The sequence below is a fragment of the Tachysurus vachellii genome, chromosome 8 (assembly GCF_030014155.1).
Source record: "Tachysurus vachellii isolate PV-2020 chromosome 8, HZAU_Pvac_v1, whole genome shotgun sequence".
Classification (NCBI taxonomy): Eukaryota; Metazoa; Chordata; class Actinopteri; order Siluriformes; family Bagridae; genus Tachysurus; species Tachysurus vachellii.
In genome coordinates, this window is record NC_083467.1 from 5,097,167 (window position 1) to 5,162,500 (window position 65,334).

At 36.8% G+C, this 65,334-nt stretch overlaps 1 protein-coding gene and 1 long non-coding RNA gene across 3 annotated transcripts; one reads left to right on the plus strand and one right to left on the minus strand.

The window, feature by feature from the left end:
• Positions 1–232: 232 nt before the first annotated feature.
• rpe (ribulose-5-phosphate-3-epimerase) lies at positions 233–28,493 on the minus strand. 2 transcript variants are annotated; one of them, XM_060875888.1, is made up of 6 exons: positions 28,326–28,493; positions 23,890–23,969; positions 13,145–13,284; positions 3,588–3,722; positions 2,235–2,321; positions 233–710 (listed from the first exon to the last, which is right to left on the minus strand). In XM_060875888.1, the coding sequence occupies exons 1-6, from the start codon at positions 28,445–28,447 to the stop codon at positions 588–590; spliced, it is 687 nt and encodes a 228-aa protein (XP_060731871.1). In that variant the 5' UTR covers positions 28,448–28,493; the 3' UTR covers positions 233–587. The 2 variants fall into 2 exon arrangements, with proteins under 2 accessions (XP_060731871.1, XP_060731872.1); XM_060875889.1 differs by lacking the exon at positions 23,890–23,969 and having other exon boundaries at positions 28,326–28,464.
• A 74-nt stretch (positions 28,494–28,567) lies between these two features.
• LOC132849761 (uncharacterized) lies at positions 28,568–30,717 on the plus strand. The gene is made up of 3 exons (XR_009648929.1): positions 28,568–28,655; positions 29,918–29,992; positions 30,237–30,717. It is a non-coding gene; the product is annotated as an uncharacterized LOC132849761 (long non-coding RNA).
• Positions 30,718–65,334: the final 34,617 nt, after the last annotated feature.

The following is a 65,334-nucleotide window of genomic DNA, read 5'->3' on the forward strand; positions in this document are numbered from 1 at the left end:
AGTCTACCTCCTGAATCTATTGTTATTCTTTGTGTGTTAGACTTCAATGGTCTGCAAGAACTGTAACACATGACCAGTTTTCAAAGCCACATTTGATATTGTATCAACATTCTTTATTCTAAATGTAATATTAAATTATTGACTGCAACATTACTTTGTCACTGATGTAATTTTATCTGATATTATCTGGTTTAAGATTTTTTGGTTTTCAAAAAAAGCACTAATATACACATTGTGTACCTTAGCTTTTATTTACATTAATTTGGTTTCACATTTTCTTAAAGGAAAAATAAATGGAATGTGCAAGCTAATTAATGGCTATTGTATTCCTAAATATTTAAAAACTTATATTTAGTGGTATAACAGTAGAGCAGTTTGTTCTAGGGGTGCTCATCTACCATTATAAAACAAAGACTAAAGAACAATATTGCTAGTGAGGCAAGCATTAACTATAAGTTCTTAAAGGCTCTGTTGGTTTTTTCAAAAAAACAAACAAAAATCTCTTGACCTCCAAGGCAATCAACAAGCTCAATTAGTTTACACTCATCCATTCAAAGAAAGCTAGGGAAAAAACCCAGCTGGCATTATTAGCGGTCTAGAGATCGTTTCTGAATGGCTTCCAGTACAACATCTTTGAGAAGGGCAATTACAGATCGAGGGTCCACACTGCTCACTACAGCACTGCCTGACACAATCATGTTAGCACCTGCCTGAAAAAGAAAAAGCAGGGATCAAAGGTTAAAGCCAGAACAACAAAGAACTTCAGCCAAATCTTATCTCAATATTGCACTTTCTGACCAAGTTTCAGAATAACAAAAGAATACAAGGTTGAGTGTTCAATAATAACTGATGGTCAGCAAAGATGTCGTCACGTGATAGATTGCCTGCATATCTTTAGCATTCTGATGTGACTCCTGCTCGATCAGTGGTCTCAAGATATTTATGTTTTCTATTTACGTTTTTATTCTAACATCTAAAAACATAGAAGTTCTCATATAGTGCTTTTAACACATTACTGTTTTACATCTAAACAATAAAATTCTGACTAATGTCAGTCACCCAAAACAAAAAAAATTATGAATATTTGTTAGCCTGCCACTTCCATAGAGCATGTCATCAAGACCTACTAGTGTCTGTCTAGCACAACTAGAAATGATATCAGCCCAGGCCTGTGATCTTAGTTTTAATTTTCTTGCACTGGTGTATAATGTGCAAGTATAAAGCACATGTCTACTAGCAGATATTTAAAACTACTTTTAGAAGTTTCACTCAATTAAAAAGTGAACTGCAATTATAATCAGGTTTTCCTGATTATAATTGCAGTTCACTTTTTAAGAAGTCCATTTAAAACTAGATTTGTAAAGTTCGTCGCGACAAACTTTTCATGTTGGCTTTGACGGTGCAAGTATTCGCAAAGGCCGGTGCTTTTTGGAGGCGAGTTGACATAAGGGTCAGTGTTACTTTTGGAGGCAAGTGGACAGAAAGATTGTGAAAGCTACTGGACCGCGAGGGTGCCAATACTTTTGGAGGCGAGCGGACATGAGCATGTGACGTGATCCGAATACCCGTGAGGCAGTTCCCCTCATTGTGCTGAGTGTTTTGATATGTCACATGTCCATGTTGTGCAAATTTTTTATTTTCACGTGACATCACGTGACGTGGCCAGAATACACGTGAGGCAGTTCCCCTCATTGTGCATAAAACTTCAAACCAGGTTCTACGACATATCCGAATTTGGTGCAGGTGGCTCGAACGCCCTAGGCCGCATTTTATTTAATAAAAAGTTGGCTAAGAAGAATAATAATAATAAGATTAAATCGGAAAACAGAATGTTGGCTTCTACAAAGCCAACATAATTAAATCATAATTTATAACTTATTTAGAAACAAGTGGTCAATGGAGACATTTTCAGAACATAGAGGGGTATGTTAAGATTCTGTTAAGTTCAGCAGTATAGAACTTGCAGCCGATAATTAAGAGAAACATAGGAAGCGTATTGGTTTTTGACTGAAACATGTCCTCTCAAACACATCACACGTCAGCTGTGAAATTAGAGGTGTGTTGCAAAAGTTATCCTCAGTGGCAACAGGACTATGGTGAGAAGTCACACTAACAGTAAAAAGTTAACAAGTAAAGTTACTACTTACAAATGCTAAGCAAAACTTATAGGTATTTCATTAGATCAAAATCTTGTGTGAGATTCATATTATGGCACAATATTCATCATAATTTACCTCAGCACATCGATGAATAGTGTCTGGTCCAACTCCTCCATCTACCTCAATATCTAGGGAAGGGAACTGACTTCTTAGCCAGCTCACCTAGGGGAATGGAATAAAATTAAATAAATAAATTGTAATCGATTGGAATTACAAGGCCAATTCTTTTTTTTTTTTTGCTGACATATGACACGAAACAATAGATATCTAAAAATTCAGCTTTCGTTTCATCTCAAGTTTAACAACCAAGAACATGGTTAGACTCTTAGACAGTTTAAACAATTTACAGCTTGAAAAAGCCAGAGCCTTTGCACAAGCATTAGGAATAACATGCAAAATGGACTGAACAGCATTTTGGACTGAGCAGCAATTAAACTCCTGAAGACTGAAGAGGAGACTGAAGCGAGAAACCCCTTGAAATACACAACAACTTAAAGAAGCTAGGCTACTACAAGCCTTGAAAACAATCAGAAATGGATGTGACAGTCTGTTGTAAGTAAGCATATTGGGTTGGCTTGACACAGTTATTTCAAGAAGGTAAGGGATATAGTATATAACATTCATTAGTGTAAGATCACTTTAAGGCTGTTCTGTTAATTTGTTTAATATATCTAGACATAAATTAACAGACAATCATTATTTTCAGTATATAACAAAAACTAAAGAATTGATCTTGACATTCCAGTATTTCTGTTGAGGATGAACATGTATTTTAAAGATGTTCAACATATTTAATTACTTTATTTTTACTCAGTTTGCCAGTGTTCATTCCAGAGTACTGTGATTTAGCTGACACCAGTCCTTATCTTCATACGGTCTTAATTTAATTTCAGAGCTTGCTGAAGCAGAAGCCAAGCAGAAGCCACACCAGAGTCTGCTAAAAGCCAAGAACAACTGATTCAACAGGTGGAAACAGGTGTGGATTCTGCTTGGTTGGAATGAAAACCTGCACCCCCACCAGCCCTTTGTAGATAAGATTGGAGACCGCTGATCTAGTGGAAATCCTTCCCAGAAGAGTGGAGATTATAACAATAAAGGGGAATAAATATGGAATGGAAAGTGTCCTGTGAGAATTTTCCTCAAAAGATTTTTTTTTTTCTGTTGGACCGTACGTAAAATAAGAATAGTTTATCTAATTTACCTTTTTTACACTTCGTTTTTTATGAATTTGGAAGAGCAAGGTATGGGACAATGAAATCAAATATAGCTCACAATCACTGCAGAATCCTTCAGTCCGCAAATAATTCGAGCAAATATCTATAGCTTTTTATATAGAGCATTCCAACCCAATATGCTTGTAAAAGAAAGAAAGAAATGCCCTATATGCCCTGTATTCAGTGTAATGGATAGAAAAAAGTGTGCACACACCTTTGGCATCATGTCCTCCATAAACGTCTGCCCTCCAAATCCAGGCTCCACAGTCATAACAAGGGCCATGTCAATTTGCCCGGCCCATGGTGCTAATTCTTCAACTGTGGTTCCAGGTTTGATAGCCAGACCAACCTGCAAAAGGTGTTTTATTTATTATCACATAGGAATGCTACAGCCATAAAATTTTAAATGCATAAAACAAGGAAGCCAGAGTTTGTAGAAGAAAAAAAACAAAAAAAACAGTCTTTCCCTCTTTCTCTCGTTCATATGTACACTCACCATCCACATTAATAGGAACAGCTGTTCACCTGCTCACCTGTACATATATTCAATAATCTAATCATGTGGTCACAGCAAAAAAAAAAAAATGCAATCACAGGGCAATAGCTTCAGTTGTTCTTCACATCAAACATCATAAAAAAAAGTGTGATCTCTGTAACTTCATTTTTCTACTTTAAATTCAGAAGTAATGAGTCTGTAAATCATAGACCTTTAAAACCACTTGACACTCTCAACCTTGACCTTTATCTGAGCAAGGAGGTATTAATAATAGTGCACTTTGTTTTAACCCTCCTATTGTCCTCCTATACAAATTAGGAGCGCTGAGTCAACTTGACCTTGTCTGTTTTGACTGCTTAAAAAAAAATAAAAAGTATATATGATAGCCTTTTTTTTCACCTTTTTAGTCTAACTTGTTTCCAACATATTAACATATATTTTGCAAAAAAAAAAATATATTTGGTATAATAAACCTTATTTATATACAAAAATGCCTAATGTTTTAGTAAAAAAACAGAAATTTTGAAGTATTGAATAAGAATGGTTTATCTAATTTACCTTTGGTACAGTCTTTCTCAATAGATGATGTGTGTGTTTTTTCTCTACTATAGAGGCACAAAAGTTGATGCACAATTACAGGCTGGTATATTTCAAAGGCAGGAGATTGTTTCGAAACCATTTTGACCATTTTTAATGTCAGCAAATAATTCCAGGCCAAATTGACTTGAATGCTTATAAATCAAAAATTCTACAATTATCACCATTCTGTGTGTAATCTATTTTACACTTGTAATATCTATTTTGCCCACCTGATGTCATCTGATCAACCAACAACAGGTTACACACACACACACACACACACACACACACACACACACACACACCCACTCAAAAACATGCCATAATTTCATGTGAATAAAACTTTGTTTACCTCCTTATGTTTTTTTATTATACTTAATTTATGAACGATAAACCTTATAAAATTATGCCATGTTTTGAGTAAAATAAACAGAAATTATTAAATATTATTTTGGATAACCACTGACTGATAAATGTCAAACATTACTCAGCATATCTCCAGGCCAAAGCTGACTGATGCAACTAAATTCATAAATAAGAGAGAGGAAACATATGATTTGAATATGAAAACACAACGTGTGTGTGTGTGTAAAGATTGTTGGTAGAAGAAGAAGAGAAGAGAAGATATTGTCCCCAGCTGGACAAATGCATGTAACAAGTGTGAAATATTTACAAATGATTGTTTTTGTTTTTTTGGAGGCCCAATGAATTGCAATGCCCAATGCTTGTGTGTGTGCACATGTGTGTGTGTGTGTGTGTGTGTGTGTGTGTAAAGCTTGTTGGTAGATCAGATTTTGCCCCCAGCTGGACAAATGCATCTAACAAGTGTGAAATGTTTACAAATGAGTAGCTTTTGTTTTTTCTGGAGGCCTAATGAATTGCTATGCCCAGTGCTTGTGTGTGTGTGTAGCATCATTTTGGTAGATCATATTTTGCCCTCTGCTAGGCGAAGGCATATCAAAAGTGTGAAATATTTACGCATGTTTGGCTTTTTTTTTTCTGGAGGCCTAATGAAATGCAATGCCCAATTTGTGTGTGTGTTTGTGTGTGCATGTGTGTGTGGTGCATGTGTTAGTGGACATTTTATGTGTGCATTTTTGTGTCTGTATGTATGTTTATTGCACTGAAAAGGCCAAATGTGTGACCTATTGCTCCACTAAATGTGGCCGGGTCAAAATGACACAGAAGTATCCAAAACGCATAGTATGTACTGGTCTGAACACATAGTTCAATGAAAATAGACAAAATTAATTTTACTTGCAAAATTCATGATTTGGAACAATCCTGGTAAATTTCAGGCAAATATGTGGAAGAAAACCAAAGTTATGACACATTAAATCCTTCCAGTCGGGTCAAATAGACCCAGGGAAAATAGGAAGGTTAAACTAGGGGATTTACATTTTTTGTAACATGACAATGTTTGTAACGACCTGTTGCCAAATCAGTAGCCTGTACTAAATAAGTGGTATACGCAATACCAAAATTAGGCTAAATGAAACAGGCTTCCTTAAATTATTAAGCTAGTGCTTCACATATATAACTATGTTTACCTTCTACTTGTATCATCAACTCCAGCATTCTGTCTACAGTTTTTAAAAGAAATACTATATTTAAATACTATATGTTCATTCATAGCCAGAGCCTTCGATCAGTAACTTTTAGTCTGGCAGTCAGACAGTGGAAGTCAGCTATACAAAAATTAGATGTGGATTTCCTCAGAAATTTCGAATGCATTGGTTTGCATCATCTATTGAGAAAGACTGTACCATAGAAAGGAAACCAATTTCCTGAGAAGCACCTTTAAAGGTATGTACAAATCATTGTTTGTATGTATACTATGCTAAACAACAGACTATAAGTGAAAGATCAGGAAACGTTTTTAAAATGGCTCACTTTTGTCATACTGTTGCAGTTTATGTAACAGTGTGTCTTGTGATTCTATCTTTGAGCTGTTGCAATAAGACATTTTTAGTCTCTTTTTATACTCTGTAGGAATTTACCTCACCTTTAGTACTAAATCAGTGGTATAAACAATACCACATCGTTTTTTCGATTTCCTCAATGGAAAAGTGAAGTACAAGTTAAAACATTATTATTTTCTATATATTTTATTATATATTATTACTATCATTGTGTAAACAGTAGAATATTCCCTCATTACATGGAGTATTTTCCACCCTGCTTTAATCTGCTCTATATTATACTCTCATGTTCAAAACTGATTCTGGCTATATATGTGAACATTAAACATTAAACAATTAAAAACTGTTGTTTAATGTTCACAGGGTGTTTTCCTGTATTTTTAGTTTTAACTGTTGTTGTACAGAATTTTTTTATAACAATGTTTCAAAATGGAACACTACAATTGGGGAAAATGCAAACCAAATATGACATAATTGAGGTTGCTCTGTATTTTCAGGAAAATGGAAGGATTATGTATTTATTATGTCTGCAATTATCACAAATAAGCACAGAACATGTAAAGGGAACATATGGTTTCTTAGGCAATTTCCTATTTCTACATTTTTTAAGGGAAGTTAGCTTTGGTAATAACATGCATTAATCTCACACACGTGTATGTGTGTTTGTGCATGTGTATATATATATATATATATATATATATATATATATATATATATATATATATATATATATATATATATATAATAGTGACAGACAAAAGAAGCAAGGAAGGCTACTGTCATATAAGCACTCTTTACAATTGGATGTTATATTAGAGCAATGTTAGAGCAATTACATTCAACATTTGGGTGGAGGAAATACAAGAACAGAAGACCACACTCCTGTCGGCCATGAACAATAATCTGCGGCCAACATGGGCACAGGTATACAGTTGTTCTCAAAAGTTTGCATACCCTGAAAGAAATTGTTAAACATTGCCATTTATTTGGAAAATGTGACTGATCATGCAAAAGATTTTTCTCTTATTTAAGGTCATGTGAAGTTATTAATTATCACATAGTTGTTTGTTTTGGGGCTGTGTGAGCGCCGGTGGCACAGGGAAGTTAGCAAGCATTGATGGCAAGATGAATGCAGCATTTTATCAAAAAATACTGGCAGACAACTTGCATTCTACAGCACTAAAGCTGCGCATGGGCTGCGTATTTTCCATCACTGATACAAAGCGCAAGGCAAGGTTGACCCTCCAATGGCTACAACAGAAAAAGTTGAAGGTTCTGGAGCAACCATAACAGTTACTTGACCTCAATATCATTGAGCCTCTTTGGGGGGATCTCGGACGTGCAGTGTATGCAAAACAACCAAAATATTTACAGCAACTGGAGGCATACCACCTGAGAATTAAAGACCTCATGCACATTTATTTCAAAAGACTGCATGCCATCATTTATGCTAAAGGGGTCAATACATAATTTTTTTTTTTTAAATTAACTTTTTATTTGGAAAGGCAGATTCACATCACATCACATACATTAGTTACAACTTTAGTTATTCAAGTACTTGTATATATATGGAGATGGGTATAGATATTTTAGATGAGATTGTCCATATTGCCTTTCTGGAATTTTCTTTTACGGACCACTACTTTTTTCAGTTAAGAACCATAGCAAAGCAGAACAGAACTGGGATGCGCACCATTTCAAGTAAATAAAACATCACATAAAAAGAGGGCAGGTCTACACAGAGCACAAATACAGTCAAATGAAATCAGATCTAGTTGGTTTTACATACTCAGTCCATTTAGTCCAAATCTTATAGAAGTTTTCTTTTTCAACTTTGAGGGAAGAGGATATCTTTTCCATAACATAAATCTCATAGACAATTTCAATCCATTCATCAATGGTGGGTGGATCTACTTTTAACCATTTCCTCGTAACAGATTTCTTACTGGCTGCCAATAGTATCATAAGCAGTTTTTTATCGTTAATGTTCCATGTTTCCAACCCTAGATTACCCAAATACACAGTTTCACAATTAAATGGAATGTTTACATTAAATGCATTTTTTATGTGTTCACGGATCTCTTCCCAGTAAGGTTTTATTGTCTGGCAGTCCCAAAAAATATGGAAGTGATTGGCTCCGTTAGATCCACAAAGTCTCCAACAGGCGTCTCCGCTGCCTTGGTATCGTTTCTGAATGGGTGTAATAAAAATTCTCGCAATATTTTTCCAGCAAAACTCCCGCCATGTGTTTGACCTGGTTGATAACCTTTGTAACTGGCATATTTTCCCCCAGCTCTCTTGTGTAATCTTCACATTTACTTCCCTTTCCCATTTCTTCTTTATGTATTCTGTATTTTCTTGTTTAGATAATTGTATAGCATTATATAGTTTGGAGATAATTTTGTTGCCTGATCTGGGTTTAGTTACTGATAAAAATACTTCCAGGAACCCTGACTCACTAGTTCCTAACACCCCTTTAATATTTTTGTTAAAGTATTGTCTCACTTGCAGGTACCTATAAAAATCATCTTTTCCCAGTCCATAATCTTTCTGTAGGTTTTCAAAACTCTGGAATACCCCTTTGTGAATAAATGAATGATAAGTAGTCAAACCTTTTGAGGTCCATATCTTAAACCTGCCATCGATTTTGTTTGGTGCAAAGTCTGAATCATAGGCACACCATCTCATAATTTTATATGTTTCTCCTAATCTGCAAATTTTGACTATTGCCTGCCAGGTCTTCAGAGAGCTGCCTGTTATAGAATCATCTGAAATGGCCTGTTCTTCTAGTAATTTGTTATCACTTAGTAGATCTGTTATTGGGATTCCGTTTGACATCGTACTTTCTATTTCTTTCCATGTTGCAGTGCATGTTGGTGAGCATAGGCAGACTAAGGGTCTTAGTTGGGCTGCATGATAATATTCTTGTAGGCAAGGAAGGCCCATTCCACCCTTCTCTTTTCTTAATTGCAGTGTCTTAAATTTAATTCTGTCTCTTTTCCCTTGCCACAAATACCTTGCTATTAATCTGTCCCATTCTAAGAATTGCTTAGATGGTATTTTGGTTGGCAGACATTGAAAAAGGTATAACATCCGCGGAAGAATATTCATCCTGATTGATTCTATGCGGGAGCTTAAACTCAAAAAGGGAATAACATTCCATCTATGAATATCAGATTTTATCTTTAAATTTAGTGGGCATGTAATTAATGTTGTACAGTCTTGAGAAGTCAGAATAAATGAATTGGTTAGATCTCCATTGATTTTGATTCTAGCCGTTGGTTTATTTTATAAAGCTGCAAATGTATCAATTATATTCGTATGGAAGCCAAATTTTGAAAGTACTTTATATAAAAATGACCACCTCACAGAGTCGAACGCTTTCTCTGCGTCTAAACTTAATATCAGTGTCTCCAGTTTTTGTTGTGTGATATGTCTCATAATGTGCAGTGTTTTCCTGATGTTATCTTGGGTCTGTCTTTGTCTGACAAAGCCAGTCTGGTCTTTGTGTATTAATACTGGTAATATCATTTCTATTCTTTTAGATAATATGGAGGTGAATAGTTTATAAATCATTATTTAAAAGACTTACACAGGACGGTAATTCCCACACTCCAATTTGTCTTTCCCCTCTTTGGGTATGACCGAGATCATTGCCTCCCTGAGGGGGGTATATTTTTATTTTCCAAAACCCAATTAAATGTTTTTAATAATGTTGGAATTAGTTGATCTTGCATTGCTTTGTACCATTCTGTGGGAAAACCGTCGGTCCCTGGAGACTTACCCCCTTTCATTCTCCTGATTGTTGACTGAATTTCTTCTTTTGTTACTTGAGATATTAATTGTCCGTTTTGCACATCAGTGATCTGTGGGAGATTAATCTCGGCCAAAAAGACATCGATCTGATTGTCATTGCTTTCCTGTGGCTGGGAATATAGTGTTTTATAGTATTTTAGGAAGCATTGCTGGATTTTTTCCAGACTGGTTTCTATTTCATTTGTTGCAGAGTTTCTTATTTTGTATAAAGTTCTATCTGCTTGTTGTTTTCTTAACTTATATGATAAAAGTTTGAGTGATTTTCCACCTACCTCATAGTATTGTTGCTTTGTGAAAAGGAGCTTTTTTTGAATTTCCTGCGTGTTTCATTCATTTTATTTTTGTTTATTTCTTTTTTAAATTTTTTAATCTTATGTTTGTTGTCATCTTTGAGAGACTTTGCATGTTCTGTCTGTAGTCTCTTTAATTCTTCTTCTAATTTTTGGAGTTTTATTCCCTTCATTTTCTTCTCATATGAGGATATGGCTATTATTTTGCCCCTAATCACCGCTTTTAATGCATCCCAGAGAATAGGTGGAGTCACTTCTTCATTATCATTATTATTTAAGTACAACTGGATTTCATTTTTCAAATTTACCCTTAGTAGTTGGGTTACTCAGAATGTTTGAGTTCAGTCTCCAAAGAGTGGATTTCTTATTATTATTCAGATGGACTGACATATAAATGGGACTGAAATAGTGCTAGCTTTTATTTCACAATTATCTACCCTACAAAGATCTCCTTTAAGCATAAAAAAAATCTATGCGCGAGTAGACATTATGAGCGGATGAATAGTGCGAGTAGTCACGTTTCGTCGGGTTTATCTCCCGCCACACGTCCACGATCCCCACTTCACACAAGTATTTAATCTTCTACAAATGCTTTAGGCACCAGATTTCCCGTTTGATGAGTCAATTTTCGGAGTTAATCGGATATTAAAATCTCCGCCACATATTAGAATCCCTTGACTTTTTGTTGTCATTAGAGCAATTATATATTTATAAAAGGACCAGTCACTGCCCGGAGGGACATACACGTTAAGGAGACTCATCACAATTCCTTCTATGGGTCAATACATAATTTTAAGAACTAAAGGTATGCAAACTTTTGAACAGGGATTATTTCCTTATTTTCTTTTTTGTTCTGTTTTGTTTGATGATTGTGCCATTCTGTCATGGCTTACATATTAACTTGAGTCCTATAAGAAATAAAATAAACTTGTTTTGCCTTCTCACTCATATTTTCTTAAAAAAAAAAAGAAAAAAGGTACACATCTTGCAAATTCTCCCAAGGTATGCAGACTTTTGAGCACAACTGTATGTACATATATTATAAGGGTTAATACCACGAAGCCATTTTAGAAATTTGCGACTGGCAGGTAAAACCAATAGTAAAGAACTACAGTTATGGTTAGACTCTGTTGCATTGGTGATTACTGCAGACTTGGTAATATAATAACACGACCACTGGAAGAAAGAGAATTGTTTTTTTAATAGACTTTAAAACAAAATTTTGATAATGTACACTGCAGCCCAAGTACACTTACATTTCTGGCATTTAGCAGACACCCTTATCCAGAGTGACTTACATTTTATTTGAATATATACAACTGAGCAATGGAGGGATATGGGCCTTGCTCAGGGGGGCCCAGCAGTGGCAGCTTGGTAAACCTGGGATTTGAACTCATTACCTTCCGATCAGTAGTCCAATGCCTTAACCACTAAGCTAACACATGCCCCCATGATTATCAGTGTCTCACTTGTAATCAGTGAGACAGGAAAAAATCAGTGAAGAAAATGGGTCCACACCTTCCAAAAATGTGCATACTGAGCAGACCACCTTATGTTTATAGCTTAATGCAACACATTTTTATATTTAAGCATTATATTCATAATTCAAGAACCCTGGAAATTAAATATATAGCAAATATAAATACAACTTAATTTATATTTGTTGACTCTGCACAACAAGCTCCCTAAACAATCGATTACTTCCATGATTTGCTACTCTGCTAATAATTCACTAAGATGATGCAAGACTGCATTTTTGTTTAGCAGCCGGTGACACTTGTCTGATTAGCTTTTTGACTATAAATTCTTACAAAATGATTGCCAGCAATCACCAATGTTATCACTTAGAACAAAAAAAATCCAGCTTTTACTCAACTATAAGTCAAGGATCAAGCAACTCAACCTACCTAAAATAAGGAGGAGAAGCTGCTAATGGAATGGCATATCAGAGCAGAGTCTGATCCCAACTGTACTGTACTACTGGGCTTAGCAGGGATTGCTTAGCAGATTCCCTTCTGTGAAATTCTGCATGGTCAGTAGGTCAATGGTTAACAAAAGGAGTATATTTAGAAGAGTTCAACCAAAATGTTACACAGTTCACGCAGATAACAACAAATGGAAAGCATTCAATTAAAGCAGCAGTAGAAACTGGGGCCCTTGGCCAGATTTGATTGACAAATTTGTTGAGCACTAGCTGTGTTGAAAAGGTGTCATCAAGTAATAGGATGTTAAATTGGAATGTCCTTGAAAGACATACATCCAAAAACGCTAATCTTTCCATGGATAGACAGCCACGGTCTGTTGGTGGTTCAAGCTTTTTCCAAGGCATATGTTGATCATTATTTCATTTGCGCTGGATAATTGTTATTTCTTCTGAGAATATACCAAAGATACATAAATGTGGAAAAAGTGGTATTTTACTTGTAGTGATTAATGAAAGAATGAGTATTACATTATTAAAGATTTTGTAAATCTTACAACAATATGATCTGCAATTAAATAGAGTTCCCACTTTCACAATGCATTTTCTACATGTCTCTAGATGTATTAAAAAAGTGATGAAAACTTTAAGCCAGTTAAGCACAAAAGCGCTTTGCTCACTGGTATCTAGTTCCCTTTCAGTACTTTATATATAAATATATAAAATATATATTAAAAAAGGCCAAACCTTCATGCCACTCTCACGTATTTCCTTGATGAGGTTTCCAGGATTCGTAGAGGCCTCCAAATGAAATGTGTACTGGTTGGCTCCTGCTGCTGCCATTGGTTTCACCCATTGTTCTGGTCTAGAAACCATCATATGCATGTCTGGGGGAAAAAGATATTTCATTTTATGCAAATGTGGACATTATATGACTTTCAAATTATCAAACTAATAGTACACACTAGATGAATTTTATTACTTGCAATCTTATGTCGTGAAAGATATTTCATTTTATGCAAATGTGGACATTATATGACTTTCAAATTATCAAACTAATCGTACTCACAGAATTTTATATTTAAATTATATATTTGCAAAAGAAATGAGAAGGGTACAACTACTACTTATTTGTCTAAGAAATCCAAGGGAAGCATAAAAGCACCAGTGAAATGAGTGAGCAGACAAGTGTAAACTCCCGTTTCCTTTATGCAAATCTACTGCAATTGATTTTTTTGTGATTACTTCTTTTATGCAGGCACTGGATGTTATAAGGGAATATTTTACTGATTATATTTAAAAATGTGTTGACAAAACTCAAGCTGCATTTGAAAAAAATATTACTATAAAAATGTAATAGATCCTGCAAAAGACAGGTCAGTATTCCATCACAACATTTCCACATATGCAAATCAAAAACTTTTGTGGCAACCAATCAGCATTCACCTCATGGCCGGAAGATGCACTGCACCACATACCATGGACTTGGAAAGTATTGGGTTTGGGTCTGGGATATTGGTCAGGGTTGAGGGAAAGCTGAAGGGAGCAGGGTAAAGAGATATCCTCAATAAAACCCTTGAGGACCTCAGACTGGTACGAAGGTTTCAATTCCAACATGGCAATGACCCTAAGCACACAGCCAAGACAACACAGGAGTAGCCCAGGGACAACTCTTTGAATGCCCTAGAGTGGCTCAGCCAGAGACTGATTTGAACCCTATTGAACATCTCTGGAGAGAGCTAAAAAATGGCTTTCCACTGATGGTCATCATCCATCCCGACTGAGCTTGACAGGATTTGCAACAATCAATGGCAGAAAATCCCCCAATCCAAGTGTGCAAAGCTTGTAGCATCATACCCAAAAAGACTCGAGGCTGTAATTGCTGCCAAAGGTGCTTCAACTAAGTACTGAATACTTATATACATGTGATATTTCATGTTTTCCTTTTAAATAAATGTAAATACATTTCTAGAATTCTGTTTTCACTTTGTCATTATGGGGTACTGAGGGTACATTAATGAGAAGAAAATAAATTGTATGATTGCAGTATCAGGCAGGGGTCTGAATACTTTTTTTGAATCCACTGTATACACATGATGCACAGTTTGCACCAATAAGAAAAGCAGTTACCTCGTCATATGTCTTCAAGCCACATTTACGCTTTTCGCCTTTCATTTTACACACAATTTTACAAACTTTACATACATGTTTTGTTGTCTGATTAATATACTGCATCAGGATTAGCAAGAGGGAAATGAAGGAAAAAGAAGAATCAGAATCAGGTTTATTGGCCAAGTGTGTTTGTGGGTTCGAGTCTCAGGCCGGCCACGACTGAGGTGCCCTTGAGCAAGGCACCAAATCCCCCCAACTGCTCCCCGGGTGCCGCAGCATAAATGGCTGCCCACTGCTCTGGGTGTGTGTTCACGGTGTGTGTGTTCACTGCTGTGTGTGCACACTTTGGATGGGTTAAATGCAGAGAACAAATTCTGAGTATGGGTCACCGTACTTAGCCGTATGTCACTTCACTTCACAAGGAATTTGGTTCCAGCTGTTTGTGACTCTCAAAAGTACAGACATAATTAACACTGTACATTTAGAAAGAAAGCAATACTAAAAAACATTGTTGTGTGACCCTTACAATTGTCATATCAGTTCACTGTAATTTATAGTCAGATGCCAGACTCCAATTGACAGAATGTGTCAGCTTTGCTTTTCCGGAAGCTGATATTTTTGGCCATTCTTCTCAGCAATTTTGCTCAAGCTCTATCAGACTGAACAGAGATAATGTCGGTAAACAACCATTCTCATTTTAGCTTGAGTTCAAATCTGATTCAGCTGATGGTTTTTGGTTTTCTTCTACTGTTTTGATTGATCTATTGCACCACTTTGTCCTGTTTCTCAGTCCCCCATTTTAAAATACTGCATAAATGATTAAATCTTTCCCTTGAAAAAAGACTGGTAGAAATTTAAACCAGTCTCCAACAGTACAAATATTCGCTAGATGGTTGGATTCAAATGGTTCTGCAGTAAACAAATAAAAAAAATTCGGCTTTCACTTTGTTGAGCAGGAAGGGCATAGGAGAGCAATTGGTTATATAGTGTTTATGCGGCTTTTTACACCTGGTCACTTCATGCGTTTTCTGTGATCAGATAGCTATCCGATCGTAAAAAGACCAGGTCTAAACGCCCTCCGAAATGTTTTCGAGACGGATATAAATCCGATCGTTCGAACCACATTTCAATTACCCCGGAAATGAGGTAAAATATATTTGCATTTTGGGCGGGAGTAGAAAGATCGGATTAATATCCGATTTGCCAAGACGCATTTATGTGGCCTAATGTAAATGGAACAGTTTTAACAAATCAGATAGCTATCGGATCAGAGAAAACACATGAAGTGACCAGGTGTAAAAAGGCCCTATATGACAAATACTGCTACTACAAAATACAATGACCCAGTTTAAAAGTCAAAAATTCTCCCCACACTCAGGTTATTTTTTTTTAAACATGCCCCAATCTCTTACAATTCACATATTGTGTATTAATTTAACCTTTGTCTAATTTGTTAGAGGGAACAGGGACTGCTCTTATATTTGAGCAATAACTCATACATAATACTACAATTTTTAAACGTGACACTCATATGCAAACCTGAGAATGGTTGGCAGGTCTGTCTGTCTCAGCTCAGGCGCCCTCTTACATTATATTGAAAAATCAAGTATACTTAAAATAAATACTTAAAATGTTCACAGTTGTATTTTTACTTTTTTTATCTTGCAGAATATATACAGTTAGGGGGAAAAAATATCTGATCCCCTGATTTTGTTTGTTTTCCCCCTGACAAAGAAATGATCACTATTTTAAAAGTAAGAGACAGAATAACAAAATAAATCCAGAAAACACATTTAAAAAATATATAAATTGATTACTGAGTGAAATAAGTATTTGGCCCCCTTGCAAAACATGACTTAGTACTTGGTCATGACTTAGTACTTAGTACAAGGCAAAACCCTTGTTCGCAATCACAGAGGTCAGAAATTTCTTGTATTTGGCCATCAGGTTTGCACACATATCAGATGGGATTTTGTAACACACCTCTTTGCAGATCCTCTCCAATTAATCAAGGTTTCGATGCTGACATTGGGCAACTCAAACCTTCAGCTCCCTCCACAGACTTAGCCCCATCCATCGTCCCTTTAAATGTGCCAAAGTTGTCCTGTCCCCTTAGCAGAAAAACATCCCCAAAGCATAATGTTTCCACCTCCATGTCTGACGGTTCCATCTTCTCCTCCAAGCACGGCGACTTGATTTGATGCCAAAGAGCTCTATTTTGGTCTCATCTGACCTCAACACTTTAACCAAGTTCTCCTCTGAATCATTTAGATGTTCATTGGCAAACTTCACAAGGGCATGTACATGTGCTTTCTTAAGCAGGGGGACATTGCAGGTGCTGCAGGGTTTCAGGTGTGTTACCAATTGTTTTCTTGGTGACTATGGTCCCAGCTGCCTTGAGATCATTGACAACATCCTTCTGTATAGTTCTGGGTTGATTCCTTACCATTCTCATGGACATTGAAACTCCACGAGGTGAGATCTTGCATGGAGCCCCAGACTGACAGATATTGTTTTTTCTTCCATTTGTGAATAATTGCACAATCTGTTGTCACCTTCTTACCAAGTTGATTGGGGATGGGCTTGTAGCCCATTCCAGCCTTGTGTAGGTCTACAATCATGTCCCTGATCTCCTTGGACAGCTCTTTGGTCTTTGCCATGGTGGAGAGTTTGGAATCTGATTGAATGATAGCTTCTTTGGATAGGTGTCATCATTATATATATATATATATATATATATTCATTCATTCATTCATCTTCTACCGCTTATCTGAACTACCTCAGGTCACGGGGAGCCTGTGCCTATCTCAGGCGTCATCGGGCATCAAGGCAGGATACACCCTGGACGGAGTGCCAACCCATCGCAGGGCACACACACACTCTCATTATATATATATATATATATAACCCCATCTCTACACTGGCTACCTGTTATGTTTAGAATTGATTACAAACTGCTGCTACTTACATACAAGGCTCTTAATGGTTTAGCTCCCACGTATCTAACTAGTCTCCTAACAGTCTCGTTACAATCCTTCACGCTCTCTGAGATCACAAAACTCAGGACTTCTGGTAGTTCCCAGAATATCTAAGACCACTAAAGGCGATAGAGTGTTTTCTTATTTAGCTCCCAAACTCTGGAATAGTCTTCCTGATAGTGTTCGGGGCTCAGACACACTTTCCCAGTTCAAAAGCAGATTAAAAACTCATCTCTTTAGTCAGGCGTACACATAATACATCCCATAATATTGTGCACTATTACATTAGACTTGCACATTTTTATGAACAGCAGATATGTTAATCCCTCTCCACTGCTTCTCTCTTTCTACCCATCCCGAGGCATCCAGACATTGTACCAGCTCTGATTGTCTTCCGTGCAATGAAGATCTCAGACCTCCACTGAGATGAGGCCGACTCTGTGAGAATCCTGAGACATCTACAGATCTACCAGCTCCAGTTGGACTCTGTGATACTAAGTGGAGATCTGAACTCCATGTGATCCTTACACCAATACAGCATCTATTTGACTGTATATTTGTAATCACACCCTCTAGTGTCACCCATATGAGGATGGGCTCCCCTTTGAGTCTGGTTCCTCTCAAGGTTTCTTCCTTACCAATTTAAGGGAGTTTCTCCTTGCCACTGCTGCCTGAGTTACCACAGACTTGCTCATTGGGGATAAATACATATACATACATACATACATTCATACAAACTGTGAACTATATATATCTTGAATTTTTATTATATTAATTCTTTATACTTCTCCTTATGTTTACCTTCTGCTCTATGTTTATGTTCTGTAAAGCTGCTTTGAGACAATGTCCATTGTAAAAAGCGCTATACAAATAAACTTGAATTGAATTGAATATATAAATATATAAAGTAACAAGCTTAGATTAGGAGCACTAGGAATGCCACTAATCTCAGTACCTATATAAAATACACCTGGGAGCCAGAAATGTTGCCAATTGATAGGGATCTAATACTTATTAAAATGCGACTCAATTTATAACTTTTTTGAAATGCGTTTTTCTGACAGTCTCTCACTGCTAAAATAAACCTACCTTTAAAATTATAGACTGATCCTTTCTTTATCAGTGGGAAAACATATGAAATCAGCAAGGGACCAAATAATTTTTTTCCTCAATTTACCAGTTTTCATTTACACACGGTTGATGCCTGATGCACTCCAAGATAATAAATTAACAGTTTTGTATACATGATACACTGTTGGTTTCTTCTTTTCAGATTAAGAATTTGTGAATAAATGAAGTAATACTCAGTAGAGCAGAGTATTTTACTTTTACTATTTTACTTCAAGTAATGGTCAATTTATTCAGTATTGTGTGTCTTCTAAAGGGACATAATCATTCATAACGAAATATGCAGGCTGCTGCAAATACAGATCTGTCGTAATAAGATTGTGTGCCACATGACTTATATTTGACACAAATAATCTTTTTATGCAACACTGTAAAGACTGAAGTAAGAACCTGGAAAATCAGTGCAAAAATATTAGTGCCTTTGATAAAATTTACCCAACAAGGGTAGAATTATTATTGGGTTTTTTTTAACTTTACAAAAGGCATAGAGATCCTCTATTTTTGACTTCTCTATACAGTCAAAGATAAGACCAGCCTGCAGACAAATCGAGCTTAAACTCTGCAATAATGAAAGAAACTTTTTGGTTGGTATGTGTCAAGTACGTAGGTGTGAGTACTTTAACATGGAAGCTGATTAGGAGTGGACTTCAGTTTGTGCAACATGTGAAAGGAGTAAAAATTGTCATCACATGCAGGGAATGACCAGGGGTCTCATTTATAAAACTGTGCATAGGATCCCTACTAAAAGTTTACGTACGCCCAAAAGCCAAAAATGGCGTACGCCAGGGGCGTCACTAGGCCCTTTTTAGGGGGGCTTTAGCCCCCCTAAACTTCTGCCCAGCCCCCCTAAAAATTATTTAATTATTTTTTGATCGCTTCAGTCCCCTTTAAAAACGCATTTGAAGCGGCGACAAGCTGCAGGGACGCCGAGCAGAGCGAACATCAGAGAGTACAAGGTGTGTGTGCTTTTATTGATGGATTGCTATGATATGACATCTGCATCGGTGCAGTTCTTGTAATTGCAGTTTACTGGACCAATACACAGTTCGGTTTCTCATCCAATGCGTCTTCGCTGCGTTCAACTTCAGCCCTTATCACAGTGTGATAGTTGTTTTTCTTCCAACAAAAATGAAGCGATTAACACCCATGAAAACATACTTTAGAAAACGACCATGATTTATTTTAATAGACCTTTTAAAATGTAAAACATATTATTGTGTATTTCCGCATTACAAATATGCAGCCATGCACAGAAATGATTAAAGACACATCATTATATTGTCTGAAAGCACTAAATGGCACAACTCACGACTCAAAATTTTCTAGTGACTGGTCACATCTAAATTTTTCATTTTTTTTTACAGTGAAATACAGGGAATACAATGGAATATTGGATTGCAATAAGGTTAGTAGTATACAACCCTACCCTGGGGGCTGAGCCCCCCTAAAATGAAAATTCTAGAATCGCCCCTGGCGTACGCCAAAAAAAATTCCGATTTAGAAAACCGTGCGTATGCACTCCTGTAAGCAATGTTCCCTTTATAAATCACAGATCCCCCACAGATGTGCGTACGCGAACCAGCCTCAAATCCAGCCCTGTACACGCCCATTTTTAACCATAAATAGTCAATGCAAATCACTGCGCAGGCACGAGAGTGAAACTCGTTATAATGAGTTTCCTCTGCGCTCTGCGGGTTTAAAAATGGGTTGAGGAGCCAGCGTCTCAGGGGGCTTTTATATTATTTTTATTTTAGATTAAAAGCAACATTGTTATAATTATATTAAAAACAAAATTGTTACAGTTTCTACTTTTTAATATTGTTAAACTCACCAAGAAGCCAGCCATCATGTACTGCCCTTGCATTTAGTCTGTTCCCTACACTGTTATGTGTCAAGATAAAGGAATCATGTGTTGAACCAGGCCAGCGTGCCACAATGTTTGTGAGGGTCATGTTGGAGTCACATATGATTTGCACATTAATAGAATGCACATGCTTTCTATTAACATAAGCAAATTCATTTTCAGATGATGCCCTTATAGCAACATGAGCGCAGTCAATTGCGCCGATTACATTTGGGAAACCAGACATTGCTGCAAATTGCATTTTAATTTCAGCCTGTTCTCACACAGTGTAGGGGAACCTGAAGTATTGACTACCCATATTAAGTACCATTCAAAATGACAGATATTATGGCACTCAGGGACGGCTGTGATATACCAGACCTATAGGGTGAGATGATAGATTCCAATAGAATTATTCATATACAAAAAGGTCTTAGACACAAAGTTGAGGATTACTTATAGTTTTTATTATATAAATAATTTACCTGTCTGCCAATTCCCGCTGGAAACAGCCGGTTGCCAAGAACCCCAGAGTGGTGAGGACTTGTATTTGGATTGGGATGGCATGGTTCCGGCATGTTGCCCAATCTAATACTGGACCCAATTCAGCACATAGATCTAAGAGCACAGCTCTAGGGAATCTAAATCGGCTTATTAGCCAGTCATCATAATGGGCCAGGAAATCATCATGGTCCCTGAAAACTCGTTCTCTCCTTATTCTGCCATTGGCGTAATCCTCCAATAGTGCCAGCAGTGCCATCATGAAGCATTACATACCCGGGTCACCGGAAGATTTATATGTTTCTAGCAATCAGACTGATCGTTAACACCTTGACAAAATCACAGAATTAATTTGTGGGCGAAAATTTAAGACAAAAATAGTGAACACATTCTTCTTCATGACGGTTTTTTAATGAACACTGTAATAGTTAGGACCGATGATGAGTAGCGATTGTGAGTAACGACTGTATTTGCAGACTTTGACATTTTATGATAGCTATATGTACATTAAGGAAAATATTTAGTTTTTACACTGTGCTCTGCAGTTCTCTAATAAAAGGGTATTTCATGCTATTCTGTATCACATGTAGTTGCGCCATCTCCTCCTGCGCTCCCGTTGTGGACAATGTGACTGTAAGGCAGCGCTGATTATTCATTCATGAGCCTGTGCCTATCCTCAGGCGTCATTGGGCATCAAGGCAGGATACACCCTGGACGGAGTAGCGCTGATTATTATTATTATTATTTTATTTTTAATCACATTTTCCCGCCAAGTTTGTTTTTTATAGATCACAACCTTTGCACGAAAACTGGCATACACACATTTCCAGCCCCGTTCTGTGCGTACGCACGCTTTATAAATGAGACCCCAGTACTTTCCAGATATTACTGCACCTTCTTTAATGTTGCCTTAGGTCTCTTGGCAGTCTCCCTGGTAAATTTTCTTCTTGTCCCTTCATTAATTTGGAGTGTTGTTCTGGTCTTTCAGGGTGGTATCCTATTTTCTCCACTTGTTGATGATGGCCTTCACAGCCTTCCATGGTACATCTAATATTTTGGAAAAGATTTTGTGCCCCTCTTCTGATATCTTTCAACACCGAGATCCCATTCATGCTTCCTAAGCTCTTGGCAGTTCATGGTTTCAGCGGTCAGATGAAACCAAGCAGATGTCAAGAAAATCCTACGAAAGCAGCTGACTGTTTTTATGCTTATCAAAATCACTTCATTGATAATGTCCAGGATGATAAATTTTGAACAAGATTAATTCTGAGCACAGTCACTTGCCCCATTATAAAATGGTGTGCACACATTTACAGTAAATATGGAAAGTTCATGCACCCTTTTAAAAATGTCAGTTTTTGTGTTGTGTAAAAAAGATTTCACCAATATTAAACAATGTAAGAACATTTTCATCTTTTCATCATTTTTTATTTTCATCAACAGAGCTGGCTGGCTGGCGCAGTCACAACAACTTGGAGTTTAATATGCTCAAAACAGTGGAGATGATCCAAGTCATCCACTTTTTGAACTTTTACTATCTAGCCAGCGATACAGAGCCCCAAATACCAGCACAGCCAGACAGAAGAACAGTTTCTTTCCCAGGCAATCTACCTTATTAACAGTTAAATGCTAACATCATTATGCAATAACAATGTACAACATTGAACAAGCTTACATTTATTTACCACCATCTCCATCCTACATCTCATTCTATTCTACCATCTATAGCACAACTGTACATACAAATTATTTAGTTTTTTAATTTTTTACATATGTGTATTTTTTTGTATTCTCCTCTTGTTGTCTCTGTGTACTGGAAGCGTATGATTCTAAAACAAATTCCTTGTATGCGCAATCAGACTTGGCAATAAAGCTTTGTGATTCTGATCTTCACATTTAGTGATAATAGTAAAACTAGTTGATTTGGTTAGTAAAACTAGTTGATTTGAAATCTGTGCATCTATGGCAGATGCAGCACTCATACTGACACCCTGATGACCCAAAGCAAACCTCCTCATCAACAAAAGAATGGCTTCACTAAAACAAGATCAAGGTTTTGGAAATGGTTCTTATCTAATTGCAATCGAAAATTTATAGGAGGGCCCAGTTGTAAGATAATCCCAACTGATCTCACAGAGAACTCTTTTGAAAGGAATAATGGTAATGATATATTCTGAATATATCTTGGCACACTCTGCCCAGGGCTGACTGTGGGATAACATTTGTTTATGACCAATATCCTTTGCTTTGTCTTAGACATTCTTTCTGTTTTGTTCTGCACAAAGCATAGACACTTTGTACTATAACTTATCAAATCATCAGTAGCAGTGTAAATCACCACATCTTTTTCTGCTGAGACCTTTTGTTTACCAATATATAACACTGAATATTACCTATAATCTTTCTTTTGTATAAATACTCCCTGGTAATCTCAGTAAATTTCAAAGACTTTGCTATTCAAAAGTGGTTTCAGTGGCTAAATTCAGCTCAGAGGTAGCGGCAGCAGCACAGCTCAGGCTTCTTCTCCAAGCAACTGGGAAATTATAATCGTAAAATATTGCTAAGCCAAGAATGTCCTAAAGGTGCTTCAACTAGGTGGTATTTTTAGGGTGTGCACATTTGTGCCATCAGGCTATTATACATTTTTCACATTACAAAAACCTGTCAATTTAACAAACATTTTATATCCACTGTATATGATTAGTTTATCTGATTATAATGGCTATTGTATGCATTTCATACTTCAGTTGCTTTATCACATTTATTGAAATAACACTTTTAACTGCACTGGACAAAACAACAGAATACCAAAAGCATACATTTTGTTTGCACGAAGGTGGATGTGTCAATATCAGTGAGGTCTCTATTTGTAACATCTGGCTAACACTGCAACACAGAATTGAATGATTAATGCTCAAACTACAACTTACCAAAGAAAGGATTTGGACCCACAGCTTTCCGGAGGCATTCTACCATCGGATGGCCAAACGTGATGTTCGGAACAAAATGCCTTCAGATAGGTTGGAGAATTGCTTGTTAGATTATTTACTTCTTTGCTGAAGTCCTAATTTATTTTGAGCCCAAATAAATCTCAGAAAAAGAGATCTAAGGGTATTTGGTAAGTTTACTGTATATCATTTTCATAATTGATATACTATGCAGTAGTATATTACAATATACCACCATAACATACTGTACAATATATTATTTACAATGCATATATAGATAAGATTTACAACAAAACAGGCATTAAAATGGCTTAAATCATGCAGTAGATACAGTATCTTCAGAAAGAAATTATTTTATTTTCAAGATGTACTAAATTATGAAATATTTTATCATTATCAATATAATGATAATTTATCAATTGTTTTTTGGGTTAAATAGCACATTCTTAAATGGCAATAAATAAAATTAAATAATGGACTAATAAAAAACACACAACAATGTTTAAATGATATACCAAAGGATTTTATGTAGATTAAAAGGTTTTTTCACCTGATAATATATCTCAAGGAGAAGAGGAATAAGTGAATCACAGAGCCTATCTAGTATGTAGATAAGAGATTTTTGCAGAAACTTAATAATCTGTGTTTATTGTATTTTGTATTTTAAATTTACATATATTTTGGTGTTGATTTAACTCATAGTTTTTATTATTTTAAGATACTGGGATCATCTCGAACCTTTTTGTAATGTAATTTTACTTCATTTGTCCTTAACTGAGTTTTACAAAAGATGAATTTTTAATATATTGGTCAATAACCCTGTTATTGGTGTCTTTACCAATGTACCTTTGTAAGAAATGAATTACAGAATGTCACTGTTCACACACACACACACACACACACACACACACACACCCCGAGCTGAACCACACCGAGCTTATAACTTGCTTGCGTTATGTATGAACTGAGCTGAACCACACCGAGCTGAACCACACCAAGCTTTTAACTTGCTCACTTTATGTATGAACTGAGCTGAACTACACCGAGCTGAACTGAACCACACCGAGCTGAACTGAACCACACCGAGCTGAGCTGAACTACACCACACCACACCCCACCCAGCTGAACTACACCACACCACACCCCACCCAGCTGAACTACACCACACCACACCCCACCGAGCTGAACTACACCACACCACACCGAGCTGAACTACACCACACCACACCGAGCTGAACTACACCACACCACACCGAGCTGAACTACACCACACCACACCGAGCTGAACTACACCACACCACACCGAGCTGAACTACACCACACCACACCGAGCTGAACTACACCACACCACACCGAGCTGAACTACACCACACCACACCGAGCTGAACTACACCACACCACACCGAGCTGAACTACACCACACCACACCGAGCTGAACTACACCACACCACACCGAGCTGAACTACACCACACCGAGCTGAACTACACCACACCACACCGAGCTGAACTACACCACACCACACCGAGCTGAACTACACCACACCACACCACACCGAGCTGAACTACACCACACCACACCACACCGAGCTGAACTACACCACACCACACCGAGCTGAACTACACCACACCACACCACACCGAGCTGAACTACACCACACCACACCACACCGAGCTGAACTACACCACACCACACCACACCGAGCTGAACTACACCACACCACACCACACCGAGCTGAACTACACCACACCGAGCTGAACTACACCACACCACACCACACCGAGCTGAACTACACTACACCGAGCTGAACTACACCACACCACACCGAGCTGAACTACACCACACCACACCGAGCTGAACTACACCACACCACACCGAGCTGAACTACACCACACCACACCGAGCTGAACTACACCACACCACACCGAGCTGAACTACACCACACCACACCACACCGAGCTGAACTACACCACACCACACCGAGCTGAACTACACTACACTGAGCTGAACTACACTACACTACACCGAGCTGAACTACACCACACTACACCACACCGAGCTGAACTACACCACACCACACCACACCGAGCTGAACTACACCACACCACACCGAGCTGAACTACACCACACCACACCGAGCTGAACTACACCACACCACACCGAGCTGAACTACACCACACCACACCGAGCTGAACTACACCACACCACACCACACCGAGCTGAACTACACCACACCACACCACACCGAGCTGAACTACACCACACCACACCACACCGAGCTGAACTACACCACACCACACCACACCGAGCTGAACTACACCACACCACACCCAGCTGAACTACACCACACCACACCGAGCTGAACTACACCACACCGAGCTGAACTACACCACACCGAGCTGAACTACACCACACCACACCGAGCTGAACTACACCACACCACACCGAGCTGAACTACACCACACCACACCGAGCTGAACTACACCACACGTCACCCCACGCAGCTGAACTACACCACACCACACCGAGCTGAACTACACCACACCACACCGAGCTGAACTACACCACACCACACCGAGCTGAACTACACAACACCACACCACACCGAGCTGAACTACACCACACCACACCGAGCTGAACTACACCACACCACACCGAGCTGAACTACACCACACCACACCACACCGAGCTGAACTACACCACACCGAGCTGAACTACACCACACCACACCACACCGAGCTGAACTACACCACACCGAGCTGAACTACACCACACCCACCGAGCTGAACTACACCACACCACACCGAGCTGAACTACACCACACGACACCACACCCAGCTGAACTACACCACACCACACCGAGCTGAACTACACCACACCGAGCTGAACTACACCACACCACACCGAGCTGAACTACACCACACCACACCGAGCTGAACTACACCACACCACACCGAGCTGAACTACACCACACCGAGCTGAACTACACCACACCACACCACACCGAGCTGAACTACACCACACCACACCACACCGAGCTGAACTACACCACACCACACCACACCGAGCTGAACTACACCACACCACACCACACCGAGCTGAACTACACCACACCACACCGAGCTGAACTACACCACACCACACCGAGCTGAACTACACTACACTGAGCTGAACTAAACTACACTACACCACACCGAGCTGAACTACACCACACCACACCGAGCTGAACTACACCACACCACACCACACCGAGCTGAACTACACCACACCACACCACACCGAGCTGAACTACACCACACCACACCGAGCTGAACTACACCACACTACACCACACCGAGCTGAACTACACCACACCACACCGAGCTGAACTACACCACACTACACCACACCGAGCTGAACTACACCACACCACACCACACCGAGCTGAACTACACTACACCGAGCTGAGCTGAAATACACCACACCACACCGAGCTGAACTACACCACACCACACCGAGCTGAACTACACCACACCACACCGAGCTGAACTACACCACACCACACCGAGCTGAACTACACCACACCACACCGAGCTGAACTACACCACACCACACCGAGCTGAACTACACCACACCACACCGAGCTGAACTACACCACACCACACCGAGCTGAACTACACCACACCACACCGAGCTGAGCTACACCACACCACACCGAGCTGAGCTACACCACACCACACCGAGCTGAACTACACCACACCACACCGAGCTGAACTACACCACACCACACCGAGCTGAACTACACTACACTGAGCTGAACTAAACTACACTACACCGAGCTGAACTACACTACACTACACCGAGCTGAACTACACTACACCGAGCTGAACTACACTACACTACACCGAGCTGAACTACACTACACCGAGCTGAGCTGAAATACACTACACCACACCGAGCTGAACTACACCACACCACACCGAGCTGAACTACACCACACCACACCGAGCTGAACTACACCACACCACACCGAGCTGAACTACACCACACCACACCGAGCTGAACTACACCACACCACACCGAGCTGAACTACACCACACCACACCGAGCTGAACTACACCACACCGAGCTGAACTACACCACACCACACCGAGCTGAACTACACTACACTGAGCTGAACTAAACTACACTACACTGAGCTGAACTAAACTACACTACACTACACTGAGCTGAACTAAACTACACTGAGCTGAACTAAACTACACCGAGCTGAGCTGAACCAAGCTGACCTACACCAAGCTGAACTACACCAAGCTGAACTACACCAAGCTGAACTACACCAAGCTGAACTACACCAAGCTGAACTGAACTACACTGAGCTGAACCACACCACGGGGTTAAAAAGCACTGTTATGAAAGATGACAAACTATTACAGCTCACCCGTCCATGACGTCCAGGTGTAAATAGTCAGCGCCGCACTCCATCATCCGTTCACATTCTCTCCCCAGCTGGGAAAGATCGCTACTCAAAATCGAGGGCCCAATTTTAGCTGTGTATGCCATCTCTCACACACCGCGCTGCTAGGTCTGCGATTTGCGCATGCGCGCTGTGAACAGCAGCGGTAACTTGCACTCAATGCTATGATGCGTTTCCGTTTGGAAATAGCGCTGTTCTGTCGGTCAGATAATAATACGTTAAAAGTCTTTATACTTTTTTCTTTCCTTCTAAGAATAATAACTCAAATATGCAGACAATGCCCAAAAGGCGACAGTGAGTATAACTATAAAGTTGAGCCTTCATATACAACCAAACGAATATTACAACTATCTGTTTAAAATCGATTCAAATAGACAATTCGAATTTAATTATAAATAAATTATACAAATAGGTGTCTGTAATATGAGTTGTGACTAGTAAAATTAGACTTCTTACTACTAATTATTCAGGTAAAAATGCAAAAATATATCGTATGCAAATTCTGAGTAGTAATAAATTATAGTTTTACTAGAATATAGTGCATTAGAGCCCTCTATAATGTTTGGGAAAAGCCATATTTTAAAAAATGGGACAAATCTATATTCAAAACTGTACATTTTAGTTTTACCACCAATCTTTAATGCATATCTACATTTTTGACATTTGGACAAAACTCCAACCTCACTCAAGAAAAGTGGATCATTTTGGTTGATATCAGTAATCAGTGAGGCTCACTGCAGTCCACACTCCCTGTAATGTCCAGAACACAAAGGACTGTTGTTAAGTCTACGTCAGCTGTCATTTTTCTCACTTTATACTTTAATTTATTTTCTGTTCTGTCCCAAAACATCTTTTTTGACAAAATTGGTTAAATTTCTTTTTATAATACCGATTTATTATCACTGTATACTATTTATTATACTGTATCACTATTATATTCTGTAACCAGCCACAATGCACAATCAGGGCTCTCTCTCTCTTTTTTTTTCTGATATTGCATAACGAAATCAAACACATAATACACATTTTTTCAATGCCACATGAACAAAAGGTATCAGTCACATAGGTTACCAGAGAAGAAATGAAAATAAATAAATAAATAAATAAATAAATTACAAAAAATTTAATTCTTTTAAAATATTACGTTTTCTGATCTTTTTTGTTTTTTTACTTTTTCTAAAAGAGTACTGTATAACTTGAAATCATTCATAAAATGGGACAGATCTGGTTTATAAAGGGCCCACTTTGTTTTGTGTATATGGTACTTTCCTAATACAATAAATAGCTGTATAATACATTGTTCATTCCTTTCCAAATTATTTCAAAATAAAAAAACACATCAAATACACCAATTTCTACCACACAACCCAATTTTCTACTAATATAATTTTCCACATCTTTCCAAAAAAGTCTTGAGTAGATACAATGATAAACAAATGCAAAATTGTTTCCTTTTCCTGACCACAAAATTCGCAAGCATAAGAAATATTAAGCTGTTTAACAGGATAAATTCTATGTAGAATTTTGTAAGACACCTCCTTAATTTTATTTTCCAGGTTTTATCCCAGTATATATTACCAAATAAGGAAGACCAAAAAAAACTTGCTGCAGGAAAAGAAACAAAACAAAGGGTATGTTACATAAAGCTGATGAGCCTCTTCTTAATATTATTAAGTATAATATATAATATTATTATTATGTTATCTTTAGATTATGTCCCTAAATCTTTCAAGTTGGCAGTTATTAAGCCACTCATTAAGAAACCTAATCTAGATCCTAATGAACTATCAAATTACAGACCTATTTCACATCTTTATTTTTATGTCTAAAATACTAGAAAAGGTTGTGTCTGTTCAAATGAGCTCCTTCTTACAGGAGAACAATATCTTTGAAGATTTTGGACCTCCACTGAGATGAGGCCGACTCTGAGGACTCTGAGAATCCTGAGGCATCTAGAGATCTACCAGCTCCAGTCAGACTCTGCGATAATAAAAAGGAGATGTGCTCTCCATGTGGAACTCCATGTGGTCTTTTGCATCTATATAACATCTGTTTGACTGTATTTTTATAATCACACCCTCCAGTGTCACCCATATGAGGATGGGTTCCCCTTGAATCTGGTTCCTTTCAAGGTTTCTTCCTTTACCATCTCATGCCCCTTTTCCAGTTTGAGTGCTGGTTCGGTTCAGAGCCAGAGCCTAATTTAGAACCAGTTCTTTCTTTTTCGACATCCAAAGCACTGGCTCTTAATCAGCACATTGTTAGCGCATTTGATAATGTACCTTAAGTATACTAATGTTTAATACACTTTTACTTTACCGCGATATGATACATTATCAGCACACATGATAGTAAGTAGCTACATGCTAAGGCTAACTTTTTTCTGTGTTAATGATAAAATAACGTTATGTACTTTCTCGGTTACAACCTCCGTTTACAGATTACATGGAGCTGCACGTACACGTTGGATTCGCCACGTTTGGGTGTTAATGTAGGTTCACAAAGCAGTGAGCATTAACAGTAAAGCAACATCCGCCATTGTTGATGTGTTTGTGTTTGCCGCTGCTGCGCTAACGTTGCTGGCACATGTGACACGTATACAGTGACGTCAGACTTGGCTCTGTGATGGCTCTCTAGCCGGTGGAAAGACAAACCGGTTCATAGAAGGTTCGCCAGTGGAACCAACTTTGAACCAGCACCAGCGCTAGCTCTGAACCAGCACCTGGTTCTTTTTGGTGGAAAAGGGGCATTAAGGGAGTTTTTCCTTACCACTGCTGCCTGAGTCATCTCAGACTTGCTCATTGGGGATATATACATAAACATTGTGAACTAAATCTATCTAATATTAATCTTGAATTTTGCATTCTATTATTCTTTATATTAATCTTTTGTTCTATGTTTATGTTCTGTAAAGCTGCTTTGAGACAATGTCAATTGTAAAAAGCGCTATACAAATAAAATTGAATTGAATTGAATTGAATTCATATTAAAGGCCAATATGTTGATAAAATATGATTTAAACTCGAAAATCTGATGTTTGTGTGTGGTATGATCATTCATTCATTCATCTTCTACCGCTTATCCGAACTACCTCGGGTCACGGGGAGCCTGTGCCTATCTCAGGCGTCATTGGGCATCAAGGCAGGATACACCCTGGACGGAGTGCCAACCCATCGCAGGGCACACACACACTCATTCACTCACGCAATCACACACTAGGGACAATTTTTCCAGAGATGCCAATCAACCTACCATGCATGTCTTTGGACCGGGGGAGGAAACCGGAGTACCCGAAGGAAACCCCCGAGGCACGGGGAGAACATGCAAACAGCGCACACACACACAAGGTGGAGGCGGGAATCGAACCCCCATTTTCATGCAATCTTAGGTATCAGCATGTGAATCCCTGCATGCATGTACAAAAGTGCTTCTCAGGAGCTGAAAACGCGTTTCCCGCAGTCTCAGCGCTCTAGCGCCTTCCTTTCGTGGTTTTTCGTGCATCCTTATATATGCACACATCTGACAAGCTTAAAAAGGGCTGTTTAACCTTGTTTCCATGAAACATGATAGGACACAATGTGTTTATGTCAGAAAACTCGGGAAAAAGCTTTTTTACATTATTTTATGCTAAATAATATAAAATATAATAGTTCATATTAAAGGCCAAATTGTTAATAAAAAAATTATTTCAACTTGATAATCTGATGATTTGTGTGTGGTATGATCATTTTCATGCAATCTTAGGTATCAGCATGTGTTTTGAGTGAATCCCTGCATGCATGTACAAAAGTGCTTCTCAGGAGCTGAAAACGCGTTTCCCGCAGTCTCAGTGCTCTAGCGCCTTCCTTTCGTGGTTTTTCGTGCATCCTTATATATGCACACATCTGACAAGCTTGAAAAGGGCTGTTTCACCTTGTTTCGATGAAACATGATAGGACACAATGTGTTTATGTCAGAAAACTCGGGAAAAAGCTTTTTTACATTATTTTATGCAAAATAATATAAAATATAATAGTTCATATTAAAGGCCAATTTGTTGATAAAAATATGATTTCAACTCGCAAATCTAATGTTTTGTGTGTGTTATAATCATTTTCATGCAATCTTAGGTATCAGCATGTGAATCCCTGCATGCATGTACAAAAGTGCTTCTCTGGAGCTGAAAATGCGTTTCCCGCAGTCTCAGCGCTCTAGCGCCTTTCTTTCTTGGTTTTTCGTGCATCCTTATATATGCACACATCTGACAAGCTTGAAAAGGGCTGTTTCACCTTGTTTCCATGAAACATGATAGGACACAATGTGTTTATGTCAGAAATCTCGGGAAAAAGCTTTTTTACATTATTTTATGCTAAATAATATAAAATATAATAGTTCATATTAAAGGACAATTTGTTGATAAAATCATGTTTTTAACTCGAAAATCTAATGTTTTGTGTGTGTTATAATCATTTTCATGCAATCTTAGGTATCAGCATGTGTTTTGAGTGAATCCCTGCATGCATATACAAAAGTGCTTCTCAGGAGCTGAAAACGCGTTTCCCGCAGTCTCAGCGCTCTAGCGCCTTTCTTTCGTGGTTTTTCGTGCATCCTTATATATGCACACATCTGACAAGCTTGAAAAGGTCTGTTTCACCTTGTTTCGATGAAACATGATAGGACACAGTGTGTTTATGTCAGAAATCTCTCGAAAAAGCTTTTTTACATTATTTTATGCAAAATAATATAAAATATAATAGTTCATATTAAAGACCAAATTGTTGATAAAAATATGATTTCAACTCGATAATCTGATGATTTGTGTGTGGTATGATCATTTTCATGCAATCTTAGGTATCAGCATGTGTTTTGAGTGAATCCCTGCATGCATATACAAAAGTGCTTCTCAGGAGCTGAAAACGCGTTTCCCGCAGTCTCAGCGCTCTAGCGCCTTTCTTTCGTGGGTTTTCGTGCATCCTTATATATGCAAACATCTGACAAGCTTGAAAAGGTCTGTTTCACCTTGTTTCGATGAAACATGATAGGACACAATGTGTTTATGTCAGTAAACTCGGGAAAAAGCTTTTTTACATTATTTTATGCTAAATAATATAAAATATAATAGTTCATATTAAAGGCCAAATTGTTAATAAAAAAATTATTTCAACTCGATAATCTGATGATTTGTGTGTGGTATGATCATTTTCATGCATTCTTAGGTATCAGCATGTGAATCCCTGCATGCATGTACAAAAGTCCTTCTCAGGAGCTAAAAACGCGTTTACCGCAGTCTCAGTGATCTAGCGACTTCCTTTCGTGGTTTTTCGTGCATCCTTATATATGCACACATCTGACAAGCTTGAAAAGGGCTGTTTCACCTTGTTTCCATGAAACATGATAGGACACAATGTGTTTATGTCAGAAATCTCGGGAAAAAGCTTTTTTACATTATTTTATGCTAAATAATATAAAATATAATAGTTCATATTAAAGGCCAATTTGTTGATAAAATCATGTTTTTAACTCGAAAATCTAATGTTTTGTGTGTGTTATAATCATTTTCATGCAATCTTAGGTATCAGCATGTGTTTTGAGTGAATCCCTGCATGCATATACAAAAGTGCTTCTCAGGAGCTGAAAACGCGTTTCCCGCAGTCTCAGCGCTCTAGCGCCTTCCTTTCGTGGTTTTTCGTGCATCCTTATATATGCACACATCTGACAAGCTTGAAAAGGGCTGTTTCACCTTGTTTCGATGAAACATGATAGGACACAGTGTGTTTATGTCAGAAATCTCTCGAAAAAGCTTTTTTACATTATTTTATGCAAAATAATATAAAATATAATAGTTCATATTAAAGGCCAAATTGTTGATAAAAATATGATTTCAACTCGATAATCTGATGATTTGTGTGTGGTATGATCATTTTCATGCATTCTTAGGTATCAGCATGTGAATCCCTGCATGCATGTACAAAAGTGCTTCTCAGGAGCTGAAAATCCGTTTCCCGCAGTCTCAGCGCTCTAGCGCCTTTCTTTCGTGGTTTTTCGTGCATCCTTATATATGCACACATCTGACAAGCTTGAAAAGGGCTGTTTCACCTTGTTTCCATGAAACATGATAGGACACAATGTGTTGATGTCAGACAACTCAGGAAAAAGTTTTTTTTACATTATCTTATGCTAAATAATAAAAATATAATAGTTCATATTAAAGGCCAAATTGTTAATAAAAAAATGATTTCAACTCGCAAATCTAATGATTTGTGTGTGGTATGATCATTTTCATGCAATCTTAGGTATCAGCATGTGAATCCCTGCATGCATGTACAAAAGTGCTTCTCAGGAGCTGAAAATGCGTTTCCCGCAGTCTCAGTGCTCTAGCGCCTTTCTTTCTTGGTTTTTCGTGCATCCTTATATATGCACACATCTGACAAGCTTGAAAAGGGTTGTTTCACCTTGTTTCCATGAAACATGATAGGACACAATGTATTTATGTCAGTAAACTCGGGAAAAAGCTTTTTTACATTATTTTATGCTAAATAATATAAAATATAATAGTTCATATTAAAGGCCAATTTGTTGATAAAAATTTGTTTTTAACTCGAAAATCTAATGTTTTGTGTGTGTTATAATCATTTTCATGCAATCTTAGGTATCAGCATGTGAATCCCTGCATGCATGTACAAAAGTGCTTCTCAGGAGCTGAAAATGCGTTTCCCACAGTCTCAGCGCTCTAGCGCCTTTCTTTCGTGGTTTTTCGTGCATCCTTATATATGCACACATCTGACAAGCTTGAAAAGGGCTGTTTAACCTTGTTTCCATGAAACATGATAGGACACAATGTGTTTATGTCAGAAAACTCGGGAAAAAGCTTTTTTACATTATTTTATGCTAAATAATAAAAATATAATAGTTCATATTAAAGGCCAAATAGTTAATAAAAAAATGATTTCAACTCGATAATCTGATGATTTGTGTGTGGTATGATCATTTTCATGCATTCTTAGATATCAGCATGTGAATCCCTGCATGCATATACAAAAGTGCTTCTCAGGAGCTGAAAACGCGTTTCCCGCAGTCTCAGTGCTCTAGCGCCTTTCTTTCGTGGTTTTTCGTGCATCCTTATATATGCACACATCTGACAAGCTTGAAAAGGTCTGTTTCACCTTGTTTCGATGAAACATGATAGGACACAGTGTGTTTATGTCAGAAATCTCGGGAAAAACCTGTTTTACATTATTTTATGCAAAATAATATAAAATATAATAGTTCATATTAAAGGCCAATTTGTTGATAAAAATATGATTTCAACTCGATAATCTGATGATTTGTGTGTGGTATGATCATTTTCATGCAATCTTAGGTATCAGCATGTGAATCCCTGCATGCATATACAAAAGTGCTTCTCAGGAGCTGAAAACGCGTTTCCCGCAGTCTCAGCGCTCTAGCGCCTTCCTTTCGTGGTTTTTCGTGCATCCTTATATATGCACACATCTGACAAGCTTGAAAAGGGCTGTTTCACCTTGTTTCCATGAAACATGATAGGACACAATGTGTTTATGTCAGAAATCTCGGGAAAAAGCTTTTTTACATTATTTTATGCTAAATAATATAAAATATAATAGTTCATATTAAAGGCCAAATTGTTGATAAAAATATGATTTCAACTCGATAATCTGATGATTTGTGTGTGGTATGATCATTTTCATGCATTCTTATGTATCAGCATGTGAATCCCTGCATGCATATACAAAAGCGCTTCTCAGGAGCTGAAAACGCGTTTCCCGCAGTCTCAGCGCTCTAGCGCCTTTCTTTCGTGGTTTTTCGTGCATCCTTATATATGCACACATCTGACAAGCTTGAAAAGGGCTGTTTCACCTTGTTTCGATGAAACATGATAGGACACAATGTGTTTATGTCAGAAATCTCGGGAAAAAGCTTTTTTACATTATTTTATGCTAAATAATATAAAATATAATAGTTCATATTAAAGGCCAAATTGTTGATAAAAATATGATTTCAACTCGATAATCTGATGATTTGTGTGTGGTATGATCATTTTCATGCATTCTTATGTATCAGCATGTGAATCCCTGCATGCATATACAAAAGCGCTTCTCAGGAGCTGAAAACGCGTTTCCAGCAGTCTCAGCGCTCTAGCGCCTTTCTTTCTTGGTTTTTCGTGCATCCTTATATATGCACACATCTGACAAGCTTGAAAAGGGCTGTTTCACCTTGTTTCGATGAAACATGATAGGACACAGTGTGTTTATGTCAGAAATCTCGGGAAAAAGCTTTTTTACATTATTTTATGCTAAATAATATAAAATATAATAGTTCATATTAAAGGCCAATTTGTTGATAAAAATATGATTTCAACTCGAAAATCTAATGATTTGTGTGTGGTATGATCATTTTCATGCAATCTTAGGTATCAGCATGTGTTTTGAGTGAATCCCTGCATGCATATACAAAAGTGCTTCTCAGGAGCTGAAAATGCGTTTCCCGCAGTCTCAGCGCTCTAGCGCCTTTCTTTCGTGGTTTTTCGTGCATCCTTATATATGCACACATCTGACAAGCTTGAAAAGGGCTGTTTCACCTTGTTTCCATGAAACATGATAGGACACAATGTGTTTATGTCAGAAAACTCGGGAAAAAGCTTTTTTACATTATTTTATGCTAAATAATAAAAATATAATAGTTCATATTAAAGGCCAAATAGTTAATAAAAAAATGATTTCAACTCGATAATCTGATGATTTGTGTGTGGTATGATCATTTTCATGCATTCTTAGGTATCAGCATGTGAATCCCTGCATGCATATACAAAAGTGCTTCTCAGGAGCTGAAAACGCGTTTCCCGCAGTCTCAGCGCTCTAGCGCCTTTCTTTCGTGGTTTTTCGTGCATCCTTATATATGCACACATCTGACAAGCTTGAAAAGGGCTGTTTCACCTTGTTTCCATGAAACATGATTGGACACAGTGTGTTTATGTCAGAAATCTCTGGAAAAAGTTTTTTTACATTATTTCATGCTAAATAATATAAAATATAATAGTTCATATTAAAGGCCAATTTGTTGAGAAAAATATGTTTTTAACTCGAAAATCAAATGTTTTGTGTGTGTTATAATCATTTTCATGCAATCTAAGGTATCAGCATGTGTTTTGAGTGAATCCCTGCATGAATGTTCAAAAGTGCTTCTCAGGAGCTGAAAACGCGTTTCCCGCAGTCTCAGCGCTCTAGCGCCTTCCTTTCGTGGTTTTTCGTGCATCCTTATATATGCACACATCTGACAAGCTTGAAAAGGGCTGTTTAACCTTGTTTCCATGAAACATGATAGGACACAATGTGTTTATGTCAGAAAACTCGGGAAAAAGCTTTTTTACATTATTTTATGCTAAATAATAAAAATATAATAGTTCATATTAAAGGCCAAATAGTTAATAAAAAAATGATTTCAACTCGATAATCTGATGATTTGTGTGTGGTATGATCATTTTCATGCATTCTTAGGTATCAGCATGTGAATCCCTGCATGCATATACAAAAGTGCTTCTCAGGAGCTGAAAACGCGTTTCCCGCAGTCTCAGCGCTCTAGCGCCTTTCTTTCGTGGTTTTTCGTGCATCCTTATATATGCACACATCTGACAAGCTTGAAAAGGGCTGTTTCACCTTGTTTCGATGAAACATGATAGGACACAGTGTGTTTATGTCAGAAATCTCTCGAAAAAGCTTTTTTACATTATTTTATGCAAAATAATATAAAATATAATAGTTCATATTAAAGGCCAAATTGTTGATAAAAATATGATTTCAACTCGATAATCTGATGATTTGTGTGTGGTATGATCATTTTCATGCATTCTTATGTATCAGCATGTGAATCCCTGCATGCATATACAAAAGCGCTTCTCAGGAGCTGAAAACGCGTTTACCGCAGTCTCAGCGCTCTAGCGCCTTCCTTTCGTGGTTTTTCGTGCATCCTTATATATGCACACATCTGACAAGCTTGAAAAGGGCTGTTTCACCTTGTTTCCATGAAACATGATAGGACACAATGTGTTTATGTCAGAAATCTCGGGAAAAAGCTTTTTTACATTATTTTATGCTAAATAATATAAAATATAATAGTTCATATTAAAGACCAAATTGTTGATAAAAATATGATTTCAACTCGATAATCTGATGATTTGTGTGTGGTATGATCATTTTCATGCAATCTTAGGTATCAGCATGTGAATCCCTGCATGCATATACAAAAGTGCTTCTCAGGAGCTGAAAACGCGTTTCCCGCAGTCTCAGCGCTCTAGCGCCTTTCTTTCGTGGTTTTTCGTGCATCCTTATATATGCACACATCTGACAAGCTTGAAAAGGGCTGTTTCACCTTGTTTCGATGAAACATGATAGGACACATTGTGTTTATGTCAGAAATCTCGGGAAAAAGCTGTTTTACATTATTTTATGCTAAATAATATAAAATATAATAGTTCATATTAAAGGCCAAATTGTTGATAAAAATATGATTTCAACTCGATAATCTGATGATTTGTGTGTGGTATGATCATTTTCATGCAATCTTAGGTATCAGCATGTGAATCCCTGCATGCATATACAAAAGTGCTTCTCAGGAGCTGAAAACGCGTTTCCCGCAGTCTCAGCGCTCTAGCGCCTTTCTTTCGTGGTTTTTCGTGCATCCTTATATATGCACACATCTGACAAGCTTGAAAAGGTCTGTTTCACCTTGTTTCGATGAAACATGATAGGACACAGTGTGTTTATGTCAGAAATCTCGGGAAAAACCTGTTTTACATTATTTTATGCAAAATAATATAAAATATAATAGTTCATATTAAAGGCCAATTTGTTGATAAAAATATGATTTCAACTCGAAAATCTAATGATTTGTGTGTGGTATGATCATTTTCATGCAATCTTAGGTATCAGAATGTGTTTTGAGTGAATCCCTGCATGCATGTACAAAAGTGCTTCTCAGGAGCTGAAAATGCGTTTCCCGCAGTCTCAGCGCTCTAGCGCCTTTCTTTCGTGGTTTTTCGTGCATCCTTATATATGCACACATCTGACAAGCTTGAAAAGGGCTGTTTAACCTTGTTTCCATGAAACATGATAGGACACAATGTGTTTATGTCAGAAAACTCGGGAAAAAGCTTTTTTACATTATTTTATGCTAAATAATAAAAATATAATAGTTCATATTAAAGGCCAAATAGTTAATAAAAAAATGATTTCAACTCGATAATCTGATGATTTGTGTGTGGTATGATCATTTTCATGCATTCTTAGGTATCAGCATGTGAATCCCTGCATGCATATACAAAAGTGCTTCTCAGGAGCTGAAAACGCGTTTCCCGCAGTCTCAGCGCTCTAGCGCCTTTCTTTCGTGGTTTTTCGTGCATCCTTATATATGCACACATCTGACAAGCTTGAAAAGGGCTGTTTCACCTTGTTTCCATGAAACATGATAGGACACAGTGTGTTTATGTCAGAAATCTCGGGAAAAAGCTTTTTTACATTATTTTATGCTAAATAATATAAAATATAATAGTTCATATTAAAGGCCAATTTGTTGATAAAAATTTGTTTTTAACTCGAAAATCTAATGTTTTGTGTGTGTTATAATCATTTTCATGCAATCTTAGGTATCAGCATGTGTTTTGAGTGAATCCCTGCATGCATGTACAAAAGTGCTTCTCAGGAGCTGAAAATGCGTTTCCCGCAGTCTCAGCGCTCTAGCGCCTTCCTTTCGTGGTTTTTCGTGCATCCTTATATATGCACACATCTGACAAGCTTGAAAAGGGCTGTTTCACCTTGTTTCCATGAAACATGATAGGACACAATGTGTTTATGTCAGAAATCTCGGGAAAAAGCTTTTTTACATTATTTTATGCTAAATAATATAAAATATAATAGTTCATATTAAAGGCCAAATTGTTGATAAAAATATGATTTCAACTCGATAATCTATGATTTGTGTGTGGTATGATCATTTTCATGCAATCTTAGGTATCAGCATGTGAATCCCTGCATGCATATACAAAAGTGCTTCTCAGGAGCTGAAAACGCGTTTCCCGCAGTCTCAGCGCTCTAGCGCCTTCCTTTCGTGGTTTTTCGTGCATCCTTATATATGCACACATCTGACAAGCTTGAAAAGGGCTGTTTCACCTTGTTTCGATGAAACATGATAGGACACAGTGTGTTTATGTCAGAAATCTCGGGAAAAAGCTGTTTTACATTATTTTATGCTAAATAATATAAAATATAATAGTTCATATTAAAGACCAAATTGTTGATAAAAATATGATTTCAACTCGATAATCTGATGATTTGTGTGTGGTATGATCATTTTCATGCAATCTTAGGTATCAGCATGTGAATCCCTGCATGCATATACAAAAGTGCTTCTCAGGAGCTGAAAACGCGTTTCCCGCAGTCTCAGCGCTCTAGCGAATTCTTTCGTGGTTTTTCGTGCATCCTTATATATGCACACATCTGACAAGCTTGAAAAGGGCTGTTTAACCTTGTTTCCATGAAACATGATAGGACACAATGTGATTATGTCAGAAAACTCGGGAAAAAGCTTTTTTACATTATTTTATGCTAAATAATAAAAATATAATAGTTCATATTAAAGGCCAAATTGTTGATAAAAATATGATTTCAACTCGATAATCTGATGATTTGTGTGTGGTATGATCATTTTCATGCAATCTTAGGTATCAGCATGTGAATCCCTGCATGCATATACAAAAGTGCTTCTCAGGAGCTGAAAACGCGTTTCCCGCAGTCTCAGCGCTCTAGCGCCTTTCTTTCGTGGTTTTTCGTGCATCCTTATATATGCACACATCTGACAAGCTTGAAAAGGGCTGTTTCACCTTGTTTCCATGAAACATGATAGGACACAGTGTGTTTATGTCAGAAATCTCGGGAAAAAGCTTTTTTACATTATTTTATGCTAAATAATATAAAATATAATAGTTCATATTAAAGGCCAATTTGTTGATAAAAATATGTTTTTAACTCGAAAATCTAATGTTTTGTGTGTGTTATAATCATTTTCATGCAATCTTAGGTATCAGCATGTGTTTTGAGTGAATCCCTGCATGCATATACAAAAGTGCTTCTCAGGAGCTGAAAACGCGTTTCCCGCAGTCTCAGCGCTCTAGCGCCTTCCTTTCGTGGTTTTTCGTGCATCCTTATATATGCACACATCTGACAAGCTTGAAAAGGGCTGTTTCACCTTGTTTCGATGAAAAATGATAGGACACAATGTGTTTATGTCAGAAATCTCGGGAAAAAGCTGTTTTACATTATTTTATGCTAAATAATATAAAATATAATAGTTCATATTAAAGACCAAATTGTTGACAAAAATATGATTTCAACTCGATAATCTGATGTGTGTGGTATGATCATTTTCATGCAATCTTAGGTATCAGCATGTGAATCCCTGCATGCATATACAAAAGTGCTTCTCAGGAGCTGAAAACGCGTTTCCCGCAGTCTCAGCGCTCTAGCGCCTTCCTTTCGTGGTTTTTCGTGCATCCTTATATATGCACACATCTGACAAGCTTGAAAAGGGCTGTTTCACCTTGTTTCGATGAAACATGATTGGACGCAGTGTGTTTATGTCAGAAATCTCGGGAAAAAGCTTTTTTACATTATTTTATGCAAAATAATATAAAATATAATAGTTCATATTAAAGGCCAAATTGTTGATAAAAATATGATTTCAACTCGATAATCTGATGATTTGTGTGTGGTATGATCATTTTCATGCATTCTTATGTATCAGCATGTGAATCCCTGCATGCATATACAAAAGTGCTTCTCAGGAGCTGAAAACGCGTTTCCCGCAGTCTCAGCGCTCTAGCGCCTTCCTTTCGTGGTTTTTCGTGCATCCTTATATATGCACACATCTGACAAGCTTGAAAAGGGCTGTTTCACCTTGTTTCGATGAAACATGATAGGACACAATGTGTTTATGTCAGAAATCTCGGGAAAAAGCTGTTTTACATTATTTTATGCTAAATAATATAAAATATAATAGTTCATATTAAAGACCAAATTGTTGATAAAAATATGATTTCAACTCGATAATCTGATGATTTGTGTGTGGTATGATCATTTTCATGCAATCTTAGGTATCAGCATGTGAATCCCTGCATGCATATACAAAAGTGCTTCTCAGGAGCTGAAAACGCGTTTCCCGCAGTCTCAGCGCTCTAGCGCCTTCCTTTCGTGGTTTTTCGTGCATCCTTATATATGCACACATCTGACAAGCTTGAAAAGGGCTGTTTCACCTTGTTTCCATGAAACATGATAGGACACAATGTGTTTATGTCAGAAATCTCGGGAAAAAGCTTTTTTACATTATTTTATGCTAAATAATATAAAATATAATAGTTCATATTAAAGACCAAATTGTTGATAAAAATATGATTTCAACTCGATAATCTGATGATTTGTGTGTGGTATGATCATTTTCATGCAATCTTAGGTATCAGCATGTGAATCCCTGCATGCATATACAAAAGTGCTTCTCTGGAGCTGAAAATGCGTTTCCTGCAGTCTCAGCGCTCTAGCGCCTTTCTTTCTTGGTTTTTCGTGCATCCTTATATATGCACACATCTGACAAGCTTGAAAAGGGCTGTTTCACCTTGTTTCCATGAAACATGATAGGATACAATGTGTTTATGTCAGAAATCTCGGGAAAAAGCTTTTTTACATTATTTTATGCTAAATAAAATAAAATATAATAGTTCATATTAAAGGCCAATTTGTTGATAAAAATTTGTTTTTAACTCGAAAATCTAATGTTTTGTGTGTGTGATAATCATTTTCATGCAATCTTAGGTATCAGCATGTGTTTTGAGTGAATCCCTGCATGCATATACAAAAGTGCTTCTCAGGAGCTGAAAACGCGTTTCCCGCAGTCTCAGCGCTCTAGCGCCTTCCTTTCGTGGTTTTTCGTGCATCCTTATATATGCACACATCTGACAAGCTTGAAAAGGGCTGTTTCACCTTGTTTCCATGAAACATGATAGGACACAATGTGTTTATGTCAGAAATCTCGGGAAAAAGCTGTTTTACATTATTTTATGCTAAATAATATAAAATATAATAGTTCATATTAAAGACCAAATTGTTGATAAAAATATGATTTCAACTCGATAATCTGATGATTTGTGTGTGGTATGATCATTTTCATGCAATCTTAGGTATCAGCATGTGAATCCCTGCATGCATATACAAAAGTGCTTCTCAGGAGCTGAAAACGCGTTTCCCGCAGTCTCAGCGCTCTAGCGCCTTCCTTTCGTGGTTTTTCGTGCATCCTTATATATGCACACATCTGACAAGCTTGAAAAGGGCTGTTTCACCTTGTTTCGATGAAACATGATAGGACACATTGTGTTTATGTCAGAAATCTCGGGAAAAAGCTTTTTTACATTATTTTATGCTAAATAATATAAAATATAATAGTTCATATTAAAGGCCAATTTGTTGATAAAAATATGATTTCAACTCGATAATCTGATGATTTGTGTGTGGTATGATCATTTTCATGCAATCTTAGGTATCAGCATGTGAATCCCTGCATGCATATACAAAAGTGCTTCTCAGGAGCTGAAAATGCGTTTCCCGCAGTCTCAGCGCTCTAGCGCCTTTCTTTCGTGGTTTTTCGTGCATCCTTATATATGCACACATCTGACAAGCTTGAAAAGGGCTGTTTCACCTTGTTTCCATGAAACATGATAGGACACAATGTGTTTATGTCAGAAATCTCGGGAAAAAGCTTTTTTACATTATTTTATGCTAAATAATATAAAATATAATAGTTCATATTAAAGGCCAAATTGTTGATAAAAATATGATTTCAACTCGATAATCTGATGATTTGTGTGTGGTATGATCATTTTCATGCATTCTTAGGTATCAGCATGTGAATCCCTGCATGCATATACAAAAGTGCTTCTCAGGAGCTGAAAACGCGTTTCCCGCAGTCTCAGCGCTCTAGCGCCTTTCTTTCGTGGTTTTTCGTGCATCCTTATATATGCACACATCTGACAAGCTTGAAAAGGTCTGTTTCACCTTGTTTCGATGAAACATGATAGGACACAGTGTGTTTATGTCAGAAATCTCGGGAAAAACCTGTTTTACATTATTTTATGCAAAATAATATAAAATATAATAGTTCATATTAAAGGCCAATTTGTTGATAAAAATATGATTTCAACTCGAAAATCTAATGATTTGTGTGTGGTATGATCATTTTCATGCAATCTTAGGTATCAGAATGTGTTTTGAGTGAATCCCTGCATGCATGTACAAAAGTGCTTCTCAGGAGCTGAAAATGCGTTTCCCGCAGTCTCAGCGCTCTAGCCCCTTTCTTTCGTGGTTTTTCGTGCATCCTTATATATGCACACATCTGACAAGCTTGAAAAGGGCTGTTTAACCTTGTTTCCATGAAACATGATAGGACACAATGTGATTATGTCAGAAATCTCGGGAAAAAGCTGTTTTACATTATTTTATGCTAAATAATATAAAATATAATAGTTCATATTAAAGGCCAAATTGTTGATAAAAATATGATTTCAACTCGATAATCTGATGATTTGTGTGTGGTATGATCATTTTCATGCATTCTTATGTATCAGCATGTGAATCCCTGCATGCATATACAAAAGTGCTTCTCAGGAGCTGAAAATGCGTTTCCCGCAGTCTCAGCGCTCTAGCGAATTCTTTCGTGGTTTTTCGTGCATCCTTATATATGCACACATCTGACAAGCTTGAAAAGGGCTGTTTCACCTTTTTTAAATGAAACATGATAGGACACAGTGTGTTTATGTCAGAAATCTCGGGAAAAAGCTTTTTTACATTATTTTATGCTAAATAATATAAAATATAATAGTTCATATTAAAGGCCAAATTGTTGATAAAAATATGATTTCAACTCGATAATCTGATGATTTGTGTGTGGTATGATCATTTTCATGCATTCTTATGTATCAGCATGTGAATCCCTGCATGCATATACAAAAGCGCTTCTCAGGAGCTGAAAATGCGTTTCCCGCAGTCTCAGCGCTCTAGCGCCTTTCTTTCGTGGTTTTTCGTGCATCCTTATATATGCACACATCTGACAAGCTTGAAAAGGGCTGTTTCACCTTGTTTCCATGAAACATGATAGGACACAATGTGTTTATGTCAGAAATCTCGGGAAAAAGCTTTTTTACATTATTTTATGCTAAATAATATAAAATATAATAGTTCATATTAAAGGCCAATTTGTTGATAAAATCATGTTTTTAACTCGAAAATCTAATGTTTTGTGTGTGTTATAATCATTTTCATGCAATCTTAGGTATCAGCATGTGTTTTGAGTGAATCCCTGCATGCATATACAAAAGTGCTTCTCAGGAGCTGAAAATGCGTTTCCCGCAGTCTCAGCGCTCTAGCGCCTTCCTTTCGTGGTTTTTCGTGCATCCTTATATATGCACACATCTGACAAGCTTGAAAAGGGCTGTTTCACCTTGTTTCCATGAAACATGATAGGACACAATGTGTTTATGTCAGAAATCTCGGGAAAAAGCTTTTTTACATTATTTTATGCTAAATAATATAAAATATAATAGTTCATATTAAAGGCCAAATTGTTGATAAAAATATGATTTCAACTCGATAATCTGATGATTTGTGTGTGGTATGATCATTTTCATGCATTCTTATGTATCAGCATGTGAATCCCTGCATGCATATACAAAAGTGCTTCTCAGGAGCTGAAAACGCGTTTCCCGCAGTCTCAGCGCTCTAGCGCCTTTCTTTCGTGGTTTTTCGTGCATCCTTATATATGCACACATCTGACAAGCTTGAAAAGGGCTGTTTCACCTTGTTTCGATGAAACATGATAGGACACAATGTGTTTATGTCAGAAATCTCGGGAAAAAAGCTTTTTTACATTATTTTATGCTAAATAATATAAAATATAATAGTTCATATTAAAGGCCAAATTGTTGATAAAAATATGATTTCAACTCGATAATCTGATGATTTGTGTGTGGTATGATCATTTTCATGCATTCTTAGGTATCAGCATGTGAATCCCTGCATGCATATACAAAAGTGCTTCTCAGGAGCTGAAAACGCGTTTCCCGCAGTCTCAGCGCTCTAGCGCCTTCCTTTCGTGGTTTTTCGTGCATCCTTATATATGCACACATCTGACAAGCTTGAAAAGGGCTGTTTCACCTTGTTTCGATGAAACATGATAGGACACAATGTGTTTATGTCAGAAATCTCGGGAAAAAAGCTTTTTTACATTATTTTATGCTAAATAATATAAAATATAATAGTTCATATTAAAGGCCAAATTGTTAATAAAAAAATGATTTCAACTCGATAATCTGATGATTTGTGTGTGGTATGATCATTTTCATGCATTCTTAGGTATCAGCATGTGAATCCCTGCATGCATATACAAAAGTGCTTCTCAGGAGCTGAAAATGCGTTTCCCGCAGTCTCAGCGCTCTAGCGCCTTTCTTTCGTGGTTTTTCGTGCATCCTTATATATGCACACATCTGACAAGCTTGAAAAGGGCTGTTTCACCTTGTTTCCATGAAACATGATAGGACACAATGTGTTTATGTCAGAAATCTCGGGAAAAAGCTTTTTTACATTATTTTATGCTAAATAATATAAAATATAATAGTTCATATTAAAGGCCAATTTGTTGATAAAATCATGTTTTTAACTCGAAAATCTAATGTTTTGTGTGTGTTATAATCATTTTCATGCAATCTTAGGTATCAGCATGTGTTTTGAGTGAATCCCTGCATGCATATACAAAAGTGCTTCTCAGGAGCTGAAAACGCGTTTCCCGCAGTCTCAGCGCTCTAGCGCCTTCCTTTCGTGGTTTTTCGTGCATCCTTATATATGCACACATCTGACAAGCTTGAAAAGGGCTGTTTCACCTTGTTTCGATGAAAAATGATAGGACACAATGTGTTTATGTCAGAAATCTCGGGAAAAAGCTGTTTTACATTATTTTATGCTAAATAATATAAAATATAATAGTTCATATTAAAGACCAAATTGTTGATAAAAATATGATTTCAACTCGATAATCTGATGATTTGTGTGTGGTATGATCATTTTCATGCAATCTTAGGTATCAGCATGTGAATCCCTGCATGCATGTACAAAAGTGCTTCTCTGGAGCTGAAAATGCGTTTCCCGCAGTCTCAGCGCTCTAGCGCCTTTCTTTCGTGGTTTTTCGTGCATCCTTATATATGCACACATCTGACAAGCTTGAAAAGGGCTGTTTCACCTTGTTTCCATGAAACATGATAGGACACAATGTGTTTATGTCAGAAATCTCGGGAAAAAGCTTTTTTACATTATTTTATGCTAAATAATATAAAATATAATAGTTCATATTAAAGGCCAATTTGTTGATAAAAATTTGTTTTTAACTCGAAAATCTAATGTTTTGTGTGTGTTATAATCATTTTCATGCAATCTTAGGTATCAGCATGTGTTTTGAGTGAATCCCTGCATGCATATACAAAAGTGCTTCTCAGGAGCTGAAAATGCGTTTCCCGCAGTCTCAGCGCTCTAGCGCCTTTCTTTCGTGGTTTTTCGTGCATCCTTATATATGCACACATCTGACAAGCTTGAAAAGGGCTGTTTCACCTTGTTTCCATGAAACATGATAGGACACAATGTGTTTATGTCAGAAATCTCGGGAAAAAGCTTTTTTACATTATTTTATGCTAAATAATATAAAATATAATAGTTCATATTAAAGGCCAATTTGTTGATAAAATCATGTTTTTAACTCGAAAATCTAATGTTTTGTGTGTGTTATAATCATTTTCATGCAATCTTAGGTATCAGCATGTGAATCCCTGCATGCATATACAAAAGTGCTTCTCAGGAGCTGAAAATGCGTTTCCCGCAGTCTCAGCGCTCTAGCGCCTTCCTTTCGTGGTTTTTCGTGCATCCTTATATATGCACACATCTGACAAGCTTGAAAAGGGCTGTTTCACCTTGTTTCGATGAAACATGATAGGACACAATGTGTTTATGTCAGAAATCTCGGGAAAAAGCTGTTTTACATTATTTTATGCTAAATAATATAAAATATAATAGTTCATATTAAAGACCAAATTGTTGATAAAAATATGATTTCAACTCGATAATCTGATGATTTGTGTGTGGTATGATCATTTTCATGCAATCTTAGGTATCAGCATGTGAATCCCTGCATGCATGTACAAAAGTGCTTCTCAGGAGCTGAAAATGCGTTTCCCGCAGTCTCAGCGCTCTAGCGCCTTTCTTTCGTGGTTTTTCGTGCATCCTTATATATGCACACATCTGACAAGCTTGAAAAGGGCTGTTTCACCTTGTTTCGATGAAACATGATAGGACACAATGTGTTTATGTCAGAAATCTCGGGAAAAAGCTTTTTTACATTATTTTATGCTAAATAATATAAAATATAATAGTTCATATTAAAGGCCAATTTGTTGATAAAATCATGTTTTTAACTCGAAAATCTAATGTTTTGTGTGTGTTATAATCATTTTCATGCAATCTTAGGTATCAGCATGTGTTTTGAGTGAATCCCTGCATGCATATACAAAAGTGCTTCTCAGTTGCTGAAAATGCGTTTCCCGCAGTCTCAGCGCTCTAGCGCCTTCCTTTCGTGGTTTTTCGTGCATCCTTATATATGCACACATCTGACAAGCTTGAAAAGGGCTGTTTCACCTTGTTTCGATGAAACATGATAGGACACAATGTGTTTATGTCAGAAATCTCGGGAAAAAGCTGTTTTACATTATTTTATGCTAAATAATATAAAATATAATAGTTCATATTAAAGACCAAATTGTTGATAAAAATATGATTTCAACTCGATAATCTGATGATTTGTGTGTGGTATGATCATTTTCATGCAATCTTAGGTATCAGCATGTGAATCCCTGCATGCATGTACAAAAGTGCTTCTCTGGAGCTGAAAATGCGTTTCCCGCAGTCTCAGCGCTCTAGCGCCTTTCTTTCGTGGTTTTTCGTGCATCCTTATATATGCACACATCTGACAAGCTTGAAAAGGTCTGTTTCACCTTGTTTCGATGAAACATGATAGGACACAGTGTGTTTATGTCAGAAATCTCTCGAAAAAGCTTTTTTACATTATTTTATGCTAAATAATATTAAATATAATAGTTCATATTAAAGGCCAATTTGTTGAGAAAAATATGATTTCAACTCGCAAATCTAATGATTTGTGTGTGGTATGATCATTTTCATGCAATCTTAGGTATCAGCATGTGAATCCCTGCATGCATGTACAAAAGTGCTTCTCAGGAGCTGAAAATGCGTTTCCCGCAGTCTCAGTGCTCTAGCGCCTTTCTTTCTTGGTTTTTCGTGCATCCTTATATATGCACACATCTGACAAGCTTGAAAAGGGTTGTTTCACCTTGTTTCCATGAAACATGATAGGACACAATGTATTTATGTCAGTAAACTCGGGAAAAAGCTTTTTTACATTATTTTATGCTAAATAATATAAAATATAATAGTTCATATTAAAGGCCAAATAGTTAATAAAAAAATGATTTCAACTCGATAATCTGATGATTTGTGTGTGGTATGATCATTTTCATGCATTCTTAGGTATCAGCATGTGAATCCCTGCATGCATATACAAAAGTGCTTCTCAGGAGCTGAAAACGCGTTTCCCGCAGTCTCAGCGCTCTAGCGCCTTTCTTTCGTGGTTTTTCGTGCATCCTTATATATGCACACATCTGACAAGCTTGAAAAGGGCTGTTTCACCTTGTTTCGATGAAACATGATAGGACACAATGTGTTTATGTCAGAAATCTCGGGAAAAAGCTTTTTTACATTATTTTATGCTAAATAATATAAAATATAATAGTTCATATTAAAGGCCAAATTGTTGATAAAAATATGATTTCAACTCGATAATCTGATGATTTGTGTGTGGTATGATCATTTTCATGCATTCTTATGTATCAGCATGTGAATCCCTGCATGCATATACAAAAGTGCTTCTCAGGAGCTGAAAATGCGTTTCCCGCAGTCTCAGCGCTCTAGCGCCTTTCTTTCGTGGTTTTTCGTGCATCCTTATATATGCACACATCTGACAAGCTTGAAAAGGGCTGTTTCACCTTGTTTCCATGAAACATGATAGGACACAATGTGTTTATGTCAGTAAACTCGGGAAAAAGCTTTTTTACATTATTTTATGCTAAATAATATAAAATATAATAGTTCATATTAAAGGCCAATTTGTTGATAAAAATTTGTTTTTAACTCGAAAATCTAATGTTTTGTGTGTGTTATAATCATTTTCATGCAATCTTAGGTATCAGCATGTGAATCCCTGCATGCATGTACAAAAGTGCTTCTCAGGAGCTGAAAATGCGTTTCCCACAGTCTCAGCGCTCTAGCGCCTTTCTTTCGTGGTTTTTCGTGCATCCTTATATATGCACACATCTGACAAGCTTGAAAAGGGCTGTTTCACCTTGTTTCGATGAAACATGATAGGACACATTGTGTTTATGTCAGAAATCTCGGGAAAAAGCTGTTTTACATTATTTTATGCTAAATAATATAAAATATAATAGTTCATATTAAAGGCCAAATTGTTGATAAAAATATGATTTCAACTCGATAATCTGATGATTTGTGTGTGGTATGATCATTTTCATGCATTCTTATGTATCAGCATGTGAATCCCTGCATGCATATACAAAAGCGCTTCTCAGGAGCTGAAAATGCGTTTCCCGCAGTCTCAGCGCTCTAGCGCCTTTCTTTCGTGGTTTTTCGTGCATCCTTATATATGCACACATCTGACAAGCTTGAAAAGGGCTGTTTCACCTTGTTTCGATGAAACATGATAGGACACAATGTGTTTATGTCAGAAATCTCGGGAAAAAAGCTTTTTTACATTATTTTATGCTAAATAATATAAAATATAATAGTTCATATTAAAGGCCAAATTGTTGATAAAAATATGATTTCAACTCGATAATCTGATGATTTGTGTGTGGTATGATCATTTTCATGCAATCTTAGGTATCAGCATGTGAATCCCTGCATGCATATACAAAAGTGCTTCTCAGGAGCTGAAAATGCGTTTCCCGCAGTCTCAGCGCTCTAGCGCCTTTCTTTCGTGGTTTTTCGTGCATCCTTATATATGCACACATCTGACAAGCTTGAAAAGGGCTGTTTCACCTTGTTTCGATGAAACATGATAGGACACAATGTGTTTATGTCAGAAATCTCGGGAAAAAAGCTTTTTTACATTATTTTATGCTAAATAATATAAAATATAATAGTTCATATTAAAGGCCAATTTGTTGATAAAAATTTGTTTTTAACTCGAAAATCTAATGTTTTGTGTGTGTTATAATCATTTTCATGCAATCTTAGGTATCAGCATGTGTTTTGAGTGAATCCCTGCATGCATATACAAAAGTGCTTCTCAGGAGCTGAAAACGCGTTTCCCGCAGTCTCAGCGCTCTAGCGCCTTCCTTTCGTGGTTTTTCGTGCATCCTTATATATGCACACATCTGACAAGCTTGAAAAGGGCTGTTTCACCTTGTTTCGATGAAACATGATAGGACACATTGTGTTTATGTCAGAAATCTCGGGAAAAAGCTGTTTTACATTATTTTATGCTAAATAATATAAAATATAATAGTTCATATTAAAGACCAAATTGTTGATAAAAATATGATTTCAACTCGATAATCTGATGATTTGTGTGTGGTATGATCATTTTCATGCAATCTTAGGTATCAGCATGTGAATCCCTGCATGCATATACAAAAGTGCTTCTCAGGAGCTGAAAACGCGTTTCCCGCAGTCTCAGCGCTCTAGCGCCTTCCTTTCGTGGTTTTTCGTGCATCCTTATATATGCACACATCTGACAAGCTTGAAAAGGGCTGTTTCACCTTGTTTCGATGAAAAATGATAGGACACAATGTGTTTATGTCAGAAATCTCGGGAAAAAGCTGTTTTACATTATTTTATGCTAAATAATATAAAATATAATAGTTCATATTAAAGACCAAATTGTTGACAAAAATATGATTTCAACTCGATAATCTGATGATTTGTGTGTGGTATGATCATTTTCATGCATTCTTAGGTATCAGCATGTGAATCCCTGCATGCATATACAAAAGTGCTTCTCAGGAGCTGAAAATGCGTTTCCCGCAGTCTCAGCGCTCTAGCGCCTTTCTTTCGTGGTTTTTCGTGCATCCTTATATATGCACACATCTGACAAGCTTGAAAAGGGCTGTTTCACCTTGTTTCGATGAAACATGATAGGACACAATGTGTTTATGTCAGAAATCTCGGGAAAAAGCTTTTTTACATTATTTTATGCTAAATAATATAAAATATAATAGTTCATATTAAAGGCCAAATTGTTGATAAAAATATGATTTCAACTCGATAATCTGATGATTTGTGTGTGGTATGATCATTTTCATGCATTCTTAGGTATCAGCATGTGAATCCCTGCATGCATATACAAAAGTGCTTCTCAGGAGCTGAAAATGCGTTTCCCGCAGTCTCAGCGCTCTAGCGCCTTTCTTTCGTGGTTTTTCGTGCATCCTTATATATGCACACATCTGACAAGCTTGAAAAGGGCTGTTTCACCTTGTTTCGATGAAACATGATAGGACACAATGTGTTTATGTCAGAAATCTCGGGAAAAAGCTTTTTTACATTATTTTATGCTAAATAATATAAAATATAATAGTTCATATTAAAGGCCAAATTGTTGATAAAAATATGATTTCAACTCGATAATCTGATGATTTGTGTGTGGTATGATCATTTTCATGCATTCTTATGTATCAGCATGTGAATCCCTGCATGCATATACAAAAGCGCTTCTCAGGAGCTGAAAATGCGTTTCCCGCAGTCTCAGCGCTCTAGCGCCTTTCTTTCGTGGTTTTTCGTGCATCCTTATATATGCACACATCTGACAAGCTTGAAAAGGGCTGTTTCACCTTGTTTCCATGAAACATGATAGGACACAATGTGTTTATGTCAGAAATCTCGGGAAAAAGCTTTTTTACATTATTTTATGCTAAATAATATAAAATATAATAGTTCATATTAAAGGCCAATTTGTTGATAAAAATATGTTTTTAACTCGAAAATCTAATGTTTTGTGTGTGTTATAATCATTTTCATGCAATCTTAGGTATCAGCATGTGAATCCCTGCATGCATATACAAAAGTGCTTCTCAGGAGCTGAAAATGCGTTTCCCGCAGTCTCAGCGCTCTAGCGCCTTTCTTTCGTGGTTTTTCGTGCATCCTTATATATGCACACATCTGACAAGCTTGAAAAGGGCTGTTTCACCTTGTTTCGATGAAACATGATAGGACACAGTGTGTTTATGTCAGAAATCTCGGGAAAAAGCTTTTTTACATTATTTTATGCAAAATAATATAAAATATAATAGTTCATATTAAAGGCCAAATTGTTGATAAAAATATGATTTCAACTCGATAATCTGATGATTTGTGTGTGGTATGATCATTTTCATGCAATCTTAGGTATCAGCATGTGAATCCCTGCATGCATGTACAAAAGTGCTTCTCAGGAGCTGAAAATGCGTTTCCCGCAGTCTCAGCGCTCTAGCGCCTTTCTTTCTTGGTTTTTCGTGCATCCTTATATATGCACACATCTGACAAGCTTGAAAAGGGTTGTTTCACCTTGTTTCCATGAAACATGATAGGACACAATGTATTTATGTCAGTAAACTCGGGAAAAAGCTTTTTTACATTATTTTATGCTAAATAATATAAAATATAATAGTTCATATTAAAGGCCAATTTGTTGATAAAAATTTGTTTTTAACTCGAAAATCTAATGTTTTGTGTGTGTTATAATCATTTTCATGCAATCTTAGGTATCAGCATGTGAATCCCTGCATGCATGTACAAAAGTGCTTCTCAGGAGCTGAAAATGCGTTTCCCACAGTCTCAGCGCTCTAGCGCCTTTCTTTCGTGGTTTTTCGTGCATCCTTATATATGCACACATCTGACAAGCTTGAAAAGGGCTGTTTCACCTTGTTTCGATGAAAAATGATAGGACACAATGTGTTTATGTCAGAAATCTCGGGAAAAAGCTGTTTTACATTATTTTATGCTAAATAATATAAAATATAATAGTTCATATTAAAGACCAAATTGTTGACAAAAATATGATTTCAACTCGATAATCTGATGATTTGTGTGTGGTATGATCATTTTCATGCAATCTTAGGTATCAGCATGTGAATCCCTGCATGCATATACAAAAGTGCTTCTCAGGAGCTGAAAACGCGTTTCCCGCAGTCTCAGCGCTCTAGCGAATTCTTTCGTGGTTTTTCGTGCATCCTTATATATGCACACATCTGACAAGCTTGAAAAGGGCTGTTTCACCTTGTTTCGATGAAACATGATAGGACACAATGTGTTTATGTCAGAAATCTCGGGAAAAAGCTTTTTTACATTATTTTATGCTAAATAATATAAAATATAATAGTTCATATTAAAGGCCAAATTGTTGATAAAAATATGATTTCAACTCGATAATCTGATGATTTGTGTGTGGTATGATCATTTTCATGCATTCTTAGGTATCAGCATGTGAATCCCTGCATGCATATACAAAAGTGCTTCTCAGGAGCTGAAAATGCGTTTCCCGCAGTCTCAGCGCTCTAGCGCCTTTCTTTCGTGGTTTTTCGTGCATCCTTATATATGCACACATCTGACAAGCTTGAAAAGGGCTGTTTCACCTTGTTTCGATGAAACATGATAGGACACAATGTGTTTATGTCAGAAATCTCGGGAAAAAGCTGTTTTACATTATTTTATGCTAAATAATATAAAATATAATAGTTCATATTAAAGACCAAATTGTTGACAAAAATATGATTTCAACTCGATAATCTGATGATTTGTGTGTGGTATGATCATTTTCATGCAATCTTAGGTATCAGCATGTGAATCCCTGCATGCATATACAAAAGTGCTTCTCAGGAGCTGAAAACGCGTTTCCCGCAGTCTCAGCGCTCTAGCGCCTTCCTTTCGTGGTTTTTCGTGCATCCTTATATATGCACACATCTGACAAGCTTGAAAAGGGCTGTTTCACCTTGTTTCGATGAAAAATGATAGGACACAATGTGTTTATGTCAGAAATCTCGGGAAAAAGCTGTTTTACATTATTTTATGCTAAATAATATAAAATATAATAGTTCATATTAAAGACCAAATTGTTGACAAAAATATGATTTCAACTCGATAATCTGATGATTTGTGTGTGGTATGATCATTTTCATGCATTCTTAGGTATCAGCATGTGAATCCCTGCATGCATATACAAAAGTGCTTCTCAGGAGCTGAAAATGCGTTTCCCGCAGTCTCAGCGCTCTAGCGCCTTTCTTTCGTGGTTTTTCGTGCATCCTTATATATGCACACATCTGACAAGCTTGAAAAGGGCTGTTTCACCTTGTTTCCATGAAACATGATAGGACACAATGTGTTTATGTCAGAAATCTCGGGAAAAAAGCTTTTTTACATTATTTTATGCTAAATAATATAAAATATAATAGTTCATATTAAAGGCCAAATTGTTGATAAAATCATGTTTTTAACTCGAAAATCTAATGTTTTGTGTGTGTTATAATCATTTTCATGCAATCTTAGGTATCAGCATGTGAATCCCTGCATGCATATACAAAAGTGCTTCTCAGGAGCTGAAAACGCGTTTCCCGCAGTCTCAGCGCTCTAGCGCCTTCCTTTCGTGGTTTTTCGTGCATCCTTATATATGCACACATCTGACAAGCTTGAAAAGGGCTGTTTCACCTTGTTTCGATGAAACATGATAGGACACATTGTGTTTATGTCAGAAATAACGGGAAAAAGTTGTTTTACATTATTTTATGCTAAATAATATAAAATATAATAGTTCATATTAAAGGCCAAATTGTTGATAAAAATATGATTTCAACTCGATAATCTGATGATTTGTGTGTGGTATGATCATTTTCATGCATTCTTATGTATCAGCATGTGAATCCCTGCATGCATATACAAAAGCGCTTCTCAGGAGCTGAAAATGCGTTTCCCGCAGTCTCAGCGCTCTAGCGCCTTTCTTTCGTGGTTTTTCGTGCATCCTTATATATGCACACATCTGACAAGCTTGAAAAGGGCTGTTTCACCTTGTTTCCATGAAACATGATAGGACACAATGTGTTTATGTCAGAAATCTCGGGAAAAAGCTTTTTTACATTATTTTATGCTAAATAATATAAAATATAATAGTTCATATTAAAGGCCAATTTGTTGATAAAATCATGTTTTTAACTCGAAAATCTAATGTTTTGTGTGTGTTATAATCATTTTCATGCAATCTTAGGTATCAGCATGTGTTTTGAGTGAATCCCTGCATGCATATACAAAAGTGCTTCTCAGGAGCTGAAAATGCGTTTCCCGCAGTCTCAGCGCTCTAGCGCCTTCCTTTCGTGGTTTTTCGTGCATCCTTATATATGCACACATCTGACAAGCTTGAAAAGGGCTGTTTCACCTTGTTTCGATGAAACATGATAGGACACAATGTGTTTATGTCAGAAATCTCGGGAAAAAGCTTTTTTACATTATTTTATGCTAAATAATATAAAATATAATAGTTCATATTAAAGACCAAATTGTTGATAAAAATATGATTTCAACTCGATAATCTGATGATTTGTGTGTGGTATGATCATTTTCATGCATTCTTAGGTATCAGCATGTGAATCCCTGCATGCATATACAAAAGTGCTTCTCAGGAGCTGAAAATGCGTTTCCCGCAGTCTCAGCGCTCTAGCGCCTTTCTTTCGTGGTTTTTCGTGCATCCTTATATATGCACACATCTGACAAGCTTGAAAAGGGCTGTTTCACCTTGTTTCCATGAAACATGATAGGACACAATGTGTTTATGTCAGAAATCTCGGGAAAAAGCTTTTTTACATTATTTTATGCTAAATAATATAAAATATAATAGTTCATATTAAAGGACAATTTGTTGATAAAATCATGTTTTTAACTCGAAAATCTAATGTTTTGTGTGTGTTATAATCATTTTCATGCAATCTTAGGTATCAGCATGTGTTTTGAGTGAATCCCTGCATGCATATACAAAAGTGCTTCTCAGGAGCTGAAAATGCGTTTCCCGCAGTCTCAGCGCTCTAGCGCCTTTCTTTCGTGGTTTTTCGTGCATCCTTATATATGCACACATCTGACAAGCTTGAAAAGGGCTGTTTCACCTTGTTTCGATGAAACATGATAGGACACAATGTGTTTATGTCAGAAATCTCGGGAAAAAGCTGTTTTACATTATTTTATGCTAAATAATATAAAATATAATAGTTCATATTAAAGACCAAATTGTTGATAAAAATATGATTTCAACTCGATAATCTGATGATTTGTGTGTGGTATGATCATTTTCATGCAATCTTAGGTATCAGCATGTGAATCCCTGCATGCATATACAAAAGTGCTTCTCAGGAGCTGAAAATGCGTTTCCCGCAGTCTCAGCGCTCTAGCGCCTTTCTTTCGTGGTTTTTCGTGCATCCTTATATATGCACACATCTGACAAGCTTGAAAAGGGCTGTTTCACCTTGTTTCGATGAAACATGATAGGACACAATGTGTTTATGTCAGAAATCTCGGGAAAAAGCTTTTTTACATTATTTTATGCTAAATAATATAAAATATAATAGTTCATATTAAAGGCCAAATTGTTGATAAAAATATGATTTCAACTCGATAATCTGATGATTTGTGTGTGGTATGATCATTTTCATGCATTCTTATGTATCAGCATGTGAATCCCTGCATGCATATACAAAAGCGCTTCTCAGGAGCTGAAAATGCGTTTCCCGCAGTCTCAGCGCTCTAGCGCCTTTCTTTCGTGGTTTTTCGTGCATCCTTATATATGCACACATCTGACAAGCTTGAAAAGGGCTGTTTCACCTTGTTTCCATGAAACATGATAGGACACAATGTGTTTATGTCAGAAATCTCGGGAAAAAGCTTTTTTACATTATTTTATGCTAAATAATATAAAATATAATAGTTCATATTAAAGGCCAATTTGTTGATAAAAATTTGTTTTTAACTCGAAAATCTAATGTTTTGTGTGTGTTATAATCATTTTCATGCAATCTTAGGTATCAGCATGTGTTTTGAGTGAATCCCTGCATGCATATACAAAAGTGCTTCTCAGGAGCTGAAAATGCGTTTCCCGCAGTCTCAGCGCTCTAGCGCCTTTCTTTCGTGGTTTTTCGTGCATCCTTATATATGCACACATCTGACAAGCTTGAAAAGGGCTGTTTCACCTTGTTTCGATGAAACATGATAGGACACAATGTGTTTATGTCAGAAATCTCGGGAAAAAGCTTTTTTACATTATTTTATGCTAAATAATATAAAATATAATAGTTCATATTAAAGGCCAAATTGTTGATAAAAATATGATTTCAACTCGATAATCTGATGATTTGTGTGTGGTATGATCATTTTCATGCATTCTTAGGTATCAGCATGTGAATCCCTGCATGCATATACAAAAGTGCTTCTCAGGAGCTGAAAATGCGTTTCCCGCAGTCTCAGCGCTCTAGCGCCTTTCTTTCGTGGTTTTTCGTGCATCCTTATATATGCACACATCTGACAAGCTTGAAAAGGGCTGTTTCACCTTGTTTCGATGAAACATGATAGGACACAATGTGTTTATGTCAGAAATCTCGGGAAAAAGCTTTTTTACATTATTTTATGCTAAATAATATAAAATATAATAGTTCATATTAAAGGCCAAATTGTTGATAAAAATATGATTTCAACTCGATAATCTGATGATTTGTGTGTGGTATGATCATTTTCATGCATTCTTAGGTATCAGCATGTGAATCCCTGCATGCATATACAAAAGTGCTTCTCAGGAGCTGAAAATGCGTTTCCCGCAGTCTCAGCGCTCTAGCGCCTTTCTTTCGTGGTTTTTCGTGCATCCTTATATATGCACACATCTGACAAGCTTGAAAAGGGCTGTTTCACCTTGTTTCGATGAAACATGATAGGACACAATGTGTTTATGTCAGAAATCTCGGGAAAAAGCTTTTTTACATTATTTTATGCTAAATAATATAAAATATAATAGTTCATATTAAAGGCCAAATTGTTGATAAAAATATGATTTCAACTCGATAATCTGATGATTTGTGTGTGGTATGATCATTTTCATGCATTCTTATGTATCAGCATGTGAATCCCTGCATGCATATACAAAAGTGCTTCTCAGGAGCTGAAAATGCGTTTCCCGCAGTCTCAGCGCTCTAGCGCCTTTCTTTCGTGGTTTTTCGTGCATCCTTATATATGCACACATCTGACAAGCTTGAAAAGGGCTGTTTCACCTTGTTTCCATGAAACATGATAGGACACAATGTGTTTATGTCAGAAATCTCGGGAAAAAGCTTTTTTACATTATTTTATGCTAAATAATATAAAATATAATAGTTCATATTAAAGGCCAATTTGTTGATAAAAATTTGTTTTTAACTCGAAAATCTAATGTTTTGTGTGTGTTATAATCATTTTCATGCAATCTTAGGTATCAGCATGTGAATCCCTGCATGCATGTACAAAAGTGCTTCTCAGGAGCTGAAAATGCGTTTCCCACAGTCTCAGCGCTCTAGCGCCTTTCTTTCGTGGTTTTTCGTGCATCCTTATATATGCACACATCTGACAAGCTTGAAAAGGGCTGTTTCACCTTGTTTCCATGAAACATGATAGGACACAATGTGTTTATGTCAGAAATCTCGGGAAAAAGCTTTTTTACATTATTTTATGCTAAATAATATAAAATATAATAGTTCATATTAAAGGCCAAATTGTTGATAAAAAAATGATTTCAACTCGATAATCTGATGATTTGTGTGTGGTATGATCATTTTCATGCATTCTTAGGTATCAGCATGTGAATCCCTGCATGCATATACAAAAGTGCTTCTCAGGAGCTGAAAATGCGTTTCCCGCAGTCTCAGCGCTCTAGCGCCTTTCTTTCGTGGTTTTTCGTGCATCCTTATATATGCACACATCTGACAAGCTTGAAAAGGGCTGTTTCACTTTGTTTCGATGAAACATGATTGGACGCAGTGTGTTTATGTCAGAAATCTCGGGAAAAAGCTTTTTTACATTATTTTATGCAAAATAATATAAAATATAATAGTTCATATTAAAGGCCAAATTGTTGATAAAAATATGATTTCAACTCGATAATCTGATGATTTGTGTGTGGTATGATCATTTTCATGCAATCTTAGGTATCAGCATGTGAATCCCTGCATGCATGTACAAAAGTGCTTCTCAGGAGCTGAAAATGCGTTTCCCGCAGTCTCAGCGCTCTAGCGCCTTTCTTTCGTGGTTTTTCGTGCATCCTTATATATGCACACATCTGACAAGCTTGAAAAGGGCTGTTTCACCTTGTTTCGATGAAACATGATAGGACACAATGTGTTTATGTCAGAAATCTCGGGAAAAAGCTTTTTTACATTATTTTATGCTAAATAATATAAAATATAATAGTTCATATTAAAGGCCAAATTGTTGATAAAAATATGATTTCAACTCGATAATCTGATGATTTGTGTGTGGTATGATCATTTTCATGCATTCTTAGGTATCAGCATGTGAATCCCTGCATGCATATACAAAAGTGCTTCTCAGGAGCTGAAAATGCGTTTCCCGCAGTCTCAGCGCTCTAGCGCCTTTCTTTCGTGGTTTTTCGTGCATCCTTATATATGCACACATCTGACAAGCTTGAAAAGGGCTGTTTCACCTTGTTTCGATGAAACATGATAGGACACAGTGTGTTTATGTCAGAAATCTCGGGAAAAAGCTTTTTTACATTATTTTATGCAAAATAATATAAAATATAATAGTTCATATTAAAGGCCAAATTGTTGATAAAAATATGATTTCAACTCGATAATCTGATGATTTGTGTGTGGTATGATCATTTTCATGCATTCTTAGGTATCAGCATGTGAATCCCTGCATGCATATACAAAAGTGCTTCTCAGGAGCTGAAAATGCGTTTCCCGCAGTCTCAGCGCTCTAGCGCCTTTCTTTCGTGGTTTTTCGTGCATCCTTATATATGCACACATCTGACAAGCTTGAAAAGGGCTGTTTCACCTTGTTTCGATGAAACATGATAGGACACAATGTGTTTATGTCAGAAATCTCGGGAAAAAGCTTTTTTACATTATTTTATGCTAAATAATATAAAATATAATAGTTCATATTAAAGGCCAAATTGTTGATAAAAATATGATTTCAACTCGATAATCTGATGATTTGTGTGTGGTATGATCATTTTCATGCAATCTTAGGTATCAGCATGTGAATCCCTGCATGCATATACAAAAGTGCTTCTCAGGAGCTGAAAACGCGTTTCCCGCAGTCTCAGCGCTCTAGCGCCTTTCTTTCGTGGTTTTTCGTGCATCCTTATATATGCACACATCTGACAAGCTTGAAAAGGGCTGTTTCACCTTGTTTCGATGAAACATGATAGGACACAATGTGTTTATGTCAGAAATCTCGGGAAAAAGCTTTTTTACATTATTTTATGCTAAATAATATAAAATATAATAGTTCATATTAAAGGCCAAATTGTTGATAAAAATATGATTTCAACTCGATAATCTGATGATTTGTGTGTGGTATGATCATTTTCATGCAATCTTAGGTATCAGCATGTGAATCCCTGCATGCATATACAAAAGTGCTTCTCAGGAGCTGAAAACGCGTTTCCCGCAGTCTCAGCGCTCTAGCGCCTTTCTTTCGTGGTTTTTCGTGCATCCTTATATATGCACACATCTGACAAGCTTGAAAAGGGCTGTTTCACCTTGTTTCGATGAAACATGATAGGACACAATGTGTTTATGTCAGAAATCTCGGGAAAAAGCTTTTTTACATTATTTTATGCTAAATAATATAAAATATAATAGTTCATATTAAAGGCCAAATTGTTGATAAAAATATGATTTCAACTCGATAATCTGATGATTTGTGTGTGGTATGATCATTTTCATGCATTCTTAGGTATCAGCATGTGAATCCCTGCATGCATATACAAAAGTGCTTCTCAGGAGCTGAAAACGCGTTTCCCGCAGTCTCAGCGCTCTAGCGCCTTTCTTTCGTGGTTTTTCGTGCATCCTTATATATGCACACATCTGACAAGCTTGAAAAGGTCTGTTTCACCTTGTTTCGATGAAACATGATAGGACACAGTGTGTTTATGTCAGAAATCTCTCGAAAAAGCTTTTTTACATTATTTTATGCTAAATAATATTAAATATAATAGTTCATATTAAAGGCCAATTTGTTGAGAAAAATATGATTTCAACTCGCAAATCTAATGATTTGTGTGTGGTATGATCATTTTCATGCAATCTTAGGTATCAGCATGTGAATCCCTGCATGCATGTACAAAAGTGCTTCTCAGGAGCTGAAAATGCGTTTCCCGCAGTCTCAGCGCTCTAGCGCCTTTCTTTCGTGGTTTTTCGTGCATCCTTATATATGCACACATCTGACAAGCTTGAAAAGGGCTGTTTCACCTTGTTTCGATGAAACATGATAGGACACAATGTGTTTATGTCAGAAATCTCGGGAAAAAGCTGTTTTACATTATTTTATGCTAAATAATATAAAATATAATAGTTCATATTAAAGGCCAAATTGTTGATAAAAATATGATTTCAACTCGATAATCTGATGATTTGTGTGTGGTATGATCATTTTCATGCATTCTTATGTATCAGCATGTGAATCCCTGCATGCATATACAAAAGCGCTTCTCAGGAGCTGAAAATGCGTTTCCCGCAGTCTCAGCGCTCTAGCGCCTTTCTTTCGTGGTTTTTCGTGCATCCTTATATATGCACACATCTGACAAGCTTGAAAAGGGCTGTTTCACCTTGTTTCGATGAAACATGATAGGACACAATGTGTTTATGTCAGAAATCTCGGGAAAAAGCTTTTTTACATTATTTTATGCTAAATAATATAAAATATAATAGTTCATATTAAAGGCCAATTTGTTTATCAAAATATGATTTCAACTCGAAAATCTGATGATTTGTGTGTGGTATGATCATTTTCATGCAATCTTAGGTATCAGCATGTGAATCCCTGCATGCATATACAAAAGTGCTTCTCAGGAGCTGAAAACGCGTTTCCCGCAGTCTCAGCGCTCTAGCGAATTCTTTCGTGGTTTTTCGTGCATCCTTATATATGCACACATCTGACAAGCTTGAAAAGGGCTGTTTCACCTTGTTTCGATGAAACATGATAGGACACATTGTGTTTATGTCAGAAATCTCGGGAAAAAGCTGTTTTACATTATTTTATGCTAAATAATATAAAATATAATAGTTCATATTAAAGACCAAATTGTTGATAAAAATATGATTTCAACTCGATAATCTGATGATTTGTGTGTGGTATGATCATTTTCATGCAATCTTAGGTATCAGCATGTGAATCCCTGCATGCATGTACAAAAGTGCTTCTCTGGAGCTGAAAATGCGTTTCCCGCAGTCTCAGCGCTCTAGCGCCTTTCTTTCGTGGTTTTTCGTGCATCCTTATATATGCACACATCTGACAAGCTTGAAAAGGGCTGTTTCACCTTGTTTCCATGAAACATGATAGGACACAATGTGTTTATGTCAGAAATCTCGGGAAAAAGCTTTTTTACATTATTTTATGCTAAATAATATAAAATATAATAGTTCATATTAAAGGCCAAATTGTTGATAAAAATATGATTTCAACTCGATAATCTGATGATTTGTGTGTGGTATGATCATTTTCATGCAATCTTAGGTATCAGCATGTGAATCCCTGCATGCATATACAAAAGTGCTTCTCAGGAGCTGAAAACGCGTTTCCCGCAGTCTCAGCGCTCTAGCGCCTTTCTTTCGTGGTTTTTCGTGCATCCTTATATATGCACACATCTGACAAGCTTGAAAAGGGCTGTTTCACCTTGTTTCGATGAAACATGATAGGACACATTGTGTTTATGTCAGAAATAACGGGAAAAAGTTGTTTTACATTATTTTATGCTAAATAATATAAAATATAATAGTTCATATTAAAGGCCAAATTGTTGATAAAAATATGATTTCAACTCGATAATCTGATGATTTGTGTGTGGTATGATCATTTTCATGCAATCTTAGGTATCAGCATGTGAATCCCTGCATGCATATACAAAAGTGCTTCTCAGGAGCTGAAAACGCGTTTCCCGCAGTCTCAGCGCTCTAGCGCCTTTCTTTCGTGGTTTTTCGTGCATCCTTATATATGCACACATCTGACAAGCTTGAAAAGGGCTGTTTCACCTTGTTTCGATGAAACATGATAGGACACAGTGTGTTTATGTCAGAAATCTCGGGAAAAAGCTTTTTTACATTATTTTATGCTAAATAATATAAAATATAATAGTTCATATTAAAGACCAAATTGTTGATAAAAATATGATTTCAACTCGATAATCTGATGATTTGTGTGTGGTATGATCATTTTCATGCAATCTTAGGTATCAGCATGTGAATCCCTGCATGCATGTACAAAAGTGCTTCTCTGGAGCTGAAAATGCGTTTCCCGCAGTCTCAGCGCTCTAGCGCCTTTCTTTCGTGGTTTTTCGTGCATCCTTATATATGCACACATCTGACAAGCTTGAAAAGGGCTGTTTCACCTTGTTTCCATGAAACATGATAGGACACAATGTGTTTATGTCAGAAATCTCGGGAAAAAGCTTTTTTACATTATTTTATGCTAAATAATATAAAATATAATAGTTCATATTAAAGGCCAATTTGTTGATAAAAATTTGTTTTTAACTCGAAAATCTA

What these genes read in the sequence shown, in the direction of transcription:
- rpe (XM_060875888.1), bottom strand. Translation starts at nt 28,447, where the DNA reads ATGGCATACACAGCTAAAATTGGGCCCTCGATTTTGAGTAGCGATCTT. An exon ending in TACGTGAGAGTGGCATGAAG is followed by an intron (nt 3,723 to 13,144) that starts GTTTGGCCTTTT and finishes CACCTTTTGCAG; the next exon opens with GTTGGTCTGGCTATCAAACC. An exon ending in TGGAGGACATGATGCCAAAG is followed by an intron (nt 2,322 to 3,587) that starts GTGTGTGCACAC and finishes CCATTCCCCTAG; the next exon opens with GTGAGCTGGCTAAGAAGTCA.